Consider the following 72,089-nt stretch of genomic DNA (forward strand, 5'->3'; position numbering starts at 1 on the left):
TCAAAACCATTTCTATGAAATTGTCACTTGTATCCATCGATTAATTGCAAAGTGTGTTTCTTTTAATTCTTTTTAAATTTATTTTAGCTTGTGATCAAAAGATTATTACTTCAGATCCAAGTGAGATTATAGGTGATTATAAATAATGTTAATAGTTTTCCTAGTCTTTTGAGGACCTTATACATATTTATTATTTTTTAGAGATTATTTTTATATATATTTTCTCACATTTTCACATACAGAAGGGTGTTGAGAAAGTGTTTGTGAAAAAAAAAATACAGATGACTAAGAAAAGGGTTCCTTTTACTGGACAAAATTTAGAGCTAAGGGGTTTTATAAATAGTCATTGAATGCACATGATATGTACGTTTTACATATAGTGACATCCTCCCCCCCCCCCAACCAAGGTATATACTTAAGGTAGGCAATATGCAATGGCATAAAGCAAGAAAGCTACATAAAGAGCTCATCACTCTTTACATGTTAAACAGGCAACAATACCATCTATGTTGTGAGTCTTGTTGGAAATGGTTGCACATAAAGAGGCTACGCAAGGTATGGTTTTTGCACCAAAAAGCAATAAACACTATATAATAGAATAAGTTGCAAATTAGCAGGAGGGATGTACTAGCATTGGTACCCATAATATATCTTTGGGATTTGGGGAATAAAGAGAATCCACCACAATGAAGGAAAAATACTAGCCGATAAATTTATAACAACATGTGTCTTATAAAATTTATCAAATAGGCCACAATATCCATTAATTACCTCCCTCTGGTAGAAATCTAAGTTCAGTGATTAACATCAAATTTTAAGTGTGTGGGTAAAGGATATATGTGTGTGTAGGAACACATTGCAACTGAGAATATGAGTGTGTATGAGATGTAACCCATAAATGTGTGTGTGTGTGTGTGTGTGTGTGTGTGTGTGTGTGTGTGTGTGTGTAATGTTGTATTAAAGATAGTACTTATGTACAAAAAAGTGTATGTAGCTGTTTTTACTTAAATAATAAGACATAATTGAACTTTAACATTCAAAAGATAGGTGGATTTAGAGAAAACCAATAATTAGTACAAAAACAACTCAGTCTTAGAATTATCTTTGTACATGGCTTACAAGAATGAAGCCTCATTCTAGTATAAACTGATAATAGAAGTACTTCCCAAGTAGTAGGAGCAAGTGTAGTCATGGACATACATTTTCTTTAAGCCAAAAAAAAATCCAAGAAAGGATAGATTCCTCACTTGCATCCATCCAAACAAGACAACAAATACGTTAGACTTGGATGTGTTGTACAAGTGTCAATGGACTATATCACTTGTTATCCATGTCCAGCTTATAGCTTTTTTCACTTAAAAAACCCCTGTCCACAGTGTTCATGTAATCCAGTTCTTTGAGGTTCTTTTTTACACAAAAAAGGTTTATTTTCCCAAAGATTTATAAAAGTATTTATAAGTATGTTTTCTATCTATCCCCCCCTTAAAAAAAAAAAATCTTAAATAGATAATAGCATACATATCATTCTGATCAGAAGTCCACCGCCCCTTCTAAACCAAGTGTACTAATTCCCCAAGTTTTAGCCTTTTTGTAACTTACCAACAATCCTTTAGATTTGAGTAAAATCTTCTAATGCAGTAGCCAAAGTAAGATAATTTTTTATTAAGACAAGGTGCATGTGGTTATTTCAAAAAAACCCTTCCATTCGTTTAAAATTTCGCCTAAGACATGAAATCACAGACATGAAATCAAATCAAACAATTAATATGGGTGATTAAAGAACGAGGTTTCAAACCAACACCCCCCCCCCCCCCCCCCCCCCCCCCTTTTTTTTAACCTCCTGCAAAAATATCAACCGTAGTAGCCTAAAAAACCACTATTTGTATAGATGCTATATATGTGTGGTAAGGTGTAAATATTGTCATAAAATCTAATATCTAACTAACCCAAATGATTTTCTCATATTAAATTGATCACTTAATGTGGGAGAATAAACGGGAGCAAGTGTTAAGATATAGGTATGTGCTTATAGATCTATCTCAACACGGGGCCAATGGTAAAGGGGCCCAAAAGGGAGATGGTCTATCAAAGAGCAAGGCTAACCAATGGAGCATAAGACCTTAGGGTTAGCTTCATTGAAGACCTCCAATAAATGTGTGTAAAAGTCCTTTGACCTTAAGTAAGCTAGGGCTGAGCTTGAGGTGGGAATCCGGCCCAAGCTCGAGGTGCTTGTCATGCTTGAGGTGTTTTTCATGCTTGAGGTGCTTGATTAAGATGCTTGAGGTGCTTGACTGGCTCCATGCTTGAGGTGCTTGACTTGCTGCATGATTAAAGTACTTGAGGTGCCTTGAGAAGCTTGCCTGAGATGCTTGTGGGAACACCCCCTAGTTCAAGTGCTTTGTCATGCTTGGTGAGTAAGGTGCTTGATCACCTAAAAGTCAAAAGCATTCCTACAAGAGGGGGGGCGAGCCCTTTTCCTAGGGGCTAGAGAGAGAACACCCACTCACACACACAAGGGAAGCCCAACTTGAAGAGGCAGCAAGAACACATGTCAGGCCCCTACCCATGTTACCTTCATGTGTTGCTTGAAGCCTATTGGCTAGGCTTCAAAAGGGGTCCAATGATAAATTACATGAATTATCTAATTGTTTTAGCATTTATCAAGTCCTCTCTCTCAAAGGGGAAAGGGGGACACTTGTCCCAAGGCTACCCATGTTGCTTGTAATGGCTCTTGCTTGTGATTGGCTAGGCCTGGAGGGGTCCAATGAGCTTCAGGCATGAGCTACAAGGGGGGGTCGACCCAAGCAAGCTAGGGGGGTGCCTAGGGGGTATACTCACCCACACACACTCACAAGCACTCTCATTGTGTGATATGCAAAGTGCAAGAGCTCCCTCTCCAAGCAAGTAGAGGTTGAGAGCCTACACCAACACTCTTGGCTATGGAGTGCAAATCCAACCAAGAGCCATGCTTCAATGCTTAAGCTTGCCATATCCTTCTTCTTCATTACTATGCTATTATGTATGCTAGCAACAAGAGTATGATAAGTGAGGAACTAATTCTTTCTCCTACGGAATGTTTCTTCTTCCTCTTCCCTACCCTCATTCCCTGCTAGCTCTCTCCACCTTCGAAGGTGTTTGAGGTCTTGGGACTGAGGCTTGGGATAGTTAAAGCTTTCTTCAAGTTTATGTTATGTTTGTGGTGCATGAAGCCTTCCATCTTCATGGCATCACCTAGGTCACAAGGAACACAAAGACTGTATTGTAACAAGTCTCTCTTTATGGGAGAAATCATAATACAAATGCCTATTGGAGGGGGGACCGGCTCCACATAAATCCGGTCCTCAATTGTTGTCATGTTCTCTAAACTCTCTCTCTTGCAAAAGTATTGTCTATGCCAAGTTAACTAATTGCTATGATTATGTTGCTATCTTCAATTATGTCTACCCGCTATGCTCACAAAATCATTTCTTGAAAGTACTCTCATTAAATTCCGCTATTCTCAAATTGAATAGGCAAATTCCATTACATTGGTATCAGAGCATTTGGTTTCTCTTTTCTTGCTTAAGAAGAGAGGTCCTTAAGTAGCCTATAAATGGTTGATGTTGTTAATTATAATAGAGTAAGTGGAGCTGGGATCTAATACCGGTTTTGTTAAGCCCACTATGTGGGGGATGGTGCACACCTCGGGAGCTTTGGACTTAATAATGGAGTCTTTTTAGACTTGCCTACGGCTTTACCATTATTGAGCCATAAGAAGTCCGAAAGGAGCTAGCCCTTGGCAACTCTGCTATGTTAGACCTACTCCTCTACTCTCTATAATTAACCACTTTGAGCCGTGGGTGTAGATACTTAAGAGCCGATTTTCAAAGGCTAAGAGGAGTGGAAACTAAGGTTTTGAATTGCCAAAGCATACACTAAGTACATACATAAAATTTTGTTAACATGGCTGACAATAATCAAGAGAGTAGAATGAACATTGATAGCTTTGATTTTGCACATGAAGGTGCTAATGATGATGCTCCCATGTTTGTGAATTATCTTGTGACTAGGTTGCAACAAGCTATGGGCAACCCTACCTTGCAAGCCGAAGTTACTCAACAACTTCGTGCCTATGGAATTTCCCTTCCTCTCCAAGAGGAGAGAGAGCTTAGGAGGCCTCTTGAAGAGACCCCCAAAAGAAGACTCTCTCCCATTCGAGAGGAGGAATCCAAAGAGAAAGAAAGCAATGAAAGTCTAAGTTCTTCTGAAGATGTGGCTCCACGAAGAAGGCGGTCTAGACGATCGCCTACTCCTCCCAAGAGGAAAAGAGAAACCCATAGTCCTTCTCCTCATCACTCTCAAAGGCAAGAGAGGAAACAAAGGAAGAAAAGGGCTAGGAAGAGGTCACCCTCTTCTCCTTCTTCTTCACCTTCCTTCTCTTCCGATGAAAGTTATGGCTATTCTCCTAGAGAATACAAGAGGGGAGGGCATCGCAAATCATTTCCTGCATGGCGAAGGTCACAAAAGCTAAAGAAGTTCAAGGAGGGAGGAAAGAGTATCTCTTTTCTCACCTACGATGGCACCTTTGGTGCTACCGACAAAGTGTTGGCCTTCATCCAGCAATTTGATGCGGCCTTTGGGGACGAGGGCTTCACAGAGTCCTCCAAGCTACGCCATGTAGCTATGCACTTCCAAAAATCAGCTCGTCAATGGTGGGCTAGCCTTCGTGGCAATGGAGAAGCCCCAAAGACATGGAAAACTCTACGAGTTTCCATCATGAAGCAATTTCTTCCAAGCGATACTAAAGATAAAGTTCTTACCGAATGGCGCGGCTTGAAGCTCCTCTCTCATGAGTCTATCAACAAGTATGTAGATAAGTTTTGGGATTTACATCTCAAAGCTACTGTCTTTCAAAAGATAGACTTTGCCGAGCAAAGACAGCAATTCTGTGCGGATTACCTGAAGAGATGGCCGAATATATCAACTCTCAACGGCCCGGTACTATTACCGAAGTAATCCACCACACCATGGTTGCTTCACGCATCAATTTCCATCAAGGGGCTAGACGTAATGTCAAGCCCATGGAAAACAAAGATAAAAATGATGCAAAGGGGAAATCCAATGCTCAAAATAATTCCCAAGGCACTTCCAACAACAACAACAACAATCGGTCCAAGGAGAAGGGAGTTTACAAAGGTAAAAACAAACTCTCTCCTGAAGAGCTTGAAGCTTTTCGCAAGGACCATAAGTGTTTCAAGTGTGGGGAGCAAGGACATGGCTATCGTTCTTGCCCCAAGAAGAATACTCGCAATGAGACTCCTAGGGCTTCCACCATCGAAGCTCCAAAAGAGGATGCTCATTGCAAAGGATCATCACTCTCCTATGCTTGGGGAAAGGTACGAGAGCATGATGCCTTCATCTTGTTTGACCCTGGCTCTACTCTCAACTTCATATCAATAGAGTTGGCCACCAAGTTGGGCATTCAAGCTTTTGAGATGGGAGATATAGTAACAGCTGATGCAGCTTTCAAGGGACAACAAGCCTCCGTTACTCCCTTGATTGGGAAGTTGAGGCTTCATGTCCAAAGCTATGTCGACAAAGAAGACTTCTTCATCTCTCCCCTCCAACATCAGGATGTTATCCTAGGGGCACCATGGTTTGATCGCATGGCTGCCAACATGAAGTTCCCTGAAAGGAGAATTTACTTCACCTACAGGGGAAAGAACATGTATGTAGATGCTAGTGAGCGTGGTCGCACTATTCCACTTGTAAATCCTCTTTCTTTTGATAAATCAATGAAGAGCTCAGTTTCTGCGTACATGATTTATGTCAAAGAGTCTCTAAAAGCTAATAATGTTTCATCAAATGAAAATGATAGGAATCAAGAAGAGTTAGACTTGTCTACTTTTCTAAAAGGATTCCAAGATGTGTTCATCGATGATATCCCTATGGAACTACCTCCAAAACGAGGGGATGATGACCATCGTATTGAGCTCCTTCCAGGAAGCTCACCTCCTAACAAACCTCCTTATCGAGTCTCACAAGCTCAACAAGAGGAGATCATGAGGCAAGTACAAGAGCTGGTAGACAAAGGGATGGTGAGGCCTAGTTCCTCTCCCTTTTGTTCTCCAGTCCTTTTAGTGCAAAAGAAAGATGGTACATACCGTATGTGTGTGGACTATCGAGCACTAAACCATATCACTATTAAAAACAGATTTCCCGTACCTCGGGTAGAAGATCTGTTTGATAAGCTACAAGGCTCTACCTACTTCAGTAGGATTGACCTTAAGAGTGGCTATCATCAAATAAGGATAGTGGATGAGGATATCTTAAAGACCGCGTTTCGCACAACATTTGGTCTTTATGAATATCTAGTCATGCCTTTTGGCTTGACTAATGCACCAGCTAGGTTCAATCGTTTGATGGAGAAAATTTTTAGACCATATCGAAAATTCACTGGAGTGTTCTTCGATGATATCATCATCTACTCCAAGTCTTTGGAGGAACATAAGCAACATCTCCAAGTGATTTTTCAAGCCTTGAGGGAGAACAAACTTTTTCTCAACCAAAAGAAAAGTGAATTCTTCCTTCAAGAGATTCAATATCTAGGCCATATTATCTCTCACGATGGTATTCGTATGGATCCATCAAAGTTAGAGGTAATAAAATCATGGCCTAACCCAAGGAATCTACATGAGCTAAGAAGCTTTATTGGTATGTGTGCATACTATAGACGCTTCATAGCAAAATTTTCTCAAGTGGCAGGACCACTACACGACTTAACCAAGAAGAACGTTAAGTTTGTATGGACTGCTAAGGAGCAAAATGCTTTTGAAAAACTCAAAGAGAAGCTTACTTCCCAACCAGTCCTCGTGCTTCCGGATCTCTCAAAGCCCTTTGAGGTCCAATGTGATGCTTGTGGTGATTGCCTTGGAGCGGTTTTGCTTCAAGAAGGGCATGCCATAGCATATGAGAGCCGAAGGCTCAATGGTGATGAACGAGTCTTGGGCATTTATGAGAAAGATCTTTTAGCTGTTCTACATGCCCTAGACACATGGAAGCACTACCTATTGGGGACTCCATTTATCCTACGAACCGACCACCAAAGTCTCAAGTATTTCATGACGCAAACCAAGCTTTCTGACAAACAAATGAGGTGGGCAAATTTCTTTCGCAATTTAATTTTCATATTGCTCACATAGCTGGTAAGCACAATCAAGTTGCCGATGCACTTTCACGACGACCAAAAGTTAATGCGGTGTCTATAGCTACTCACAATGATCTATCCTCTATGATAGATGAGTATGCTACTAACCCTGACTTTAGAGACATAATGTCAGCCCTTGCTTTGGGGAAGAAAGAGGAACCATTCACCTTGCAGGATGGTTATCTTCTTCACGGCAATAGGCTATGTGTTACCCATTCCCTTCGTGAGAAGGTTATGTATGAATCCCATGCTCCTCCATATGCAGGGCATAGAGGTATTCAACCTACTCTCCGAGGAGTAGAGACGTATTTCTATTGGCCTACCATGAAAGTGGACATACAAGAGTATGTTTCAAAATGTGTAGTATGCCAAAAGACCAAGTATGATAGAGGGAAGCAACCTGGATTACTCCAGCCATTGCCTATTCCAAATTCACCATGGGAGAGTATATCCATGGATTTCATCTTTGGATTACCCAAGTCTATCCATGGGAATACAGGAATATGGACAATAGTCGACAGGTTTAGCAAGCAAGCATATTTTATTCCTGTCAAAAAGACTATTAAGGCACATCAAATGGCAACTCTCTTCATATCTCAGATTTTCAAACACCATGGATTACCCACATCCATCGTGTCAGATAGAGATCCTAGAATGACCAGTAATTTCTGGAAAGGTCTCTTTGAAAATCTAGGAACAAGATTGAATTTCTCTTCGGCCTATCACCCACAATCGGATGGCCAAAGTGAGATAGCCAATCTTACGATACTCGATCTACTCAAGACTTATGTTACCGAAGTAGATCAACGCTCACAATGGGAAAAGTATTTACCGCTAGTAGAGTATGCCTACAATAATACTGTACATACTTCTACGGGCAAAGCACCTTTCGAGATCATAGAAGGAAGACCTAAAAGTCCCTTGCTACTGAAAGTACATGGGAAAATCTTCGCCGTCGATGAGTATAGCCGTGACCTACAAGAATCTTTTCAAAAGATTAGGGAGGCTATAGCCATCTCTCAACAAAGGCAAAAAGCTGCTGATGATAAGCACAGAGGAGCCTTAATGTTCAAAGAAAATGATTGGGTCTTACTCAAGTTTCCTAAGGCTCGATTAAGGCAAACGACGGGCAAAAATCCTACGGGCCATCAAAAGTATTATGCTAAACTAGCAAAAAGATACTATGGTCCTTTCCAAATCTTGAAGCCTATCAATGAGACGGCTTATCAACTCAAGTTGCCCAACCATTGGCTTATACACAATGCCTTTCATGTAAGCTTACTTAAGCCCTACAAAGGAGAGCCACCAATTGAACCAATTATTGAAGACCCTCCCGAAGTTGAAGACCAAGAAGAGGTGCTACAACCCGAAGCTATCCTTCGGCATGAAGACAAGGTACTACGACATGGTAAGATTATCCGACGGTATCTTATTAAGTTCAAAAATTATCCTTTTGAAGATGCTAAATGGATGCAAGGAGTACAACTTAAGGATAGTATGAACCTTGTCAATGCTTACAATGCTACATTAGAGTAAGCAAATGTACAAATTTCTTTTAAATAACTCATGTTTTTGTCTTATATGACTAGTCCTCTTTTTAATTGTGCACAAAATTTAACTAGTATGCATGCTTAGAATCATGTTTGTGATGACGACGTCTCTCAAACACCAAGTAGAATTTGTCACTCTACTTTGGGAGAATAAAATGGACTAAAGAGAAGACATGCTTGCGACAGCTATGTCTCCCAAGCACCAAATGGATTAGTCATCTATCTTGGAAAGATGTCATAGGGTAAAAAGGGATCCTTTACCCGCTAAGTACGATTGACTAATGACTAAGACTTTATCTTTTCTACCTCATAGTCGAGGATGACTATGATTTCAAGAGAGAGGTAATGTCATAAAATCTAATATCTAACTAACCCAAATGATTTTCTCATATTAAATTGATCACTTAATGTGGGAGAATAAACGGGAACAAGTGTTAAGATATAGGTATGTGCTTATAGATCTATCTCAACACGGGGCCAATGGTAAAGGGGCCCAAAAGGGAGATGGTCTATCAAAGAGCAAGGCTAACCAATGGAGCATAAGACCTTAGGGTTAGCTTCATTGAAGACCTCCAATAAATGTGTGTAAAAGTCCTTTGACCTTAAGTAAGCTAGGGCTGAGCTTGAGGTGGGAATCCGGCCCAAGCTCGAGGTGCTTGTCATGCTTGAGGTGTTTTTCATGCTTGAGGTGCTTGATTAAGATGCTTGAGGTGCTTGACTGGCTCCATGCTTGAGGTGCTTGACTTGCTGCATGATTAAAGTACTTGAGGTGCCTTGAGAAGCTTGCCTGAGATGCTTGTGGGAACACCCCCTAGTTCAAGTGCTTTGTCATGCTTGGTGAGTAAGGTGCTTGATCACCTAAAAGTCAAAAGCATTCCTACAAGAGGGGGGGCGAGCCCTTTTCCTAGGGGCTAGAGAGAGAACACCCACTCACACACACAAGGGAAGCCCAACTTGAAGAGGCAGCAAGAACACATGTCAGGCCCCTACCCATGTTACCTTCATGTGTTGCTTGAAGCCTATTGGCTAGGCTTCAAAAGGGGTCCAATGATAAATTACATGAATTATCTAATTGTTTTAGCATTTATCAAGTCCTCTCTCTCAAAGGGGAAAGGGGGACACTTGTCCCAAGGCTACCCATGTTGCTTGTAATGGCTCTTGCTTGTGATTGGCTAGGCCTGGAGGGGTCCAATGAGCTTCAGGCATGAGCTACAAGGGGGGGTCGACCCAAGCAAGCTAGGGGGGTGCCTAGGGGGTATACTCACCCACACACACTCACAAGCACTCTCATTGTGTGATATGCAAAGTGCAAGAGCTCCCTCTCCAAGCAAGTAGAGGTTGAGAGCCTACACCAACACTCTTGGCTATGGAGTGCAAATCCAACCAAGAGCCATGCTTCAATGCTTAAGCTTGCCATATCCTTCTTCTTCATTACTATGCTATTATGTATGCTAGCAACAAGAGTATGATAAGTGAGGAACTAATTCTTTCTCCTACGAAATGTTTCTTCTTCCTCTTCCCTACCCTCATTCCCTGCTAGCTCTCTCCACCTTCGAAGGTGTTTGAGGTCTTGGGACTGAGGCTTGGGATAGTTAAAGATTTCTTCAAGTTTATGTTATGTTTGTGGTGCATGAAGCCTTCCATCTTCATGGCATCACCTAGGTCACAAGGAACACAAAGACTGTATTGTAACAAGTCTCTCTTTATGGGAGAAATCATAATACAAATGCCTATTGGAGGGGGGACCGGCTCCACATAAATCCGGTCCTCAATTGTTGTCATGTTCTCTAAACTCTCTCTCTTGCAAAAGTATTGTCTATGCCAAGTTAACTAATTGCTATGATTATGTTGCTATCTTCAATTATGTCTACCCGCTATGCTCACAAAATCATTTCTTGAAAGTACTCTCATTAAATTCCGCTATTCTCAAATTGAATAGGCAAATTCCATTACAAAATATTAAGTTCATGGTTCGCTCAGCTAGAAAAACCAAATCTAAAACACCCTGGTATGCGCATAATGGCGACGCCATGCACTTTTTGTATCAACTCGTTCAGTTTTCTAGAAAATTTATGCAAGTGATGTGAGAACATACACTAAATGCAAAACCTAATTGACCACAAAATCAAATACCATAGTGCGCAATATTGTCAAAAAGCAGGGTAGGAACAGAACAACCATACACCCAATTTGTCATCATACCCAGTGCCTTTTTGTTCCTACCCCTCGTGGTGATGTATCCGTCATTATTCCCTAACAGTCAATCCCTCCAAGTGTCATCATACATACACAGAGCTAAAGAAAGCCATCAAAAGACGGTGCTATTTACCTTTATACCATCATCAACACTGTCCAAAAATATTATCAGCAGCCTTAGTAAGGTGATGTTATAAGCATTCTGAGGCTAATCTAGCTAATATATGGGCCTTATCAAGCTGAGTTTACCAAACCTCCAGGCAGTTATCACAAATCATCCTCCTGTGTGTCTTTACATCACCACAGAACAACCCTTTTGATAGAGCACCATAGAGAGATCAACGTATAAAAGTACAAGAATGAATTTAAGCCAGGTACAAACCTACGTGGGTTGCATTGTGAACTCCATATCACCACAGCAAGCAGCAATGCGCACAATCCTCTCTTTTAAAATCACACACTATCAAACACACTCAAGGCTAAGTGAGAGGAGGCAAAAAGCGGCCTCACGTGTTTGAATAGAAGCAGGTCGAGCTTGAACAATCATGGCATATTGCGAGCAGTAACTCCCATCATGATATGACCAATATGACAGGGTTCCATTCTCATCAAGGTTACAAATGCAACCGCCTTCAAGGGGGGCAGGTGCTTGTATCTCAAGTTCACGGTGTACAGAGCTTCCTATGAGCTAGTAACACGGCAAGGGAGAGAGACACAAGCCAATATTCAGGGTGTGAAGCCAGCCTCATCACGGGAGAGAAGTTATTTCCCACTTTTTTTACAATTACTAGGTTATCTCCACAATGCATCCTCTATAAGGAGAACCTCACACGGTGGGAGTATCTAAGGGTAGCCAAGAGGAAAACAGGCAAGAAACCCCCTCATCTTGAGTGGCTAGTTGTCCACATGTAAGATGCATGAATGTCACTTTCTTTGAGCTTAGTATAATGGGTGGGTGCGCATAGGGGGAAAGAAAAGAAGGATTTTTTTTGGTTTTTTTAATTAATGCCAAGCTATATGAGAGTGAGCCTAGGGTTTTGATCATAGTTGATAGGTATTCTAGAGAAAAATGCTAGCTATATAAGTAATTATGTGTGTGTGTGTGTGTGTGTTGTTGTTTTTAGACTTATATTTATATACAAAAGACAATAACAATTCAAAAGCTGGCTTTTGACAAAGGATAAAGATTAGCACAAAAACAACCCAGTGTTTGATTCATGTTTGTATATTATAGTGAGAATGAGGTATCATTTTAGTGTTTTCTACATAAGATAGTCAAAAACAACTTATTTTGAAATAAAAGATGCCAAGTTCAACAGTGATGGATAACAGCTTAGCTAAAAAGATCCTAAGTAAAGATAGTGTCCTCACCTGCATCCATATAAACAAGACAATAGATCTGTTAGCCTTGAATATGTATTATAGGTGTCAACAAACCTATCATTTGTTATTAATGTTCTACTTAAAACCTTTTTAACTTATAGCTACCATCCATGTAGTGTTAAATATCAGCAAGTATACATTCTCAAAATAGCATGCCACATATGAAAGTGACACGTGTGTGTGTGTGTGTGTGTGTGTGTGTGTGTGTGTGTGTGTGTGTGTGTGTGTGTTTCCGCCCTATGCTCTAGTCAAATTTTTAAGGCTTTGTTAGCAAGTAGAGAATAGTATGGATTCCATTCATAGTCAATCATAGAAGTTTTCCACGCTTTAAACAATTTCTATGGATAGTCCTCAATCGCACCGCCCATCCAAGAGTAGTTTGTTTATAGGTAAAATGTTCCTAAAATCATAAGAATCAAAACAATTACATACGGGTAAGTAATTTTGGATTAACTTACAACCTAAAACCAGCAGAGTCAAAGCCTACAATACTTGTGAGCAAGAATCTGATCTATATACAAGGACAGACCACGTGCAACCTAACGAGGAACTATAGACAATGGATCCATCACAGTCTGTAGATAAAAATCTTCAAAGCCAATGTCCTAGTTTTCCAGCTTTCTGGGAGAACCTTGTGTTTAGGACGTGTGTGTTGTTGTTTTTAGACTTATACTTATACACAAAAGAATATAACAGTTCAAAAGATAGCTGTCTTTATATAAAGGACAAAGATTAGCACAAAAACAACTCGGACTTTGATTCATTTTTGTACATCATAGTGAGAATGAGGTATCATTCTAGTGTTTTTTAGAATAAGATAGTAAAAAAAAACTTAGTTTAAATTGAAAGAGGCCAAGTTTGACAATAATGGACAACAGCTTAGCCAAAAAGATCCTAAGTTAAGATAGAGTCCTTACCTACATCCATATAAACAAGACAAAAAATTCATTAGTTTTGTATTACAGGTGTTAACAAACCTTTCAATTATTATCCATGTCCTTCTTAAAACCTTTTTGACTTATACCTACTATACATGTAGTGTTAAATATTAGCAAGTATCCATTCTCAAGACAGTAAGCCGTATATGAAAGTGACATGTGTGTGTGTGTGTGTGTGTGTGTGTGTCTGTGGCCCTCCTCCATCCCTGAGGAGAAGGTCCACATCACGGGAGATAGGGCCCACTATGTGGAACCCTACCCCAATCAAGTGTGAAAAAATGTGTGATAAAAACATCCAAGTAAATAGTATTAAGTGTTTAAAGGGCTATTTAACGTAAGTAGGAAGGTTACCAATCTGGTAAAGTGGTTCCAATAGGAATTTTATATAAGAATCACATTCATAGAAAAATCGTCCAATCAAGTATACTTTGTCAAGTACTAAGTAAGAAAGAATCTCTTACCATTGTCCACTATAGCTAAATTGATATACGCTAAAGAAAATAGTTTCCAACATTTCTATATGGAATCGTCCAATACCCATATTGTAGACCTAAAGGTCCCAGCCCCTCTTTTTGAACTAGCATGATAAATGTGTAAGAGGGTTAGATAGTCTTTGAGAAACTACCAATCAAAGGTAAAAGAACTATATGTTATGTGTGCTTGACTAGATTAGGAGCCCTGGCCCCAACCCATCCACTCCCCAACCCATCCACTTGGACTAGGTGGGTCAAGTCAAAATATATAGCTAATCTAGGCCCATTGCATGGTGCTAACCTGACCAAAATCTAGCTAGAAACAAGTATGTGTGTGTTTAAGATTGATTATCTAACAATAGTTTGATTTCAAAAACTATTGAATCATACAATGGGACTAGAGACCAGACCATGTGTATATAATAACCAGAAACTATGTTTACATTAGCTAAAACGTAATCTTAAAAAATGACAGAGATAAAACTACAATTGACATTTAGACTTGACATGGACAATTATTGTATTATTTGTAAATATATAAACTTATCAAAAAAGTGTATACAAGGGCTATCTATCAATCATAAAAATAATTGAATGATGAGTGATCTTCTATTATAGTTGCAATTGTCGTTGTAATCCCAAGGAAGGAACCTCTTACCTGCCACCATCCAAAATCCACAAGCCCATCAGGACTGGAATTACTTGGGAAGACATGTATCAATGACCCCTTCCCCTTGTTATTGGTGTCCAAAATTACAAATTAATTGACAACTAAGCACAGATCAAGTAAATAATGTTTAAAAACGTAATCATATGCACCAAAAACACTGGCATTAAATGGGAGGATATGTGTCAAAACCCTTTTCTCTTGTTACCTGTGTCAGAATTTACAAAGAAACTCCCCACTAAGCAGAGGTTAAGTAGCTTTACTAGTAATCACATAGACTTCCATTTGTGTAAAATTTGACAGTATTTTGTTTGTATTTCGAACAAAATTTCAAAAAATCCAGTAACGGCCATCTCAAAAGAGACCCTCCCTTGACTATTAAGGCTATCGTTATGAAGAGAAAACTAGCTCAATGTTTTCAAAGTAGAAGAAAATATAAACCAATTGTCCCATGTTGTCTATCCCAAGCCATAACCTCTTGCTAAAAGGTACTTCCTTACAATCAAATCAATTTATATTATCATAAAAAAGTATGAAGCAACGTTGAAAAAACCGAACAAGGTAACAACCAAAAATTCAAGATCTTTCATAAACACAATGCTATAGGAAATTATGATAATGTGTGTAACATATAATATGAGCTAAAGCAAGCAAAGAGAAGCTAGCTAAATGCCCAAAGTATACCATGACTGCATACAAAGCTGCAGTCCTGGGTTTAGTAAGAGTGATAGTTTTTGTGAGAGAGAGGGAGAGTCGGCCGTGTAAAAGCCTAACTTTCTTTAAAGAAAGCTTGTGTGGGTGGGCCAAATCGTATAGAGCTCTATCCAACTAAGGGTAAGAATAAACTATCTCGTCTAGACAAGTGTGTGTGTGTGTGTGTGTGTGTGTGTGTGTGTGTGCGTGCGTGCGCGCGATTGCAAGAGTTTTAAGCTCTCTTCTTCTCTATCTCGTTATAGGAATCTCCACATTGTTTGATACAAGTACAAATATTGAAGAGGAAGTATACGTGAACATATGGAAGAGAATCCACAAGCTTAGTTGTGAGCTACCTACATGCAAATGCTTCATAAGAGAACGTAAGAAGGAGGAGAACGCCTTTGCATTTGATCCAAAAATTTTAAAGTTCTATGGAAAACTGTCTATTATACAATTAGATCTCAAGGTCATGAAACAATGCCAACCAATTTTTGGAGTTAATATACTGTGAGAGCCTGCTTTGAAAAAAATAGGTATCATAGAATCAAATCTAGCCTTTAAATTTGTTAGTCATGGAGATGTGCTAGGGATCCCATAGCTTGTTGTCTAAGAGATTGTGGGTGAAGAGTGTCAATGAAAAACACGATTACAATGTAAAATATACGCCGTAAGGCTAGAATAAAAGAACTCAAATCAAGGCTAATGATACCTAGAGTTGGAAGACTGCTGCTTCCAACTATATCAAAATTATAGTGCTAGGAAGATGGTAGCTTCTTGGAAAAATTTCAGTAGTAGAAACAAACTTGAACATTGTGCTGGTGGAAAATATTTTGATGGAGTAGCAAGTCACTTCATTGAGCTTAGTGAAGGAGAAAGGAATTTGACTAGAAGAGCAATCCAGACAATGAAAGAATTGGAGATAGATAGCAGTCGTGAAATAAGGTAAACATGTAACGTTGGTCGGGTCACCTCTCATGTATCTATGCAAAGGATATGTCTGGGGTCTTTGTAACTTTGCTGTTTTTAAGCAATTCAAGCTCATCTGAGCACTTTGAAAAAAAATATGGAGATAAATAGATCAAAAAATTAAGTATTTCTAACTAACTTATTGATTCTATAGATAGAACCCCTAAAGCTATGGAGCCTAGATAATTTGGTATTGTTGGAACTCGTACAAGTAAAGAATCAAAAGCAATGGCCAAGAGAAAATAAAGTTTGCATAATTGGTTGTTGCTAAATAGACACAAGATGATCAATCTCATCAAGGATTTTTTTTTATTTTCTAGGACTTTGAATTTCACGTTTTGTGGATGCTAACATAAGTCTATGGTAGGACATTTCCCCTTTGGCTACTCTAATTTACAAAGTATAATTTTTAGAGTGGCCTCAAGAAGGCAATATTTTTAGTTGTAATAAATTTTGTGTGTGTGTGTGTGTGTGTGTGTGTGTGTGTGTGAGAGAGAGAGAGAGAGAGAGAGAGAGAGAGAGAGAGAGAGAGAGAGATGTTGGAATTAGGGTTGCAGAGAAATGCACACAGCTTGGAGAAGATGAAGGAATCTCAAGGCACACAATAGAGAGTGTGTTACTTAGTGTGCAATGGAAAGATAGATAGCCCTAGAGTGATGGGTGTACATACAATGCTTGGGGGGGAAAACCTCCTAAAGAGGGAAAAAATGCCCCGGCGGTCCTCGTGTGTTCACACACATCACTACCACATGTATATGGTAACAAATCCCCCCTGGAGTGATGCGGTGAACGAGAGCTGGCACATGAGTAAAGGGAAGTGCCATGCCCTGAGGAAATGATCAGTCCACAAAGGGGAGTAAGCGCAAAGCTTTGCGGAAAGCTTCAAGCTTCTCACGAAACAATGCCTTTGTGAAAAGATCTGCAAGGTTGTCCTGTGTTGGCACATAAGCCAAGCTGATCTCTTTTGCTGAGAGCCTCTCCCTGACATAGTGGTAATGCACCTCAATGTGCTTTGTGTAAGCATGAAAAACTGGGTTCCTCGCAATTGCCAATGCGCTTTGACTGTCAGTGTAGATAGTGTTGGCAGTGTCCTATCCAACACCCAAATGAGACATAAGACGTCTAACCCATACACACTCAACCGTAGCTGTGAAGACTGCCCTGTACACAGCCTCACAACTCAAAGTGGCCACATTAGATTGTTTCTTGCTCAGCCATGGTATACATGAACTGCTAAGCATGAAACAAAAACCACTTGTGGACACTCGCGTGTCAAAACAACCAGCCCAATCTGAGTCCGAAAAAGCATGTAAGTTTGGCGGCAATGATTTCCCCTTGGGATAAAATAAGCCAAGATGTAAAGTGCCACTAAGGTAGCGGAAAATTCTCTTGACAGCCTGCCAAAGCTTGAAGGAGTACGAGCGGAAGTGCGACGCGAGAGAGAGTGCGAGAAGAAGAGCACGACGATATGGTGAACTCGCTCTACTGTAATGTGTAGAGCATAGTGAGTTCTTATTAGGTTTTTACAAAAGAATATGTGTACATACATGGCGGCCCGCCCACTTACCTGGGTGACCACATTGGGCTTTATACCCCAACAACCTCCCACTTAAAGTCCAATGTGGTACTTAAAGTGTGAGAGAAGCTACTATACAAGCTAATATACAAGAGATGTAGAGAAGTGATGTACTACCCTACACCTAACTGCTTGCGAAAATGCGCAAAGCTCTCTGAGGGAAGTCCTTTTGTAAGTAGATCAGCAAGATTTTCTGTGATGTGAACTTTGACAAGCTGAAGTTTCTTATCCTCGAGCATTTCCTTGATGAAATGATACTTCACATCCACATGCTTTGTCTTTGAGTGATAAACTGGATTGCGAGCCAATTGTATAGCACTTTGACTATCTCAATATAACACAGGCATCTCTTCTTTGATTCCCAAATCTGTTACTAGTCGATTAAGCCAAATTGATTCTTTGCATGCCTCTGATGCTGCAACATATTCAGCCTCTGTAGTAGACTGAGTAACACAATCTTGTAATCTAGAACGCCATGATACTGCTCCACCAGCCAATGTAAAGACATACCCCGATGTAGACCTTCGGTTGTCTAAGTCACCTGCATAATCTGAGTCTGTAAAACCCTTTACACTTAGCTCCTAACTCCCATAGCATATACGCATCCTCTTTGTAGCTTTCAGGTATCTCAATATTCCTTTCACTGCCTCCCAATGTTTCTTGCCTGGGTTTGACATGTATCGACTTACTACACCCACTGCAAATGCAATGTATGGGCGAGTAGCAATCATTGCATACATCAAACTACCCACTGCAGACGCATATGGAATCTTATCCATTTCAGCCTGTTCTTCCTCAGACACAGGACAATCTTGTTTGCTAAGTTTCACATATGGTGGCAATGGAACGCACAGTTTCTTTCCCTTCTCCATATTGAAACGTTGCAAAACCTTGTCAATATACTCTGTTTGAGATAACCAAATCAACTTCTTTGACCTGTCTCTCTCAATGCGCATACCAAGTATATGACTTGCCTCACCCATGTCTTTCATGTCAAACGATTTTTCCATCTTTGACTTCAAAGCTGAAATTTCTTCCAAGTGCTTGCCAGCAATCAACATGTCATCCACATACAAAATAAGGATCTGCCAACTACCATCCTTAGCCTTCTTTGTATATAGACAGTGATCGAACTCACTACATTTGTAGCCTTGAGAAAGCATAAATTTGTGGAATTTATGGTACCATGCCCTCGGTGATTGTTTTAAGCCATAAAGACTCTTTAACAACTGGCATACCCAATCTTCCTTGCCTTTCTCAACAAACCCTTCTGGCTGTTGCATGTAAATTTCCACATCTAAATCACCATGCAAGAACGCTGTCTTGACATCCATTTGGTGCAACACCAAATCTAATATGGCAACCAATGCAAGAAAGCATCTCAATGTAGTCATCTTGACCACCGGAGAGAAGACTTCATCAAAGTCAATGCCTTGTTCTTTCTTAAAGCCCTTGGCAACAAGCCTTGCTTTGTACTTTGGCTGACTATCATGAGCGGTGATCTTATACCTGTAAACCCATTTACAAGGTAGAGCCTTTTTGCCCTGTGGTAATTTAACTAGTTTCCATGTCTTGTTTTTATGCAGAGATGTCATCTCTGACTGCATGGCCAATTGCCAATTCCCGGAGTCCTTCATTTGCACTGCTTCCTTGTAACATGAAGGCTCATTGCAATCAGTCAACATGACATAGTTCATAGATGGAACAAACCTATCAGGAGGTTGCATGACACGTCCAGATCTACGCACAATAGGTGGCTCAGGCTCAGCCACGACCTGTGGTTCCACTCTATCCTGTCCTTGCTCCTCTTGAGCCCTGACATTTTGTCTTGCACGTGCAGGTCCATCTTCTTGGAAGACAACTCTTCTAATCTCCTCAACCCTCTCTGGTTTAGAATGATATTTGGATTCATTAAAGTGAACATCATTGCTGCGGACAACCTTTCTGGATTCGGGATCCCAAAGTCTGTACCCTATCTCACCAGAATTACCATAGCCTAGGAAGATGCACTTTCTACTCTTTGGCTCAAGTTTGTTCCTAAATTCCTTTGGAACGTGAGTATATGCCTCACAGCCAAAGACTCTGAGATGCTTGTATGAGGGCATTTTGCTTGACCATACCATCTCTGGCACTGAATCCTTCTGCAAAACCTTGCTAGGAGATCTATTTACAAGATGAATAGCTGTTGATACAGCTTCAGCCCAAAACCCATTTGGCAGATGTGCATTAGACAACATACTTCTGACCTTCTCTTGTATGGTCCTATTCATCCTCTCAGCAACACCATTTTGAGGAGGATTGTAAGGAGCAGTAAGTTCACGTTTTATACCTTTTGACTCACAAAAGTCCTGAAAGGCCTTTGAAACATACTCTCCACCATTGTCAGTGCGTAAGCATTTAAGCTTCTTGCCACTCTGATTCTCCACAAGTGTCACAAACGTTTTGAAAACACTAAACGCTTCATCCTTGTGCTTGAGAAAGTAAACCCATACTTTCCTCGAGTAATCATCTATAAATGTCATAAAGTAAGAAGCTCCCCCTAGAGATAGGTTAGGCATAGGTCCACACAAATCACTATGAACAAGTGCCTACTGTGTATCTCTTCTACTACTTCTATGCTTATATGGCTGCTGTGTTTACTTACCATACAGACAATGTTCACAGAATTCAAAATCATTAAATGAAAAGCCAGGCAAATAACCAGAACGAGACAAGATTTTCATTCCCTTCTTGGACATATGTCCTAACCGGCTATGCCACAAAGAAACGTTCGGCTGCTCAGTTACATTGATTACATTTTTAGAGACATTTGATACATAAATCATGTAAAGTCCTCCAGACTTTACTCCATGTGCTACTGTCATAGAACCCTTGGATATCTTCCACATGTTTTGTCCAAAAGTGGTGACGTAGCCAGCATCATCAAGTAAACCTGTGCTGATCAAGCTCTTTGTAATTGCGGGAACATGTCTCACATTCTTCAGCGTGAAAGAAGAGACATTCTGAAACTTCAATTGAACATCTCCAACACCTAAGATCTCACATGTCTGCCCATTGCCTAGCCGAACATGATCTTTAGTGGTCACATAAGAGGTAAACCACTCCTTGTTTGGAGACACATGAAGTGATGCCCCTGAGTCTATAATCCAGTCACCCAGTGCATTTCCATCAGATGCTGTAAGAAGAGCTGAGTCCATTGTATTCTTCAAGAAGTAGATGTCTCCTGACACTAGACTGTCATCCTCTGCAACAGTGTTAGTCACATTTATTTCTTGAATCTTCACTGAGGACTTGTTCTTCTCACCATGGTCTTCAGCTTTCTCTTTGCCTTTTTCTGCTTTCCATTCTCTGCAGTCTCTTTTCATGTGACCCTTTTTGCCACAATGGTAGCATTCTATGTCACTCTTGCCTTTAGCACTGCGGGACTTGCTACGAGACTGATTCCTCTTTCCACCTTTGTACTTTTCTTTGGTCCTTCCCCTGACAACTAAGGCTGTTCCTTTGCCTTTGTCCATTGTCTTTCTATTGGTTTCTTCAGTAAGCAGACTTCCTTCTACACCTGCTATGTTCAAACCATCTGGAGGTGCAGAATTACTCAAAGCTGTGCGAAAAGTGTCCCAACTTTCCGGAAATGTGATCAACAGGAACATAGCTCTAACAGGTTCATCAAACTTGACACCTTGAGCTGACAACTGACTGTAGATTGTGTTGAATTCATCAGATGATTGGACATAGGTGTCCCTTCTTTCATCTTCAAGTCAACAAGCTTCTTAAGCCAGTATACCTGTGAAGCTGCACTCTGCTTCTCATAACGATCACTCAGTTTTAACCATGCTTGATAAGCCGACATCTCGTCTGCTACATTGAAGTAAACGCTTTCTGCCAAAGTTAGCATAATGGTAGAAAGTGCCAATTCATCCATTTCGCTCCATTCATCTTCGTCCATATCTTCTGGTTTTATCCCCTTGAGCTTTATAGGTTTTATCTGCTTCTTTTGTACCAACACGTGCCAAATCTGCTTCTTCCACAATGGGAAATTGGTTCCATCCAGCTTCTTGATATTGTAAAGAGCAGTGTCCTGTGATCCAGCCATAGCTACACTTCACAGTAGTTTACTTTCCTGGGAAAAATTCGGCAGAGTTTCCCCTGTAAACTAACCTCTGAACCAATATCAACCTATCAAATGAACCAAGAAAGCTTCAGATTCTACAAAAATTTTGGCAGAGTCTCCTTTGTAAAATGGCTCTGGTGTACTAAAAACAGACCAAAAAACAGCTCAAAAAACATTGTCTCTCTGACACTGTAAGCTGCGGGTAAACCTGTCCTGCACCTGTACTGTCTCTCACTGTCCTGTCACTGTCCTGTAAGCATAGACTGTGACAATGCCTAAACGGCAGTAAAGCAAAGATGCAATCCCAACTGTCTAACTCACAGTCAATACATCCTAGCTGCCTATCTAAGGGTGCTCGAGGGATCGCTCCAAGACCTGTATCACCGAAAGGATCTCAAGATTCGAGAATCCCCCAGCTCAATAAAACCTCACTCGACCCTCAACAAAGGCTACAGTAAATCTGACAGTACATAGACTTCCCACAAAGTCATACATCCACAAATTTCCCACTATATGCTGTAACCGCTGCGGCGGTTGTTTGCTGCGTGACTCACAACCAGCAAACCCTCAACAGACATACATCATCTCTGACAATACATCCCATGTGGAAGTACCTACAATGTCAGGATGAAGTCTAGAATATCAAGCATCAAACACAAGCTACCTGATGAACTAGTGGATGTTGCCTACAGTCTGTGTGTAGATACACCCGTGTTGTATGTGACACGCCTCCAAGAACTGTGAGCCGTCCTTCGATGTGTAGACAGCCACAAATCAACACTCTGGGAGTGTCGATATCCTCAGCACCTACAGTCGTAGGCCGAAAACCCCAAATTTGCAGAGTCTGATCTGCACCCGTCGAGACCACGTAGTCGAAAATGGCCTGCGCAGACCTTTGTCGAAGCCGAACGGTGGCCGAGATGACCTCAGAATGAAATTCAGAGAACATCGAGCCCTTTGGGCATACCCACAAGATTTGGGGCCGTGTCTTCGCCTGTCGAATCTCACTCCAATCTGAGCAGGTGACTCTGGCTACCTACAAATGCTGCCCCGAGCCTCAATCTGAGCTCTGATACCAGTTGAAGGAGTACGAGCGGAAGTGCGACGAGAGAGAGAGAGAGAGTGCGAGAAGAAGAGCACGACGATATGTTGAACTCGCTCTACTGTAATGTATAGAGCATAGTGAGTTCTTATTAGGTTTTTTACAAAAGAATATGTGTACATACCTGGCGGCCCGCCCACTTACCTGGGCGACCACATTAGGCTTTATACCCCAATAATGCTTAGACCCTGGGCTATGCATAAATCTACTGACGTGTGAGATTGCAAACTGAATATTTGGCCTCGTGTTGCATACATAAATGAGGCAGCCAACAGCAGTTTGGAAAAGAGTGACATCAGCAGGATCGCCAGCATCATGTAGACTCAACTTTAAACTTGTTTCCATGTGTTAGCAGCAAGCTAACACGGACACCATTTTTTCAGAGTTCTCCTTGTAAAACATTTATTATTTTGATAAATCGAGAATATTCTAACTCCTATTTTCTCGGATAAACTTTGTAATTAATGAACCGGGTCTACAAGCTTCCAAATTGTATCAGCCAGTCATTACCCAACTTTGGTAGAACTCCAGATTATTAGTTTTGACCACGTAAAAACCTTGGCTAAGGTATAAAAGCCATTTTTGGTAAGTTTTTTATAAGTTTTTGGATAAGAAATACAGAGCGTGAACTAACGACGCTCACTTCTCTCCTTCTCGCGCTTCCTACTCCCTCTCCGGTTGTCACATTGCGATTGTGTTTGTTACATTGCAACCGCAGGTAAGAGCTCTAGCATTGATATAATCCATTCACAGTATTTCGTAGCTTTTGGCGTCACTGACCCACGGCCTAATTTCATCATAACTAGAAATTTACACTTTTAAATAGAAAACTAAGCATAGGCGGGGTATTGGGTCATCATTGCTAAGCATTTAGATGCATTCTGGATCGAAAACGACTAGGTCAAAAATCCACTGCTGTGAATAATCGCAATTTTGGAACTTGACCTAAAGTGGGATTTGAGACCATAAGCATGTGTGCTTAGGTCTTATAAACTTGTCCTAGAAGTTTTGTTACGTTTGAATGTCATTTGATGCTATAACGGATGTGATTTGCTTGCCGATGAGCGATTAGCTTTTGGTGATTTCAGTCACTTGAGTGTAGCTTGAGTTAGATGCGAGTTGTTAGTTGTTTTCCGAGAGATTGACAACCTCTTGTAGCCTCTATGCACTAGTCGAGTTAGCTTCATCCCATGGTTTGACAAATTAATTGTGGTTCTCGCTAATACTGCAATAAGATAGGATGGTGAAGTTAGACATGCGTCCCACATTTGGCGCCGTTGCCGGGGATCGAAGAGACCTAAACTATGGAAAAACACGAGCGTCTTGTGTAGTTGTCCTTTAACTTCCTTTAGGTTCGCCTAGAGTTCAAAACTTTCTTTTAGACACCGCATAGCTTAAGATCGTGGTCTTTTGCTGGGTAGAGGTAGCTTGGAAGTAATCGTACTTGCTGAGTACCTTTAGGACTGTAGGATTGTAGATTTAGATCAGGATTTGGAGAATGATTGGTAGACGAGACAAGTCTTAAGATCAAGGCTCTGAAAAACATAAAAAACACAAAAAAACGAGTGTTTGTGGACACTTTCCACAACCTCATTACATGAGAATCTAGGAGTAGGGTAAGTAGGATCCGAGGGGATTTTAGAACATTGCTCTCTACGAAAGAATCAAGTGTGAGTTGTTATTGGAAGTTGCATAATTTTAGGTCTACGGCTAGAAATAACTCGAAAAGACTCGAATCCACTCAATCCGACTAGAGAGTAAGCCTAAGAGTTGTCTGAACGAGTTGGTAAGCTCAAAGACACTTCGAGGTAAAAAATTTCAAGAGTTGACCAAAATTCAGATTATTTAATTTTTCTTGATATTTTAGGTCAAATTAAGTTTTGACTTGATTCATAGGCTTAAAATAGCTCATATAAAGACTGTCTTTGAAAAAATTGCAAAAACGTGTTCATTTCAAGCCTAAAGTTAATAATCGCAATTATTAACTTTCTGCTCTAAATTGGCCAAGGTTCATACCATTGACTCATTGCATGTGTACAAACAACTTTTGTAAAGGCCCAGGAGATTTGGATCACTAAACTGACAAAAAATTGGATAAAAACTAAAGTTTGTACTGACTGTTTGAATCTTGAGTATAAATTAGGGGAAAATTTATCCACACTTGTTGAACTTTGATTCATAGGCTATATTGATGTGATAAACATGTGTACATGCTCAGTTGATAAAAAATTTACAAAAAATTGTCAGAAGTAAATAATCGCGATTATTTATATCTACCCTATTTTTCAACTTTTTTGATCCAGTCAGCATACCACTAGTTTTACCATGTTGTAATAAGGCCACAAACCAAATTTGGTAAGATTTGGATCACTGGATTGAAAATTGTGACTAAAAGTGCAAAGTTAGTCTGCGGACAGATAATTGATGACCACTTGACTAAAAATTGTCCAAACTTGATGAAACTTGGTTAGTGACCTTAACTTAAAGTGCTTAATAGATCTGTGTCAAAGTTGGGGCAAAAACTTGCGAAAATATAGTTGGAGTAAATAATCGCGATTATTTACATTTGCTTCAAAAATTGATGATTTTGCAAAGTTGAGTAGACCACAAGGTCAAGCACATCAAGTAGACCTCACTAATCCATTTTGGTGAGATTTGGATCCCAAAAGTGAGACTTAAGCTAGATTCTTGAAATCAAAGTCTGCGAACACCAAACAGTCGATAAACTTGATCATATTTTGTCTAAACTTGTCCAGGGACTTTAGCAAGTTGTATACTTGCCAAACCAATAAAAAAGTGCAAAAAACTCACAAAAGTAAATAATCGCGATTATTTACTTCTGCTATCCAGAGACATCATTTTTTCCTTTTGAACTTATATAGTAATAGACCAACATAATATAAAGCCACAGGGCAATTTTGGGTTCAATCATATCAAAATTGATACATGTACACTTAGTTTTCAGGTTGCAGATCAAATCTTTGAGTTTTGCTAAAGTCGAATTTGAGAGTCAAATTTTGACTCTCATAGCTCGATTTGAAGTGATACACAAAGACCAATTACAAGAATAGCAAAAACTCTACTGTTCTTATAGAAGAATAGCTAACTTGATCAAATTTGTACAGGAATCAGGTTGCAGACGAGGAATCAGTGGCTTGACATAAAGTTGCAATTGAATCAAGTGGAAATTGACGACAAGTCAATCCAAAGGTGAGTACTCTATCCAGGGCTTCATAAGTTTATATGAACCTTAGATCTGGTCGTGTACTAGGAAATCAGGGCATATTCGGAGAAACCTCCATTAGAGTATCCACCAAAGAAAGCATGAATCAAGGCAATTCCTTGCACACAATCCCTGAAGAAGTCTCAGACACTTTTTCAGATTCAACATCCTAAATGTCTTCTTACTCGACTCACTCGGAAACCGGGACGACAGTTGTGGGATGCATGTCTAACCTTACAATCCTATCTTATTGTAGTATTAGCGAGAACCACGATTAATTTATCAAACCATGGGACGAAGCTGACTCGACTAGTGCATAGAGGCTACAAGAGGTTTTCAATCTCTTCGAAAACATCTAACAACTCGCATCTATCTCAAGCTACACTTAAGTGACTGAAATCACCAAAAGCCAATCGCTTATCGGCAAGCAAATCACATCCGTTATAGCATCAAATGACATCCAAATGTAACGAAACTTCTAGGACAAGTTTATAAGACCTAAGCACACATGCCTATGGCCTCAAACCCCACTTTAGGTCAAGTTCCAAAATCGCAATTATTAACAGCAGTGGATTTTTGACCTAGTTGTTTTCGACCTAGAATGCATCTAAATGCTTATCAATGATGCCCCAATACCCCGCCTATGCTTAGTTTTCATTGTAAAAGTGTAAATTCCTAGTTATGATGAATTAGGCCATGGGTCGGCGACACCAAAAGCTACGAAATACTGTGAATGGCTTACGTCAATGCGTAGACCTCTTACTTGCGGGTGCAATGCAACAAACGCATTCGCAATGTGACAACCGGAGAGGGAGTAGTACGCGCGAGAAGGAGAGAAGTGAGCGCTGTTAGCTCACGCTGTGTATTTCTTATCCAAAAAACTTATAAAAAACTACTAAAAATTGGCTTTTATACCTTAGCCAAGGTTTTTGGGTGGTCAAAAGTAATAATCTGGAGTTCTACCAAAACTGGGAATTGAATGGCTGATACAATCTGGAAGCTTGTAGCCCCGGCTCATTAATTACAAGGTTTATTGAGAAAACAGGAGTTATAATATTTCTGATTTATCAAAATAATAATTGTTTTTACAAGGAGAACTCCGAAAAATGGTGTCCACGTTAGCTTGGTGCTAACATTCCCCCCCTCCTCGCCTGTGTCGTTCCTTGACATAGCTTTATGGGCTGAAGTAATCTTCGGGTTGACAGCGGGCGAGGCGGTCCTTCAGTGCTTCCAGTGCTTTTTCATATTTGATTTTGCATTCTTTGTCTGGCACTCGCAAAAATTGGATGGTGACTTTGTTTCTGAGTTCTATTGTCGAGTAGCCTACAAATTTGGTTGTGAGGTTGCTTATCACCGGTGCAAATATCTTCGTTCGCTAAGTGAAAAAGCCAGTGTAGAAGGCCTCCTCAAAAGCTAGCATATTGTGCAAGGGTAGAAACATGCATTGGGCGTAAAAGCCATAAAGAACTTCCTCTGAGGGCTGCGAGGGTATGGCAGGGATTGTTGGTGCCATTGAGCATTGATTTGATTGGGAGTGAGTTGTGTGACGTTGACAGAGTGTAAAAATCTCTACTTCGAACGCATAGCTGCCTTCCACTGCTCATCTACCTCCAAGGCGATCTTCTCCTTTAGTGCATCTTCTTCAGCCTTTGACAGTTGGACCATCGACATTGTGTCTTCCTCTGTGACTTGGATTTGAAAATCTTCTCCCCCACTCGGCTCTTGCTGTAGACTACGTCTCAAAGTCAGCAAATGAGACCGAGGGGATTTCCACCTGGAGCGGCTCTAAAGTGCGTGCCTCCTCCTATATATCTGGTTTTCCATCTCTGAGGAGTTGGTTTACTCTTTTCAATTCAGCAATCTCTTTAAGGAGCTCCTCCTCTCTTTGGACCCGCATGAGCGCCAGGTCTCTGTGTTGTGACTGCTCCAGTTTCAACTCCAACTCTAAATCTCTATTTTTCCTTTCAAGTGCTTTATACACTTCATCTGTTCCCTTGATCGAGGCCACGACTGAATTTTCTCTTAATCATTCATTCATCCTTTGTTCCGAATACTGCAGTGATGCGTTTGCTACATCTAATTGTACTTGAATCTTTTGAGCGGACAGAGAGGTGGTGAGAAGTTCATTTGTCACTTTTGTCAACTGCTCATCTTTCACTTTGCAGGCATTAGATAGCTTAGTCATGAGGTCACCCAACTCCTCCATTTCCTTTTGTTGGCTGTCTCGTGCTATTTGATGTTGTTCTGCTTCAGTCTTGAGCTAGCCACTCCTCTTGTCTTGCTAGTTCGGATGTGCCTGCAGCCTCTTGTGTTGCTTCTTGTTGTGTTGTTATTGCTGGTGTTTCTATAGAGGTGGTTGCTTCTCCTTTGCCATCCTGAGGTTTTGAAACTTCAGCAGTTTCTGGCTGAGTGGAAACAACTTGTGTGGTCTCAACACTTTTCGTTTCCACGGTTGTAGGCCTTTCCACCTTCTCAGTTTTGGTTACTTCCTCATGTGTAGTGGTTTGCTCTTTTATTGTATCTTGCTTAGTTTCATCCGCCTCTTTGTGAGTGTCCTCGGCTGTCTGTTCTAGTGTCGATTCAGCTTCCTTTTGGTGGGTGAACTCGAACTCTTTTTCCTTGTCAATCTCGGCCTCTTCAGTGGTCTCTTGGCTTGGCGGTGATGATGGTGGAGTGGGCATGGGCTGGTCCTGTTGTTCCGACGGCGGTGAGGTGGGTCGGGGAGATGCATGGCCTTGCTCTTGAGTTGCTGCTTCCTCAGCTTTCTTGGCCGCTTCTTCCGCCTCTTTCAGCTTCAAAGCCTCTACCTCTTGGTACATTCTTTCTAAATGATCCTTGGGATCCTCAGCCTCTTTCCTCGAATGATGTTTCATTCGAAGTCCCTTCAAGCCGGTAGGTACCCACTTTTCTGGGTCTTTTCCTTGCGCTTGCCTAGTACGTTGATACGCCTGTTTTTCTCTTTCAAATCTTGCTTGCTTTTGAGCTGGCTCCTCTTGGTGGGCACCACTGCTTTCCTCTTCATCTCTCCCCTCCTAGCTCTTTTTTCTTCGTTGTCAGAGCTTTCACTGCTATGCTGCTCGGATGAACTGTCATCGGATTCATCACCTGATTTATATAATCGCTTACCAGATCTTGGAGAGGGTGGAGCTGCCAAGATCCATGTGTTCTGATTCGGGGCAAGTGGTAGGTTGTCGGCCATGCCGATGGCATGATAGGCTATTCTGGTCAAGACTTCAGGTGCACCCAAGTAGGTTATCTTTCCCTCGTTCTTGGTGGCCTTTAATGTTGTTAACACATATTGCGCGTTGTCCATAGGTTGTCTGGTGGTTGACTTCAGAACTTGTGTAAAATTTGTGGCCACGACGTGATTTGGTTTCGTGTACCTTGGTGGCCTTTTTGCTAGGAAATAGAAATGTTGGTGGTACAGAAGGGTTGGCTCTTCCACCTGCTTGTGGATGAGATCGGTAAATGTAGCCGCATCTATTTCCTTTGTAAACGTGCCCGCTATTTTCCTATCTCTTGCCTGCATGGTCATCCCTTCAGTGGGCAATCTGAGTGCCTCTGCCACTATTCCTTTGTAATCACAACCTCTACCTTTTTTCCTTGGCTGTCTGAGATTTGGGCAGTTTCGTCTTCCTTGATGGTGGACAGAAGCTCGTAAGCCTTCTGAAAGTCTACTCCGAAGGGCTCTTGTTCATAGAAGTGTCGGAGTCCCAACCTGCGGTTAGCCTCTTTGGTTTCTGGCTTTGCTGCGACATCATAAACCTCTTTGGGCAAGAGTTGCAACTCCACCGGATACCCTTCTTCACTCTTAAATTTTCCCGTGAAGACTGTGGTGTGGTGTTCTTCTAATTGCTCTTTAGAAAGATAAGATGCCTTTGCTGCCTTTACTGACTCGGGGTCAAGTTGATACGGTGGCAGCTCTTGCAGTTTCTCCTTTTGGTTTAACTTCTTTTTGGCCTTCTCCGCAGCTTGCATTGCTCCCCTCATGTCTCGTGTGAGACAATGCTGAAAAAGGTCAACTGTAGGCTCCGGAAATGACGCGCGAAAGAAGCCGAAATGCTCTCTCTACAAAGCTCCAAGTGGAAATGAGGTGCTTTTAGCCTACCCTGGCTATCTATACCCGGACTTCCCGAACCAAATTTCCCCAGATTCCCCCGTTAGTCCTATTAGGCCGTGAAATCTATGTTAGGCTCAAAAATTTCCCAAATTGGATTTTTGTAGTTCATTCTGCAAGAATTTTGCAAAAGTAGGCTTGGCCGCCTAATTTAGGCTCCCCGCTTCCATCTTCTAATTTCGTTGAAAATTTTTGTGCTTGTCCGCCTTGTCTTTCTGATCACCAGCGTGTCTTCCAATTTTCCATCTGAGCTTCCCTGCTATTTATTATTAATTTTTGACCTTTTTATTGAAAAAATAAAAGAAAATAGAAAAATGTTTTAAAAAAGCAAAGTGAAAATCTAGTAATTAAGAAAATCCCTTTAAAAACACAGCTTTATTGTTTTTTGTCGTATTTTTTCATTTTTAAGGCTTCCTATCAGCAAAAATGATGAAAAATACCCAAAAAGGGACTATTTTTGACGATTTTCTGATAGTATATACACTATTTACACTCATCGAAAAGATATTATCGGTGAATTTTCCCTCGTTGATGAATTATAAGGGCATTTTTAGGTAGTTTTGCAAAACCTCGTTGAGGAAATGAGTTCCCCGATCAATGACAATCTCTATTGGCAGTCCATACCTTACGAATACATACTCATATAAGAATGCAGCAGTGGTTCTAGCATCATTCTTTTGAGTCGCTTTAGCCTTGGCCCATTTGGTCAAATAGTCCGTAGCTACAATGATATATTGAGATTGGGTTCTATAAGCAGGCGGCTGTATTGGATCAACAAAATCTACACCCCATTTTGCGAAGGCTCTAGCCACCATCATTGGTCTTAAGGGCATACTGTCTACCCGTGTTGGCATTTTTGCTCGTTGACAAGCATCACACCTTCGAATATATTCTTTGGCATCTACAAAAAGTGTTGGCCACCATATGCCTGCCATCAAGATTGCTCTTGTGGTGGTCTCACTAGAAAAGCGACCTCCAGCTAATCCAGCATGTGCTTGTTCTATAATCGGAATATACTCGTTTTCATTTGCACAAAGACGCAAATGTTGATCCTTACCTCTCCGATACAATTGGTTCCTAATAAGAGCATAGTCTCTTGCTTCCGTTTCAATTTCTCTTTGTCGGCGTTTACTCATATCCTCAGGAAATGTTCGGCTCGATAAGTAAGTAACCAGATAATTACTCCACCTAGGAACATGTGACATTTGAAACAATGTTACATGAGGTGGGTTGTTGTTTCTGACATTAAGGGCAATCTCTTACAAAAGATCGAACATCTCTCCTCATAGTCGGCCAAAATACTCCAAGTCTTAAGATTCGTTGCATAGTTTGGTCTTCCGCAAAGTGAAGTCCTACTATGGTAACATGTGCTTGACTTAAGTATTGATCTCTTTCTTCAGGATTAATGCATAAAAGCAATATTCCGTCTCGATTTCTTTTATATAGCCTCCCAGCTAGTAATTGATACGTAGCCGATTGCTCGATTAAATCAACTGTGATATGAATGGTGAATCCACTTGAGCTATTTTCATTAATGACACAATTTTTTTCACCCATCTAGGTATCATTTCCATGGAGAACAAATAGGCATTTGGTAGATCATCATCTACCCCTTTAGGTGATTCTCCTAAAACAATCCTGGACAAATAATCTACTCGTTGATGTGTAGTGCCTTTTTTAACAACCACAGTGAAATCAAATTCGAGAAGACTGGCTTGGTGGTCCACAAAGAACACAAACTTGTTGGCCAATAGGTAATGTCTATACTTTTTAACGGCATAGATCATTCCTAGTCCTTCTCTTTCAATGATGGTGTAATTCTTTTTTTCCATATTCAATTGTCGGCTAGCATAAGAAATAAATAAGTCAATTTTCCCATCTCTTAGTTGGGCTAGTATACTACCAATAGCAAAGTTGGAAGCATCTACATGTACGTGGAATACCTTATCCCAATTGGGTGCTTTCAATATTGGAGCTGAGGTGAGAGCTTGCTTAAGCTTCATGAAGGATGCTTCACATGCCTCGGTCCATTCAAAGTGCGTAATCAAGCTATACATGGTTTTGCAATTATAGCATACATGTAGATGAACCGTAGGTAATATCCACAATGTCCCATGAAGGCTTGTACCCCTTTGACTATTATTGGTCTAGGCAAATCAGCAATGACATGAATCTTTTCAATATCGGTAGCTATTCCATTTTTAGACACTATATGTCCCAGGATTTTCCCTTGTCTTCCCATGAATGTGCACTTTTCCGGGTTTAAGCAAATCCTGTAAAGTCTACATTTCTCGAATACCTAATTAAGGTGTTCAAAATGATAAGCTCGGATTGACGAATATATGCATAAATCATCCATGTATAATTCCAATAATTTCCAAAGATACTCTTTGAAAGCATGGCTCATCAATCTCTTAAATGTGGCTGGAGCATTAGTTAACCCAAACGGCATATATCGATAGGCAAATATACCCCATTCTGTTGCAATGCAGTTTTGTGTTGATCTTTTGGGTCAACCAAAAGTTGATTGTATCCCAAAAAGCCATCTAAGAAGCTGTAAGCTTCTTTTCCTACCACTCGTTCTAAAACGTGCTCAGTTATCAGAAGAGGAAAGTTGTCTCTAATGGTAGCTGCATTCACTTTTTTGAGATTAACGCACACTCGTAATTTCCCATTCTTCTTAGGTACTACCACAATTGGGGACACCCAATCAGTGTGTTCAATTTCGTAAATGAATTTAGCTTCCTTTAGTTTTTCAATCTCTTCTTTGATCTTTCTGGAAAATGTTTCGTTATTAGTGTATGGTCTCTGTCTACTTGGTTTCGCATCATCTCTGATGGGTATGGTATGTTGGTAGATTTCTGGATCAACACCCTTGAGATCTTTGTAAGACCAAGCAAAGATATCCCGATATTCCTTTAGCAAACTTAACAAAAGCTTCTCTTCTTCTTCTGTTAGGTCATTTGCAATGTAAGCCGGCCTAGGCTCTTCTCCTGGTTCAACCAAGTCTACCCTTTTAGCGTTTTCAGGTACTTTGTAAGACTCACCTTGTTTCCGTAGTTCCCTAACAAGTTGTTCGATTATGATTTTCCAATCTTGGAGAGTATACTTTTTGTAATGGGATGGAATATGCATTATATCCTTCCCATCCTCTTCCGTGGTTTCCATTTCGGTGGTGTATATCTCCTTTAGAGATTTTTTCAACTCTTGATATTTCTTTTTCCGCTCGACCCTGGTCATGAGTGGTTTTTTATCCTGATGTTCTTCTTGAGTACCCTTCCTTGTTTTTCTCGAGGTCTGAGACATTTTTGAGTTTCCGTTCGAAGGATATCTGCCAGTTATTTTTTCCTTGACACAATATTTAGCATCTATCTGCATCAGGAATTGTGTTTTACTGGAGACTGATGGCATAGGTCGTGCTTTCATAATTTTAGTGTCCCTCTTTCTTCTATACCATTTTTGTCTTCTTGATTTCTGGTTTGGAAAGTGAAAAAACTTTTCCTCCCTTCCCCTTAAGAGTAGTTGAGCTCTCGTATGTTCTTTTTTGGATCTGGAATCTTTGGAGGTAGCTGAGTGTTCATCCAACTCATCAGTTGCATCGTAATAGAGGTTAGAAAAGACTTGTTGAGCTTTCATTCTTTGTTTCCTCATCCTTGTTTTTCTCGATGTTAAGGACTGACATCATATGGATGGGAATTATGTCGTAGCCATCCTCATTGCAAATTGAGTAGGCATAGACGTATTCACATCGAATAAATGCTCTAGGAAGGGTTCAGGTATGCAGGTTTCATCTGTACAGTCCCTTTCTAGGATACATTCCTCTCGTCTTAAGCTTCCATTTTCTGAAGCTCCGCACATTCAAATAGGAGTGTCTTTGTTTAGCCACGATGGAAGTTTAGTTTCAGCCGAAGAGACTAAATCAAACTCTTGGATGGGTATTTTCAAGACGTCTCTATAAGTGTGGTCCTTTAGATTGACCCTTGTTATAGATCCTACCTGCTTTAAGTACAGATAGTCGTTTCCCCAATCTTGGATAAGCTGTACCTGTCGCATGAAAGGTCTTTCCAATATGATTTCATAGTTGAGTTTTTTTTCAAAGTCTACTATGGCAAAAGTTTGTTGATATTCAATTCCACAAGAGTTGACTATCTCTTTTTCTAGCATTCCTAGTGGTCTTTCAATGTGTCTGTCAGCCAACTGCAATTTCATTCGCGTTTGTCTAATGGTTACTGTCCCCAGGATTCCCATACTGCTAAATAGTGGCTATGGCTATGCCAGCTCCACTATCCAGTATTGCCATGGTTTCAATGTCATTAAATTTCACTGGGAGGGTAGTGTTTCCTTCTTCCCCTTCATAATATTCTCCGACCTTGTTCATAGGAACTGATCGTATCTCTTTGGATTCCGTTTCATTTTTCGAGTTTCCCAAATTCTTAGAGGTTAACCCCGTTATACCCACCTTTTTTAGGGTTTTCTGTAAATCATTCCATAAGTATGGTCTGAGTTTCAAAAGTTCTCCCAAGGTAAGAGTGCATTGGATAGGTGTTGACATGATTGAATGAATGTTGTCTACTTCGAGGGTTTGTTTGGCTCTTTTGACTTGAGTGGTTTTGCAAATGATAGACTTATTTTCGTTATCTCCCAAGTAAGAAGGTAATGTTTTTAATGTCATCGGTTTAGATATTCTTGAAGCCTCTGACCCGCAATCCCCATACAAGGATTGTATATCCATGTTTATATCAGATGGTAGGTTATCCAACCAGACTTCCTCTATAGGAGCTGACTTTAAAGTTAAGCTCACATCATTGATCTCCCTTACCTTTTCCCATAAGTGTCCTGGCCAGTCTTCCTCCACGAATGGAATTCCATCTAAGGCATTCTCAATGTCCGGCACTATGAGCTCTGGTTCATTTGTTTCAAGGTGGGGTTCTGCCACCACATCGGATTTTGCTTTTGTTTCTTCTACTGCAAGCTCTTCCGGTTTTGCAACACTTTCAAGATTGGGTTTTTGTTTATCCAGCATTTCTTGCGTGATTCTTAATAAATTTTGATAAGCTTCCAGCTTAGCTGCTTCCATGTCTGGAGATGGATAGTTTTTCCATTTTTTTTCCATGTTTTGGCCTGCTTTAAGTCCTGCTTGGTAGGCTTCCAAGGCGGCATTGATAGGCTCAAAAATTTTCTCAACCAGAAAGGATCCTCCAGATTTCACGGTTGTTTCCTTAAATTCACTGCTAGTCTCTTTCAACTTGTCCTGGGCTGGAATTTTTGCTTTCTCTTTGTTTTCAACTCGTTGTTTTTGTTTTCTCATCTCATATCTTTTGCTTTTGCTCCTTTTGATTCTTTGGGAAGAAACTTTCATGTTCTCCAAATCATCAGAGGAATTGTGTTTCTTTTTCCTTGCCTGGGCTCTAGTGATTACCTTGATTGGAACAATCGGTTCTCTCTCTGATGAGCTACTAGGCATTACTTGGACTACATTGACTACAGTTTTTTCCTTGTTCAAAGGATTCTTAGGACAATCTTCCAGAAAGTGTCCTCCCTTTTTGCAACATTGTATGCAATAGGCTTCAATTGGTTTGAGGTTTTTGTCAGGCTCTGGACATTCGTTCTTCCAATGGTTATCAGCACCACAATTATGACAGTTTCCTGTTCTGGGCTTCATCATGGGTCTTCCCATAGGAGGTATGACACCTTGATTAGCTACATAATACATTGGTGCGAGCTCTAGTGGATCATAAGTCATGGTTTCCTCCATTGGTGGTGGGTGTGGACTATACCAATCTCCCTCTACCATTACTATAGATGGACTAGGCTCTGCATAGGGTGTAACAGGCACTAATGCTTGTTCATCTATGACTACTTCTGAGTGCATGTACTTTACAGGCACCGCATTATGTCCTGGATAAGGAGGTTGTTGTCCCAACACAGGTTGAGGTCTCTCCATACGCATTGGTGGTCTTTGAACTTGAGCCATATTAGGCTGATATCTATACATGGGTTGTCCTTGTGGCCTCATGGGCACGTACTGAACATTCCCATCATACTTTGGTCTGAAGTAGCACTCGTGGGTCTTGTGGTTGGTCCATTTATCCTCGATTGCACACCATTTTTGTGGCCTAATTGGTTGTCCTTGTGGGGACATCCCCTGTCCTGGTCCTCTCATAGGTGTTTTTTGCATATTGTTCATCATGTCATTCATCCTTTTTAGCATATCTTCTATAGTTGAGAGTGGTGCCACGGCAGCCGTTCTCATTTGTGCTGGTTTTGTAGATAAAGTCTTCTCACTTTGGTTATCCTTAGGGACATCCTCTTCATTAAAGATCTCACAATTGTCTCCTAGGTAGATAGCATCAGACACACACGCTTCTAGGGTTGTATGCTTTTTACTATAGAGTATAGCATGAAGTTCTTTGTTTAGCAGTCCCTCCAAAAACAATGAAACAAGTCGCTCCTCTGCAGGTATCTCCATCTCTGGGCATCTGGCAATGTATTGTTTCATTCAAGTTGCACAATCCCTAGCAGACTCACCATGTTTCTGTTTGAAGCTATAGATTTGAGCTACCGTATTATGTTTAATCCCCGTTTTAGAACAAGCAGCTACAAATCCTTGAGCTAATGTATTCAAATCCATGATTGACCTTGGTGGAATGTTTTGGAACCATGTCAAAGCTTTTCCTTCTAATGTCATTCCAAACCCCTAGAATTGAGTATGGAAGTCGAATATACGCTCTGCTCTTAGCCCTTGCTTGAAGCTTGCTAAGTGGTCATATGGATCCCCTGATCCACTGTATTTTCTGATCCATTTTTGGAAATCAATTGGTCTGACACGTCTATTTGGTTCAACTCCAGGTATTCTAGGAGTTGGTCCTGTTTTGAGTCCTTCAAACCGGTCTGTTGGAAATAGTGACTCATGTAGCCTTGGACTGGCCTTAGTGTCACCCGTTTTTCTCCGTGATGAGGTGGTTTCTAGTTTCTTCACATTACTCTCTGATGATCTCTCACGATGATCGTCTCTTGGAGTGGTTTCTGGTCCTTGACCCAATATCCAATCCTGTATGGAATACCCCTGGTATTTGGTTTTTTCTACCTCCTCAGGAGTCATCATAACAAAGTTGTTGTTATAACAATCCCTAAAAAAGTAAGTTGGTAGATCCACAGATCCCTTATCTTTGATTTTGAAGATATAGATGATCTTCATGGCCGTTAATTGTCCTGATCTAGCATGAGAAGTCCACAAAAGATCTTTTATATTTTTATCTTCCCAACAATAGACTCCAATCCTAGGATTATCCGTACTAAGCCGTTTCAAGGGCTTCAAGTCTACTTGATCGTATCCCTCGAATCCCAAAGTTGGTGGTCCTTCTTTTGCTGACATATCTGGAATTATAGTGTACTTCTAATCCCCATTTGTCTATCACATCAAGATTTCAACCTGTATATATTGAGTTCCGTTTTGATCCATGTACATTTTTCCTTGCTTGTTGGCCCTAACTTCTTCTTCGTTAGGATCCAAGCAAACCTAGGCTCCATGACGGTTAGTCTTGTAAAAAGAGAGTATATGCTTGTAGCGCATTGTCGTTCCAGTTTCCGAGTGAGTCGAGTAAGAAGACATTTCGGATGTTGAATCTGAAAAAGTTTCCGAGACTTCTTCAGGAATTGTGTGCAAGGAATTGCCTTGATTTATTCTCTCTTCAGTGGAGACTCTACTTGTGTTTTCTCCAAATAGGCCTTGATTTCCTATTACACGACCAAATCTAAGGTTCATATAGACTTATGAAGCCCTCGACAGAGTACTCACCTTAGATTGACTTGTAGTCAATTTCCACTTGACTCGATTGCAACTTTCTGTCAAGTCACTGATTCCTCGTCTGCAACCTGATTCCTGTACAAAATTTGTCAAATTAGCTATTTTTCTATAAGGACAGTAGAGCTCTTGAGAACTCCAGTGATTGGTCTCTGTATTTCGCTTCAATTCGTGCTATGGAAGTCAAAATTTTGACTTTCAGATTCAGCTTAGCAAAATCAAAGGTTTAATCTGCAATCTGTATACTGAGTGTATCTGTACCAATTTTGATCCAATTGAACCCAAAATTTCCCAGTGGCCTTATTTTATGCTGGTCTAACACTGTAAGCCCAAAAGTCAAATTTGAAGTCTCTGGATAGCATAAGTAAATAATCATGATTATTTACTTTTGTCACTTTTTTGCACTTTTTGGATTGGTATGGCAAGTATACAACTTGTTAAAGCTGTATATCAAGTTTACCCACTGTTCTATGTCTGCAGACTCTGATTTCGAGAATCTGGCTTAAGTCTCACTTTTATGGTCTAAATTTCACCAAAATTGATTTGTGGGGTCCTATTGATGTGCTTGACCTTGTGGTATACTCAAATTTGCAAAATCACCAAGTTTTGAAGCAAACGTAAATAATCGCGATTATTTACTTTTGATAATTTTTTGCAAATTTTTGTCCCAACTTTGACACGGATCTATTAAGCACCTTATGTTAAGGTCACTAGCCGATTTTCATCAAGTTTGAACAATTGTTGGTCAAATGGTCATCAATTATCTATCCGTAGACTAACTTTGCAATTTTTGTCACAGTTTTCACTCCAGTGATCCAAATCTTACCAAATTTGATTTGTGGGCTTTACAATATGGTAAATAATCTAGTGGTATGCCAACTTGGTCAAAAAAGTTCAAAAACAGGGCAGATGTAAATAATCGCGATTATTTACTATTGTCAAATTTTTGCAAGTTTTTGGTCAACTGAGCATATACACATGTTTATCACCTCCATATAAGCCTATGAATAAATTTTCACCAAGTTTGGATAATATTTTTCTCTATTCACACTCAAAATTCAAAAAGTCAGTACAAACTTTAGTTTTCACCCAATTTTTTGCCAGTTTAGTGATCCAAATCTCTTAGACCTTTACAAAAGTTGTTTGTACAAATGCAACGAGTCAATGGTATGAGCCTTGGCCAAAGTAGAGCAAAAAATTAATAATTGCGATTATTAACTTGAGGCTTGAAATGAGCACTTTTTAAAAAAATTTCTCAAGGACAGTCCTTTATGATGTGTTTTAAGCCTATGAATCAAGTCAAAACTTAGTTTGGCCTAAAAAGTCAAGAAAAAGTAAATAATCTGAGTTTTGGTTAACTTCTTGAAATTTTTACCTCGAAGTGTCCTTGAGCTTACCCACTGGTTCAGACAACTCTTAGGCTTACTCCCCAGTTGGATTGAGTGAAATCGAGTCTTTTCGTGTTATTTCTAGCCGTAGACCTGAAATTCTGCAACCTTACATAACAACTCACACTTGATTCTTTCAGAGAGAGCAATGCTATGAAATCCACCTCGGATCCTACTTACCCTACTCTCAGTTTCTCATGCAATGGGGTTGTGGAAAGTGTCCACAAACACTCGTTTTCTTGTGTTTTTTATGTTTTTCAGAGTCTTGATCTTAAGACTTGTTTCGTCTACCAATCATTCTCCAAATGCTAATCTAAATCTACAATCCTACAATCCTAAAGGTACTCAGCAAGTACGATTACTTCCAAGCTACCTCTACACAGCAAAAGAGGACAATCTTAAGCTATGCTGCTTCTAAAAGAGAGTTTTGAACTCTAAGCGAACCTAGCGGAAGTTAAAGGACAATTACACAAGACGCTCGTGTTTTTCCCTAGTTTAGGTCTCTTCGATCCTCGGCAGCGGCGTCAAATGTGGGACGCATGTCTAACCTGACCATCTTATCTTATTGCAATATTAGCGAGAACCATGATTAAATTGTCAAACCATGGGACGAAGCTGACTCGACTAGTGCATAGAGGCTACAAGAGGTTGTCAATCTCTTGGAAAACATCTAACAACTCGCATCTATCACAAGCTACACTCAAGTGACTGAAATCACCAAAAGACAATCGCTCATCGCAAGTAAATCACATCCGTTACAGCATCAAATGACATCCAAACGTAACGAAACTTCTAGGACAAATTTATAAGACCTAAGCACACGTGCCTATGGCCTCAAACCCCACTTTAGGTCAAGTTCCAAAATCGCAATTATTAACAGCAGTGGATTTTTGACCTAGTCATTTTTGACCCAGAATGCATCTAAATGCTTAGCAATGATTCCCCAATCCCCTGCTTATGCTTAGTTTTCATTTTAAAAGTGTAAATTCATAGTTATGATGAAATTAGACCGCGGGTCGGCGACGCCAAAAGCTACAAAATACTGTGAATGGCTTACGTCAATGCGTAGAGCTCTTACTTGCGGTTGCAATGCAACAAACGCATTCGCAATGTGACAACTGGAGAGGGAGTAGGACGTGTGAGAAGGAGAGAAGTGAGCGCCGTTAGCTCACGCTGTGTATTTCTTATCCAAAAAACTTATAAAAATTGGCTTTTATACCTTAGCCAAGGTTTTTGGGTGGTCAAAAGTAATAATCTGGAGTTTACCAAAGCTGGGAATTGAATGGCTGATACAATCTAGAAGCTTGTAGCCCCGGCTCATTAATTACAAGGTTTATCAAGAAAACAGGAATTACAATATTCCCGATTTATCAAAATAATAATTGTTTTTACAAGGAGAACTCCGAAAAATGGTGTCCACGTTAGCTTGTTGCTAACAACAGTGCGCTATAAGCATATACTATCTTTTTACAATACTAACCGTCATGGAGCCTAGGTTTTCTTGGACCCTAACGAGGAGTATGCTATTCGCATTGATGACCATGGTATTGAGTTCGAAGAAGAGGTTAGGGCAAATAAACAAGGAAAAATGTACATGGATCAAAACGGAACTCAGTATTTACAAGTTGAAAACCCTGATGTGATAGACAAATGGGAGTTAGAAGTAAACACCATAATCCCAGATATGTCAGTAAAAGAAGGACCACAAACTTTAGAATTCAAGGGATACGGTCAAGTAGACTTGAAGCCTTTGAAACGGCTTGGTACGGATAATCTTCGGATCAGAGTCTATTGTTGGGAACATAGATACATAAAAGATCTTCTGTGGACTTTTCATGCCAAACCAGGACAATTAACATCCATGAAGATCATCTATATCTTCAAGATCAAAGATAAGGGATCAACGGACCTACCAACTTACCTGTTTAGGGATTGTTATAACAACAACTTTGTTATGGTGACTCCTGAGGATGTAGAACAAACCAAATACCAAGGGTATTCCATACGGGATTGGATATTGGGGCAAGGACCAGAAACAATTCCAAGAGATGAACATCGTGAGAGATTATGAGATAGTAATGTGAAGAAACCAGAAACCACCTCATCACGTAGGAAATCGGGTGACACTAAGGCCAGTCCAGGGCTACATGAGTCACTATTTCGAACAGACTGGTTTGAAGGACTTGGAACATGACCAACTCTCAGAAGACTTGGAGTTGAACCAAACAGACGTGTCAGACTAGCTGATTTTCAAAAATGCGTCAAAAAATACAGTGGATCAGAGGATCCATACGACCACTTAACAAGCTTTAAGCAAGTGCTAAGAGCAGAGCGTATATTCGATTTCCATACTCAACTCGAGGGGTTTGGAATGACATTAGAAAGAAAAGCATTGACATGGTTCTAAAACCAAGGTCAATCATGGACTTGAACACATTAGCTCAAGGATTTGTAGTTGCTTGTTCCAAAACGGGGATCAAACATAATACGATAGCTCAAATCTACAGCTTTAAATAGAAACATGGTGAGTCTGTTAGGGATTGTCCAACTCAAATGAAACAATGCATTTCCAGATGCCCAGAGATGGATATACCTGCAGAAGAACGACTTGTATCTTTGTTTCTGGAGGGACTTCTAAACAAATAATTTCATGCTATACTCTATAGTAAAAAGCATACAACCCTAGAAGCGTGTGTGTCTGATGCTATTGACCTAGGGGACAATTGCGAGAGTTTCAACAAAGAAGATGTCCCTAAGGATAACCAAAGCGAGAAGACAACATCCACAAAACTAGCACAAGTGGAAACGGCTGTTGCGGCACCACTCTGAGCCATATGAGATATGCTAAAAGGATGAACGACATGATAAACAAAATGCCAAAAGTACCTATGAGAGGACCAGGACAAGGGATACCTTCACAAGGGCAACCAATTATGCCACAAAAATGGTGTGCAATCTAGGGTAAATGGACCAACCATGAGACCCATGAGTGCTACTTCAGACCAAAGTATGATGGGAATGTTCAGTACGTGCCCATGAGGCCACAAGGACAACCCATGTAGAGATATCAGCCTAATATGGCCCAAGCTCAAAGACCACCAATGGGTATGGAAAGACCTCAACCTGTCTTGGGATAACAACCTCCGTATCTAGGTCATAATGCAGTGTCTATAAAGTACATGCACTCTAAAGGAGTCATAGGTGAACAAGCATTAGTGCGTGTTACACCCCCTGCAGAGCCTAGTCCATCTACAGTAATGGTAGAAGGAGATTGGTATAATCCACATCCACCACCAATGGAAGAAACTGTGACTTATGCTCCACCAGAGCTAGCACCAATGTATTATGTAGCTAATCAAGGTGCCAGACCTCCCATGGGAAGACCCATGATGAAGCGTAGAACAGGAAATTGTCATAATTGTGGTGATGATGACCATTGGAAAAACGAATGTCCAGAGCCTGACAAAAACCTCAAACCAATTGAAGCCTATTACATACAATGTTGCAAAAAGGGAGGATATTTTCCGGAAGATTGGCCTAAAAATCCTTTAAACAAGGGTAAAACTGTAGTAAACGTAGTCTAAGTGATGTCTAGTAGCTCATCAGAGAGTGAACTGATTGTTCCTATCAAGGTAATCACTAGAGACCACGCAAAGAAAAAGAAACACAACTCCTCTGATGATTTGGAGAACACGAAAGTTTCTTTTCAAAGAATCAAAAGGAGCAGAAGCAAAAGATGTGAGATGAGAAAACAAAAACAACGGGTTGAAATCAAAGAGAAAGCAAAGAAGCTAGCCCAGGACAAGTTGAAAGAAACTGGCAGTGAATTCAAGGAAACAACCGTGAAATCTGGAGCATCCATTCTGGTCGATAAAATCTTTGAGTCTATTAATGCCATCTTGGAAGCCTACCAAGCAGGACTTAAAGCAGGCCAAAACATGGAAAACAAATGGAAAAACTACCCATCTCCAGATATGGAAGAAGCTAAGCTGGAAGCTTATCAAAATTTGGTAAGAATCACGCAAGAAATGCTGAAAAAACAAAAACCCAAGCTTGAAATTATTGCAAAACCTGAAGAGCTTGTAGTAAAACAAACAAAAGCAAAATCTGATGTGGTGGTAGAACCCCACCTTGAAACAAACAAACCAAAGCTTATAGTGCCGGGCAACGAAGCTGCCTTAGACAAAGTTCCATTCGTAGAGGAAGACTAGCAAGGACACTTATGGGAAAAAGTGAGAGAGATCAATGATGGGAGCTTAACTCTAAAGTCAGCTCCTATAGAGGAAGTCTGGTTGGATAACCTACCTTCTGATATGAACATGGATATACAATCCTTGTACAGGGATTACAGATCGAAAGCTTCAGGAATGTCAAAACCATTGACCTTGAAAACATTACCTTCTTACTTGGGAGATAACGAAGATGAATCCATCGTATACAGGACCACTCAGGTAAAAAGAGCTGAACAAACCCTAGAGGTAGACAACATTCATTCAATCATGTCTACATCCATCCAATGCACTCTTACCTTGGGAGAACTGTTAAAACTTAGACCATACTTATGGAATGATTTACAGAACACCCTAGAGAAGGTGGGGATAACGGGGTTAATCTCGAAGAATTTGGAAATTTTGAAAAATGAAATAGAAAACAAAGAGATACGATCAGTTCCTATGAACAAAGTCGAAGAATATTATGAAGGGGAAGAAGGAAACACGACCCTCCCACTGAAATATAATGACATTGAAACCATGGCAATCCTGGATAGTGGAGCTGGCATAGCCATAGCCACTAAAGCAGTATGGGAATCCTGGGAACAGCCAGCCATTAGACAAACTCGAATGAAATTGCAGTTGGCTGACGGACACATTGAGAGACCATTAGGGCTGCTTGAAAAAGTGATAGTCAATTTCTGTGGAATTGAATATCAACACACTTTTGCCATAGTAGACTTTGGGAGAAAACTCAACTATGAAATCATATTGGGAAGACCTTTCATGCGACAGGTACAACTTATCCAAGATTGAGGAAACAACTATCTGTACTTGAAGCAAGTGGGATCTGTAACAAGAGTCAATCTAAAAGATTACACTTATAGAGATGTCTTGAAAACACCCATCCAAGAGTTTGATTCAGTCTCTTGGTTGAAACTAAACTCCCATCCTGGTTAAACAAAGACACTCCTATTTCGATGTGTGGAGCTTCAAAAAATGGAAGCTTAAGATGAGAAGAATGTATCCTAGAAAGAGACTCCCATCCTGGTTAAACAAAGACACTCCTATTTGGATGTGTGGAGCTTCAAAAAACGGAAGCTTAAGATGAGAAGAATGTATCCTAGAAAGGGACTGCACAGACGAAGCCTACACACCTGAACCCTTTCCAGAGCATTTATTTGAGCCATTCCAGTGAACTCAAATTTAGCAACAATGGATGTATGTGTGAATACGTCTATGCCTACTCAATTTTGCAATGAGGATGGCTACGACATAATTCCCATCCAAATGATTTCAATCCTCAACATTGAAAACGAAGATGAGGAACCCAAGGACTTAATGAAAGCTCAACAAGTCTTTTCAGATCTCTATTACGATGCATCTGAGGAGTTAGATGAACACTCAGCTACCTCAGAAGATTCGGGGTCAGAAAAAGAGCATACAAGAGCTAAGTTACTCTTAAAAGGAGGGGAGGAAAAGTTTTTTCACTTTACAAACCAGAAATCAAGAAGACAAAAATGGTATAGACAAAAGAGAGACACCGAAATTGTGAAAATGAGACCTATGCCATCAGTCTCCAGTAAAACACAATTCCTGATGCAGATAGATGCAAATGATTGCGTCAAGGATAAAATAACTGGCAGATATCCTTCAAACAAAAATTCAGAAATGTCTCAGACCTCGAGAAAAACAAGGAAGGGTACTCAAGAAAAATCACAGGAAAAGAAACCACTCATGACCAGAGTCGAGGGAAAAAAAATAATCAAGAGTTGAAAAAAGATCTAAAGGAGATATACACAACTGAAATGGAAACCACGGAAGAGCATCGTAAGGATGTAATGCATGTTCCATCCCATTACAAAAAGTATACTCTCCAAGATCGGAAAATCATAGTTGAACAACCTGTTAAGGAACTACGAAAACAGGGCGAGTCTTACGAAGGGCCTAAAAACGCTAAAAGGATAGACTTGGCTGAACCAAGAGAAGAGCCTAGACTTGCTTACATTGCGAATGACCTAACAGAAGAAGAAGAAAATCTTTTTCTAGGCTTCTTAAAGGAATACCGGGATATCTTCGCTTGGTCTTACAAGGATCTCAAGGGTGTTGATCCAGAAATCTATCAACATGCCATACCCATGAGAGATGACGCAAAACCAAGTAGACAGAGACCATACACGTATAACAAAACATTTTCCAGGAAGATAAAAGAAGAGATTGAAAAACTAAAGGAAGCTGAATTCATTTACGAAACACACAGATTGGGTGTCTCCAATTATGGTAGTACCCAAGAAGAATGGGAGATTATGAGTGTGTGTTAATCTCAAAAAGGTGAATGCAACTACCATTAGAGACAAATTTCCTCTTTCGATAACTGAGCATGTTTTAGAACCAGTTGGAGGAAAAGAAGCTTACAGCTTCTTAAACAGCTTTTAGGGATACAATCAACTTTTGGTTTACCCAAAAGATCATCATAAAACTGCTTTTGCAGCAGAATGGAGAATATTTGTCGATCAGGTTATGCCGTTTGGGTTAACTAATGCTCCAGCCACGTTTCAAAAGTTGATGAGTCATGCTTTCAAAGAATACCTTAGGAAATTCTTAGAAGTATATATGGATGATCTATGCGTACATTCATCAATCCGGGCTGATAATTTTGAGCACCTCAAAAAGGTATTCGAAAAATGTAGACTTTATGGATTTGCTTAAATCTTAACAAGTGCACATTCATGGGTAGACAAGGAAAAATTCTTGGATATATAGTGTCTAAAAATGGCATAGCTATTGATATTGAGAAGATTCATGTCATTGCTGATTTTCCTAGACCAACAACAGTAAAGGGGGTACAAGCCTTCATGGGGCATTGTGGATATTACCAAAGGTTCATCTACATGTACGTTATAATTGCAAAACCCATGTATAGCTTGATTACGCACTTTGAATGGACCGAGGCATGTGAAGAATCCTTCATGAAGCTTAAGCAAGCTCTCACCTCAGCTCCAATATTGAAAGCACCAGATTGGGATAAGGTATTCCACATACATGTAGATGCTTCTAATTTTGCTATCGGTTGTATACTAGCTCAACCAGGACTTTCCTATTTCTTATGTTAGCCGACAATTGAACATGGCAAAAAAGACTTACACCACACCGAAAGAGAAGGGCTAGAAATTATCTATGCCGTTAAAAAGTATAAACATTACTTATTAGCCAACATGTTTGTGTTCTTTGTGGACGACCAAGCTTTGTTGTATTTGGTCAACAAGCCATGCAGCACAGGGAGAATAGTGAGATGGTTCATCATTCTCCTCGAATTTGATTTCACTGGTGTTGTAAAAAATGGCACTACACATCAACGAGCAGATCATTTGTCAAGGATTGTTTCAGGGGAATCACCTAAAGGGGTAGATGATGATTTACCAGATGCCTATTTGTTCTCCGTGGAAATGATACCTAGATGGTCGGAAAACATTGTGTCATTAATGACAATAGCTCAAGTGAATTCACAAATACCACTTCCTATCACAATCAAATTAATCGAGCAATCGGCTATGTATCAATTACTAGCTAGGAGGCTATACAAAAGAAATCAAGACGGGATATTGCTTTTATGCATTAACCCTGAAGAAAAAGAACGGTACCTAAGTCAAGCACATGTTACCATAGTAGTACTTCACTTCGTGGAAGACCAAACTATGCAGCGAATCTTGAGACTTGGAGTATTTTGGCCGACTATGAGGAGAGATGTTCGATCTTTTGTAAAGGATTGCCCTCAATGTCAAAAACAGACACCCATTCCTCATGTAACATTGTTTCAAATGTCACCTGTTCCTAAGTGGAGTAATTATCTGGTTTCTTACTTATTGAGCTGAACATTTCCTGAGGATATGAGTAAACGCCGTCAAAGAGCAATTGAAACTAAAGCAAGAGACTATGCTCTTATTGGAAACCAATTGTACCAGAGAGGTAAAGATCAACATTTGCGTCTTTGTGCAAATGAAAACGAGTATATTGCGATTATAGAACAAGCACATGCTGGATTAGTTGGAGGTCACTTTTCTAGTGAGACCATCGCGAGAGCAATCTTGATGGTAGGCATATGGTGGCCAACACTTTTTGCAGATGCTAAAGAATATGTTCGAAGATGTGATGCTTGTCAATGAGCAAAAATTCCAACACGAGTAGATAGCATGCCCTTAAGACCAATGATGGGGGCTAGAGCTTTCGCAAAATGGGGTATAGATTTTGTTGTACATATATAGCCACCTGCTTATAGAACCCAAGCTCAATATATCATTGTAGCTACGGACTATTTGATCAAGTGTCAATGAGGTAATAGAGTATTTGCTTAATGAGTTTATGGTCATCCATAACAAATCAGCTCCCTATCACCCATAAGCAAATGGACAAGATAAGCATACGAATAAGATTCTTAGTTCGGTGCTGACTAAAGTGGTTAGTTCAGGAAGGACAGACTGGGAAATGAATCTCCATTCTGCTCTATGGGTTTATCGAGTTTCATTGAAAACAGCTCTAAATGCTACACTTGTTTATGGTCTTGATGCCATACTTCCAATAGAATTTCTATTGCCGACATTAAGGGTAGCACAGAATCTTGAGTGGACTAGGCACGAATTGTCAAAAAGACTCGAAGATTTGGAAAAGCTAGACGAGCAAAGGCTAATTGATGTAGCTCATATCTATGCACAAAAGCAGAAACAAAAACAGTTTTTTGATTCCCACTTAATCACAAAAATCTTCAAGAAAGGGGACTTAGTTTTAGGCTATTCCCTTAAGCAACACATTCCCAAGTTTAAGAAAAAGGGAAACGGACCGTTTATCATTGAAGATGTATCTCCAAGTGGAGCAGTAAAGTTGTCCACCCTAGATGGTGAACCAATGGCTAATTGGATTAGTGGATGTCATTTAAAGAAATACAATTTGCCACTAACCAATGAATTGCTAGAGAGAATGCATGCAGCCAAACAAAGGAAGATCAAACGACAACAGATTATTGATGAAGCCCAAGAGGAAGCTTGGCTTCAGGTACTCAAGCGGAAAGCTGCTCTCAAGAATCAACAGATACCGATTCCCATCAACACTTTGGAAATAGATGATCAACAATGGAAATTACCTAAAGACTCAGTTTCAACAGATGATGATTGGTTAGATGGAATGGACCTGCGCATCAAAGTACAACTCAACAATCATAGCACCAATGCTTTGGTCGACACAGGAGCTAGAGTAAATGCAGTCAATTATTCCACATACAAGAAGGCAACAAGACAAGCACTGATGGCAAGAATAGCGATTGTAAGGTCTCTGACCCCGAGCTAAAAGAACACCATTGTACCATGAAACAATCATAATGGAAAAAGTTACTATTTTTAGTAGTTTTCCAAAATCTGTCGATGCCATGATGTTTAGAATGTCATAAAGCTTCCAAAAGTGAATTAAAATAATTTTTATGGAAATTTTATAGTAAGTTTTTGGTCACCCGACCTGTCTAGTTTTAACCGTCTCGAAAAACTGCACCCGTACCCTGAATTTGAAAAAAATGTATATTCGGACGCCGGGGGCTGCTAAATATGGCAGGTACCAAGGTTAATACACCTTAGTTAGAGCTTAGTATAGCAAGTTCCAACATTAAATTCTGATTCGTATTGCCCGTCTTAAGTTAAAATCAAATTTTCCTAAAGTTGTGCGGGGAGCACCGGGACTCGGGGCTGTGTGGAAACAGGTCCCAGGCCACTAGGAGCTTGCTTTAGCAGCTAGGGGGCGCCCTCGCACCTCTAGGGACTTGTGGGAGACTTGCCATGCTTGAGAGAGAGTGTGAGAGTTAGTTAGACTAAGTTAACTGGACACTTGGTAAGCATGTAACTGAGTTGCCTTGCATGAGTTGCCTCATATGTATTTAGCAGCCTGGTTTGATTTTCAGCTTGGGAGAGCCTATTTAAGAGTGTGCTCACACACACACACACACACACACACACACTCCTACACACACACACACACACACACACACACACACACACACACACACACACACACACACACACACCTTGGGGAGGTGTTGCCGGTAGACATAGCCTTTGGAAGAAGAGCTAAGGAGGAAAGTGTTGCCTGTTTCTCGTCTCGAGGAGTCCATTGCATCAGAATTTCGAGAGGAACTCAGCCTAATCTCGGTAATATCTAACTTAATTCATGCTTGTTGCAATTCTCTCCAATATTCTCTTAATCCCGTATCTATTGTGCATAACCCTAGCTAAATTACTCAATGGATACTCTCTAATTCTCCGTATCATTGATCTATTGCATAAATCTTAATCTAATTAGTAATTATGCAAGCAGTTAGTCTCTCTTAATCATAGATTAATGCATGATTAAGGAATCAACCGCTAGTCACCATTGTAATTAAGAACAAGTTGGCATTGAGGTAGAGATGGTCAACTGCTTTCTATTGCCACACAATGTTTAAACAACTAAATTAGAATCAATTAGCTCATAGATTAAGATGTAATTAATGAAATTAATCCATCATTAATCACTAGGAAGGGAGAAACCCTCTCACCTATGCATATGGTAAATCTGCAAACCTCTACTTGCATTAGGAAGTGATTAAGCATGCCGAATTCATCTCTAGTAAATAGATTGAGAAGAAACCTGAAATTCTTAACTATCTATGCCAAATAATTAACCTTAGGGCCAATTCCCATAGAACAAGTATGGTGTTATCGGGATTCTCTATGTCTTGAAGTAAGTCTAACCTCTCGTACAAGGGGATTTTCTTATTGGAACTAATCCGTCATCATGGTCGTATGTTGCTCTCGAATATTAGCTCTTTTTTTTTCAAGTTGTCAATCTAAGTAGTGAGTATAAAATGGCCCCAATAAAGAGAACTCATTTCGGTGGTTCCCACGACCACGAGGCGGGAACAAGCAACACTAATGGAAAGGGAAAAGCTCCCATGGTCGACCAAGTACCGGCCATCTCACGGAGCAATGACGAGAAAATTGTGGAGGTAGGTCAAGTTTTAATTCAAGTTTGTTAAAGCAACATTGCATTCGATAAGGTAGGATGAAAAACATATTTCCCAACATGTTGGAAATCAACGGAAACCACGGCATTTAAATTAATTGTATTTTATATTCAAGTAGGAAAGAATGCTTTCGGAATATACTGTCTGAAGTAGGAAAGATTGGTTGCTAGGGAAAATTTAGCTTAGCTAGTTCATTTTCAATTCCAATGTTGATCTAGTCCGAGCCCCCTCTTGATCACAAGGGGTAGCTCGCAAAGTTATTCACAGGAGCTAGAGTTCCTAGTTAAGGGCTCTTGAATCCACGACCGTTGGTTAAGCGGTGGACAACCTACTTGTATGGGAAACTAGGCGACAACGGGTGGAGTAAACACTCGTTGGGGGATTTGTGCTTCCAGAGCATTGGAACTTTAAATGAATGAGTTTTTGAGTGAATTTTTACTAGAATTACTATCTTGGTGCCGCTTTGCAATACTGGTTGAAGGGCTATATTAAAGAACTTGTGAATCGGAAAAATAAACAAAGAACTTATATGTTGAACAACCATTGTGGTAGTAATTAGGTAACAAATGAAGTGTGAGTATGGGGTGGAAAGTGGGGGCTTGGCTCGGGTTGCCATTGCCTATGAGAAGGGTGGTCCCGATTGGTCAGGAACTCTCCGTCCCCATAGTACTATAAATCGACGCTAGTATTACTCATTGCCCCAAGAGCGGCAAAGTCTCAAGTGTACGTGCCTCTGAAAGCTATGGGGAAAAAGGCACTCGAGACTTCTCTCCTCTTGGAAGGTGGGTTTTAGGACCGATAATTGATTAGACACGCTTCCCCTGCGAGGTGGAACTAGATCTCGATGCTAGTAGGCTCGAATTCGATTCACTTGGTGATGAGAGATCGTCCGCTATTGAACCCAAAACCACGTTGTTTGTTTCCGCTGTAGATCTAGTGGCCATCAGGTTTACCATCAGATCCGTCGTTTGAGACGACGGGATGGGGACCTCACAGCGACAATCAAAGGATGCAACAAAACCCAACTCCAACATTGGGAGTAGTCAACTTGAACGTGATAGTACATGGATGTTCATGTCCTCATCAGTTTGTATGCTTGCCAGATGAACACATGAATGAAATGAAGATTCTTGGGATTCCCTGGATGTGAACATACAAAGCAGTACCAAAATGGGATACAAATCAGCTTAAGCTAAAACCTAAAGGAGGGCAACTCATTGTTCCAATTGCACCAAGCAAGGAGGAATGGAAAAGAAGCAATCAACAGACCAAACCACGAAGTAGTCAATCTTCTCCATCCCCTCAACAATCAAATGCTACATGTAGCATGCAAGGAGTCAGGCAAATTTGGGTACCAAAAGCACAGCTTAAGGATAAACCGATTCAAATCTGGGTGCCTAAAACTTCACCGACAAAACAAAAGAAGGTTCCAAGGGTTAAAACACAGAGACGAGCATCTCCGAGCAAGGAACCTAACATGGAAATGTTTTGGAAGAAAAAGGAGCACTTATCTTCTCCACAAACCATGAAACCAATCAAGCAATGGCGAGTTAAGTCTCAAAAGACTCCAGCACACCATGCAGCACCAAACCGACTAAGCTACCAATGGCGAGAAAAAGCTCGATAACAGTCAAAAGTGCTACCAACAGCTCAAGCAATCAGTGTGCTAAAGCATCCTGATGGTACAATCAAACAGAGAGCACACAAGCTACAAGAATTGCTCTTTGGAAGACATCAACAACAAACCTCGACATCAGAAACCCTTGAGTTAATTACTCAAGACCCACCTCTTGCACAACATATTGGTTTGAATTGCATTGATCTCCATAGCATGATAGAGCCAAACACGGCTATGCATTGTTCAACCCATGCACACAGTCGTCCCGGAGTACGTCATCTAGGAGGGGTGGAACGGTACTAAGTACTAAGTACTAAGTAATTAAGGGCAATGTTTGAAGAGGGAGGAAAAAGTTTGATGTTAACGTGTGATTTTTTGCAAAATTACCTAATAATGTCCTTATAATGTATCATCAAAGATAATTTCAATGATAATATCTTCCCGATGAGTGTAAATAGTGTGTATACTATCAGAAAATCATCAAAAATAGTCATTTTTTGGATATTTTTCATCATTTTTTTTATAATGAGGCTTAAAAATAGAAAAATCTAACAAAAAACACTAAAATGTATTTTTCAAGGGTTTTTCTTAATTATTGGATTTTTACTTTACTTTTTTAGAGCATTTCGCTATTTTCTTTGATTTTTTTAAATAAACAGGTCAAAAATTAATAATAATTGTAAGAAAGCTCAGATGGAAAAAAGAAAGACACGATAGTGATCAGAAAGACAAGGCAGACAAGCACAAAAATTTTCAATGAAATCAGAAGATGAAAGCGGGAAGCCTAAATTAGGCGGCCAAGCCTACTTTTTGCAAAATTCTTGCAGAATGAGCTACAGGAATCCGATCAAGGAAATTTTTGAGTCTAACATAGATTTCACGGCCTAGTAGGACTAACGGGGGAATCTGGGGAAATTTGGTTCGGGAAGTCCGGGTATAGATATCCAAGGTAGGCTAAATCATCTCATTTCCACTTGGAGCCTTTGCAGAGAGAGATTTCGGCCTCTTTCGCGCGACTTTTTCGGAGCCCACAGTTGACCATTTTCAGCGCCATCTCACATGAGACATGAGGGATAAGTTCTTTACTCGACAATGATCCATTTTGTACGGCCGGTAGCTAGTCTAAAGCCCTCGAGAAAACCCTAGAAACCGAGCAGTGCACGAAGACCTACGACCTAAAACTGACCATAGCGGCCTACCAACTTGACCAAATCAGATGGGATTTGAACCATAACATGCCCTAACATAATAGAACCTTTCTATACCATCAGATGACCATTCGGCTGGGGTCGAGGGGGTCCCCAATAGAAAAGTTAGGTTTTTGACAAATGTCAAAATTTCGACTTGACTCCACAGATGGCTTGCTTATGAGGTCCATATACAATGTATATAATTGGTTTGGTGAAATCCATCAAGTAAAGTCCTCGAAAAGCACAAAAAGGCTCAAAGGTTACAAAGCATCAAATTCGACATACGAGGCCAAACTGACTCCAAATGAGCCAGAATTGGACAAGACTATGTTGCGAACAAGTCCAAAGCCTCAAAGTTGACCAACCAACCCAATAGGAAGTGTAGCCACAAAAAGCGGTGATTTCACAGTCGACAGAGCACAAAGCGATGCCAACATCACCAAACTTGACCAAATTCCATTTAGGACTTGTATTAGGTGTATTGAACATGTATTGAACATGTCTAGGTCAAAATTTGTAGGTTTTGCAAAGTTTTTGTCACTGTAGTAAATAATCGCGATTATTTACTTTTGCATCAGTTTTGCTTGGAAATTGTCACCCACCTCACCTATCATGTGTACACACCTATTACATGCCAAAAATCAAGTATGAGCCAAAATGACCACCCATTACTTGTAAAATTGCCAAAAAACGCAAAGAAGTCTTTGCAAGCCACAATTTGGGTTATGGACAACAATTCTTGATCCAAATGACTCCATATCTCATACCCAAGGTCTATACAATTCCTAGAACCAATTTGTACCAAAAAATATCAATTTTGAAAGAAAAGTGAATAATTGCGATTATTTACTTTTTAGTCAAAATTGGGGAATTTTGATATTTTGCCATCATACATCCAAAGTACATGATGTGTTAAGCCCACTAGCCAATTTTGAATCAATTTGGAGTTCAAAATCTCAAATTTCCTTTATATCTATTGTTTCAGAGACCTAAAGCCAAAATCTGGTACCATTTTCACCCTATGCATCCAAATGAACCCATAATTCACTCAGAGTATGTATTTGGTATATACTTCAAGTCTATAAAGCCAAGTTTGCAAAAAGCTGAAAATTTTCCTCAACTGTAAATAATCGCGATTATTTACTTTAGTTGCAAATTTTTGTTTTGACCACATAGTTTTGTTCCTTGTATGTTTTTATGCATCTTTGCTTGTTCAAAAATTGATTTGAAGCAAAGTGGACTAAATTGTCAGCATTTCAGAGAAAATTCTGACAAATTTGCTAATTTTGCACCCTATTCACTGAACAGGAGCCATGCAAGCAGCGGACAGGGCTAACAAGAAGCTCAACCAAAAAGAGAAACTACAAGAATTGCCCGCTTATCAACTAGACCCCAAGTCAGTTCAAAAGCAGCAAAGGCATCCTACCTCTCCAAAGAACAGTTAGAAGAGCACCACACTACGGTTTTCACTGGCAGGTTCAAAAGTGAAGAGGGGCATCAGGTGGAGTTGCAACTCCTGTGCAAACAAGTCTATGATGTAGCCGCAAAGCTAGAGACAAAAGAGGCTAACCGCAGGCTGGGGCTCAGGCATTTCTACGAACAAGAGCCTTGCTGAATGGATTTTCAGAAGGCTTATGAGCTTCTATCCACAATCAAAGAAGACGGAAACGCACAGATATCCGACACCCAAGGGAACAAGGTCGAAGTAGTGATCACTAAAGAGATAGTGGCAGAGACACTCAGACTGCCCACATAAGGAATGACCATGCGAGCAAGAGACAGGAAAACTCACAGGCACATTTACCAAAGAGACAGTCGTGGCTACATTCGCCGACCTTATCCACAAACAAGTGGAAGAACCAATCCGCTTGTACCACCAACACTTTCATTTCTTGGCAAAAAGGACACCAGGGTACAATACACCAAATCACACTGTGACCACCACATTCACTCAGGTTCTCAAGTTGACAACAAGACAACCAGTGGGCCACGTGCAGTTTGTCTTAAAAACCTTGAAGGGCACCAAGAAGGATGGCAAAATCACGTACTTGGGTGCGCTAGATGTCTTGACTAGAATAGCATATCACGCCATTGGCAGGGCCGACAACCTACCGCCCCGGGGGATTCACTGTGTTTTTCCGTATGGTACCACGTGAGTGTACAATAGGGGGGTTTTTAGATTTTGTACATAAGCGTATACAATAGGGGTAGCCCCTCATTATTTCATACTCATACCATACACATAAGGGGGGGGGGGAGGGAGGGGGGTTACATTGGGGCTACATTCAACTACATGAGCCACCTTAAATACATTAGTAAGCCTCTCTCTCTCTCTCTCTCTCTCTCTCTCTCTCTCTCTCTCTCTCTCTCTCTCTCTCTCTCTCTCTCTCTCTCTGTGCATCGATGAATACTTTCACGGCGTGGTGAAAGTAAGGGAAAACTTAAAATTTTCTCGTTTTTTTTTTGGTCAAAATTAGAAGCTTTTGTCAGTAATTACATTAAAACTTATGTGAATTTCCTCGTTTTCTTAAAGCCAAGCTCAAACCCCTCTAATTTGTCAAAGTTCCCAAAATACCCTTCAAATTTTTTAAAACTCCAAAGTACCCATGTATCTATTTTGGTCGGATTGATCAAAATTTTCTAATTTTCATTCCTTTTTTACAATTGAGATGCATTTTTTAGTGGTTAGCATGTAATTTGTCACATATTACCTCACAAAACAGGTGATTATGTCCACAAAGATAACACATAAGTGTACTCACCAACAAAATGTCAATCATTGAAGAACAAGAATACATCCTAATTCCTCTCTGTCCTGCCACACATTGGATATATATATATATATATATATATATATATATATATATATATATATATATATATATATATAGAGAGAGAGAGAGAGAGAGAGAGAGAGAGAGAGAGAGAGAGAGAGAGAGAAGAAGAAGAAGAAGAAGAAGAGTTTTAACGTCGTAGGAAAGTATCCCAAGATACCTACCCGACGAGGAGAGTTGAACTCAAGACCTGTTAAGAGAGAGAGAGAGAGAGAGAGAGAGAGAGAGAGAGAGAGAGAGAGAGAGAGAATGTTAAAGCTAGTATTTATTATGCTAGTTCAAATGTAGAAATGACGCATCGTGAGAGCATAGATTTTCACTCTATATTTGTTTCACCACCTTTCATGGAAACATGATGGCAACAATGTACCCTTATGTATGAACTACACCAAATACTTGGACGATACTATAGTGCTCAAAGGGTGTCTGATACAACTTTAGCTATTTAGCTCTTCTATAGGTAACGCTTAAATTACCTTCTCTACCGGTTGGAACAAATTATTACCTTCACTTTGATGACACCATTCCATGAAACAATAGATAGTCTAGTAATGGTTCCTTTTGTGATAAGATCCCATTACCATATTAGAAAAGCTCAAAATATTGTCCAAGCCTTCAAATTTCTCATCAATCCAGAAAATAACAACAATATTATAGGCTCATGTCTGACCTTGCCTCTCTTGGCAAACTATGCACATCAAGGTTGCCTCAATCTCTCTCTCTTACTCTACTAAATCTTCCTCTCTCTCTCTCTCTCTCTCTCTCTCTCTCTCTCTCTCTCTCTCTCTCTCTCTCTCTCTCTCTCTCTCTCTCTCTCTCTAAAATTTGTCTTCATCTTTGGAGACCTCTACCTTGCTCAAAAGTGTGCTTTACATCGATTGAAGAAAGGCACCAACCAACCTTTCATGTGCCAAAAGGGTGACAGCCGACCTGCCCTACAAGTGTTAGAAAAAAACCGGGGTCTAGTGTATTTTAACCGGCTGAAATCCTTAAATCCCGGTTAGATTTTGAGCTTGCCTTGAAGAAAACTTGGAAATTGTCACAAGTTTTAGTGTAATTACTGGCAAAAGCTTCAAATTTTGACCTAAAAACCAAGAGAATTTCAAGTTTGTCCTTATTTTCTTTTTTTAGGAAAAATGCAATTTTCTAGCCATGTGCCCTACATGCAGTGTTCAAAAAAAACCATTTTCACAAACATACAAAAATCCCTCCAAGACAAATTTGAACCGAAAATTTTACGATACTAGCCAATATTTTTGCAAAATTACACTATCTTTCATGTATTTTAAGCGAAATGTTCTCCTTCTTGCCCTCCCCTCAACCGGCTACTTTGATTTTGCAACCAGCTCAAGACTAAGTGTTGGGAAGTCATCCTAGCATAGGGAGGACATCAACATAATGTCAATCCGAGGAGTAGGATCCAGCTAGGGCATGGAAACACACAAGTGGCTTGTGCGTGCCAAATGGAGGATTAGAAGGTGAAACCTACACACAAAGAAAGCTACGCAACGGGTATGATGTTTCTACGAGGAGTGAGCACACTACTTACTCTACCATTCGGCCTAATTTCTCACACACAAGCTTAATCACGCACTACTCTCTAATCAATCACTAATCCAACTCTAATCAAGTACACAATGAGCATAGAATAGCATAGAATGACCACACCGGGCACCAACTCTCTACACAAGCCTACACACACTTAGTAGCATGCTTAAACAAGAGGGAAATATGAAAAAGAGAGAGATTAATCAACAAATCATCCACTAATCTTTGATTGATCATGCATTGATTACACCATGAGCAAATGAGAGAGAAGAGGTTAGAGTTTAGCTATTGGCATGAGGCCGAATCATCCATGTACGCGCGTAGAAAGCTCAAGAACTCCATAGCCATCTCCTTCTTCACAAAGATTATCTCAAGTGAGTAAGAATCCCCTTTCACATTGTGTGTTTTGAGTTATATACTCACTAGGCCTTTTAGAAGTGGCCGGGCACCCAAATGACCAAACTCACTTAATCTGCTATCTGCACTGCCTAGCATCTAAATATAGCTCAATGTTTACAACTTGAAACTCTTGATGAGCCCAAAACATAATGACGGAAAATCCTAACACTTAAGTGACCGTCAATTGTGATCGTAACTCCATAGATAGTCATCAATTCCAACTCTTCTCTGCATCTGTTGCTTGTATTTGCTTCATCTTCATCTTTACTTCGCATCCGCATCATCTGGCCTCGTTAGAATTTACTAAAAGTAGTAAATAGCATCTTTGACTGGTCCGTTTGGCCATTGTTGACTTAGCCACCAAACACTCCTCCCATCCGATTTCAGTGCACGTCCTTGTGCGTTGCCTAGTTGGCTGGCACTGGAGAGATTTGAAATTGGTGGTGAATGTTGTTTTGAAGAGCTGTAAGCTGTTGGGTTGACTTGTTGGTGTAATATGAGATTAGGCATTTGGGTTGAAGTAAAAGCAATTGGCTTGAGTTATTATGGGAATAAATCAAAATAAAAGGCTATGTATAGTACGTTAGGGTCTGGAAACGCTGGATTACCAATGGGGAAAAACCTCATGGGAAAAAGTGACCAAAGGTATGTGATCTTATTATGGGAATATACAATGCTGGGTGTTTAGGGACTGAATTGAGTGGGCTTATATAAATAACGTGAAAGTGAATTTTTTAAGCCTTCTATCCCTTGAAAAGGGTCGATGATCTGCCTTGAGTCTGGAGTTTCTTTGTTGCTGCATGTACTTGCAAGGTGAGTGCATGGGTGGAACAACAAAGAGTACGTTATGCAAATGTCCAATTATGGGACATTCGATATGCTTGCACAGATTTATGCATGGGTAAGATTATGTTGTGTGAGAGAAGAGTATTGATGGGTCCTCCTCAGAGTTAATGTAGCTAAGAAAGTAAATTAAATTCACTTTACTAGCTTCCATTACTCTTGAGAAGGGCATTTGATGCAATGGTTTCCACTCTTCTAATGTGCACAAGTGCGTGTGTGTTTTGTTTTGAACACTTCGCCTCTCCACCATGATTAAAATAATAGATTGACTATGCTCACCTATCCAGAATGAGCGACTTGATATAATTACGCTCAACTCTTCCAGCTTGAGCTGTAGCCTAATTAGCTAGACTCATAGACCATAGAAAAATATTAGGACTTGAAGCTTAGGTCTAACACTTTGCTCATTTATCGGCTTAGTTGCCCGACTCTTGACTTTTTTTTTTTGACTTGACTTGTCTTGAGCTCTCAACAAAATATATATCTAGACATTTAGAGCTCAGATCCTCAAAAAGAGGGTTATTAAAGTACCATATTGGCAACGTAGGTTTTTGCTGCCATACCTGGGTGACCTTGGTTGTCAAAATTCCTTGTTTTAACTTTTGGTCCATTATCTGAGAAGATTGGCTAGTTTCATTTTGTTGGAAGTGGGAGATGATTTCAATCTTCTTCTGCTCGTTTTTCTGCTTTGGCACCCATATGTATCTGCTATTTGTTGTTGGCTTATTTTTACAGACAACATATTGACTTTTTGGACTTGTATCCTTGATTTGTCGGTGTTTGTAGCTGTAATTATCTTCAAGTTGTGTAAAATCTGGTCTTGGTGCCTTGGGTAGCTAGATTTGTTTTTGTCCTTTGTAATATTCCTGCGCTTGAAGTATATTTGATGGCACAAATATTTTTGTATGTACTTTTCGATTCAATTGTATCTGTTCCGTGCCATTTTTGGGAATCACGGTTGGTAAATTCCCTTGAAGATATGTAGGCCTTCTAGATTGCGAATCGTTTTTGAACCTGTTTCTAGCCCTGTTGTTTGATCTCCTATTTTGAGTTGAATTTGATCTTGATTTACCTGTTTGTTGTTTGGGTTTGAAGCCACTATAGCTTGATATCTTTGGTTTAGGTAACCAAACATTTGGATGACCACTGTAGTAGCCTTGCTCTTCTAAGCTGTATTGGGAGGCAATCCATCCCATTTGTTTACCTAAATTGTTTGGACTAGGATCATTTACCCAAACTGGATCTTTGACATTGATGTCATTGGCCGCAACATAGGTTTTGATGTGCTGCTTGTGTCTTTGTTTACTCTTCGTTGGGTATTTTGGCTGAAAGACCTTTTTATACTTTAGTCTAGATTGTTGGTCTATCTTTCCCTGGGGTGTTGAATCCACAGCTGTTCGCGTTGATTGTTTAGCTGCACTTGTGACTTCCTTGTTGGACTTCTTTGCTTGTGGATGACATGCTTTGGTGAGTTCTGCGTCTAAACTAACTTGAACAGTCCTTTGTGCCTCTATTTTTGACAATCAGTTTGAGTCTTTAATTTCCCTTGCCAGCTGGACAGAAGTATGTTGACTCTTTTCTCCAGATGCAATGCTTATCGTGGCCTTTGGTCACATTGCTCGTTATTGATCTGTTTGTAGGTCTTTTGATAGGCTTCATGTGCTTGATGCACCATTTGCTTCTGATTGTTCAAGTTAATTGTGATTTGTGTCACCTTTGGTTCTGTGGCATCTTCCATTGGCGAGACAATATTAGGATCTGACTTTATGGCCGCCGCTGCCTTTTGACTCGAGTCTGCCTTTGAACACATTGAGATGTCTGTTTCTTGGCTTTGAGACTTGATCTCTGGCTTTGTTCAATTCTGATGTACATTCATTAGCGCTGAACTATCTGTGCTATTAGCATTATTATGTAGAATCTTTGATTCCACATTTTTGCTTGTTGAAATCTTCAGTGGCAAGTCCTTGACTGCCCCCGTTCCTGCTCTGGTTCTAGGTCACAAATAATTTCTTCATCCACTTCCTCTGACATTGGATCATCCGCTGCATCTTTGTCGGATCTTTCGACTTCAGGCCTGAAAAATTCCAAGCTATTTGAGACCATCTTTTGTAGCTGATCTTTTTTGGTAGCTTGATTTTCAATCGAAATATCATTGATGCCTTTGACCTCCAATATTTTAGTCATCAGTTTGTCTCTGGTATCCTTTGACAAGATATGCTTTCTTTCTGGCGACTTTCTATTTGGAGACGTCTGCTTTAATGATTCTGCTGCTTGTAGTCTGATACTGTCTTGGTTTTGTTGCTTCTTCATATCTAAGTGCATCTTTACTGGGCAATTGGGTATTAGATGATCAATGCCACATTCGTAGCAATGCACATCTATTCCTATTTGTTCTATACCTAGTCGAGGTATCTGTCCATAATATTGTTGGTATTCGTTGCCCATAGTATCTTGGATCAAATATGTCATCAGCATGACATGTAGATACTTAAAAACCAACACAAGCGTTGGCTTTGACTGATTGCCCTTATCTTTTTCGAATGTGGCATTCTCAAGAAGCTTGTAATAGCTTCCATTATAACCCTGGTAGATGGTCGTTTCAGCCCCTGCTTCAGTGACCAACTTTAATTCTATGTCTGTTATCAACATGTGATCCTTTGTCTGTGGCTTCTGTATAGTCTTAGGACTATGTTGTCGATTCGATCCCGTATTTGTCTTCAGTTGTCTGCTGAATTGTAAGAGAGTATTGTGACTCTCCTTTGCTATTTGCAGTTGATAGGGTTGTCCTGATTGCAGTAAGTGAGGTGGATATTGGACTCCCCCCATCCGAGAGTGTTCCCTATCTGTAAGAGGTATCTTTCTTATGCCAGATGTGGATATTCTAGCTTTATCATCTAGTTTAGCTGATTGAGCTAGGTCTTTGTGAAGTCATGCTAACTCAATAGCTGATTCTTCCATTGATTGTACGTGTGTTTGTGGTACATTTTGTGGTGCATGTGTAGTGTTCTGTACCTGTGACTGTTGTGTTGTGGCACTCATCTGTGTAATGAAAGGAGTTGAATTGTGCTCATACAAATTCAAAGTCTGATCATGTGTCAGTGGAAGCCTAGAGCTTTTAAAGTGCACTTCCCTATCTTCTAGTGATTGACTTTGTGCAATAGTGGTAGTGTGACCAATATTTACCTGGTTAGATATCATTTCGTCATGTGTCCGTTGCTCAATTTGGTCTTGTGCAGTTGAAGGTGACACGATGAAAGCTGCAGCTCTTTCCGAGAATTTATCTGCAATAAGATCTAATTCATAGCATCTTCCATCTATATCATAGCTCTTGTCTCCAATGCGCGTTGCCCATAGTGTCCTAGGAACTGACTCGCTAAATGTCCTTTCCCGCGTGACTTGAACCCATCTTTGTCCATCAGAATCTACATAAATTGGATCTTTCCATCTCGTTTCGTGGATCCAATGAAGGGCTATTGGTTCAGGTTGCTTGTTGACTTCTGAAGTGGTTGAAGGCAACTGTCGTTTACACATGGCTTCAAGGAATTCCTTCTTGCTGAGACTGTGTCTTCATTTTTTGGCAGATTGATTATAGTAGGCCCCGTCTCTTGAGTGATTTCTCTGTTCTAAGCTACTACTATATCTGCATTGGAAGCTAAAGGTAAGCTCATTATCAAGCGGTAAATATTACCACTTGTCGACATGTATTTGTAACCCAACTTTGAACCATCTTCATGAGCTATGAAGCATTGATCTGGCTCTTCCGTCGCTTGTTGAGGTGTTTCTGCTTTGTACCATCTACCCTCCATATCTCTATAGAGACTGCTATAGTTTTTGTCCTTGTAATTTGACTTTATCAAGTGCACAGTGACTCGACAACTGCTAATCTCTGGAAGATCTTGCCTGTGCAATTTTATTATGTCCAACTCACTACCTAGTTTGAGCTTCATGTACACCGATCCTAAACAATCTTCCATTAGGTTCTTTTGTGAATTAGCCATGTTGGTAGCTTTGTCTACTTCCACAACCTGTATTGTCGGGCTTTTCAGAGCATTTTGCTTGGACTTTAGATAGCGATTGTCTGCATCATCCATGTAGCATGGAAAGTCTTTGAAATGACCTATTAACTCCAACCTGACGCCAACTGATTTAACTGTTATTAATGAGCTTGAAGCTGCATCATAACTACTTTGATTTGCCAATGTTTCCATTGACTGTGGCTGTTGCATCTACTGCTCCATTTTTCTTTCAACCCTGTTACTGACCTGCTGAGCACTTGTATTCCCTTTTTCTAGCCTCTTCCACGGGTGACCAATGGTTTTCCTAATTCAAAGCTCTCTGCTAGGCTTAGTTGTGATCTCGACAATCTGATTTACCTGTATAGCTGTAGCACTAGTTGGCAACATACTTACCACTGTGCTGCAACGACTACTCGCCTTTGTGATACCTCGATTCCAGTTGATTGAGCTATGAAATTTGCTCTTAATCTGCAAAATTGTAGATTAGCAACGCACTTTTGACCTGAACTAAAACGACCTCAATTTGCCTGTTGATAGCACACTTTATATGGCGTTTAATTTAAATTAAACCACGACGCAGGTGACCATAGGTCATCCGACTTCTGAAGTGTATTTGTCTGCAATTTTTTGCTTTTCCGGCCTCACTGTCACTCTTATCCCTGGCACACTCAATTTTTTCAGCTTCAATTTGCTCTTTTGATGACTTGCATGGAAAATTCTGCCTGGCAATACTCATTTTCCGGCCTCCTTAAGGTCACTACCATTCACTGCAGCTGGTTTTTCCCAGATGTGTTACCACATCATCATTAGGTGTAGGTCTAGCTGCCGTATGTAGCGGGTGTGAATAAGGTGGTGGACCTCACCAAAATGTCGTTGTCAATTGAATCCTGCTTATCACTGTTAGAGGAATACTCCGAAGCTGCCGTTTAGCCTTCCTCGTGTGTGATGGCAGCAAATATATCAACTCGGTGGGAGATGTGTGAATCACCCCCTATTCGAATATTTGAAGCCCTCTTTTCCTTTTGTTGCTGCCGTCATAGATTTCCCGAATTCGACTCGGCGCTCGTGTGTTGTGGGTTGTGGGCGTGTTATTTTCTCATCTATGCTGATTTTGCCGGCCCCGACTTGGCAAGTGTGTGTGTTGTGTCTATGTGTCGTGTTGAAGGCGGGAACGAGGGCTCGAGGGAGACAGGTGAGTATTTTTTATTACTTTTGGTTTTTTTTTATTAAAAAATTTAATTGCGCCACCAAAACGGAGCCTGAGTCGAAGGTGATGGCGGGACCAGTACTGACGACATAAGTCGGGAGACTCGGGGCCTGCTTTAATGACACATTGTATGTGTTTGTGACGGGTCAACAAAGCAAGGCTGTATACTGTATGCGCATGTGTGTGTGTGTGTGTGAAGGTGTGTGTATCCAGCTTTGAAGGCAACAAAGTCAGCCCGTGCGTGTTTCGAGCCAAGGCGGGGTGGGGTCGGTTCTGCGAGCACGCACGTGTGTGTTTATGGTGCTACCCGTTTTTGGCACTCTTAAAAAGTCATCGTGTGTGTGTTGATGTGCGCCATTCCAGGCATCATGTGAGAGTGGGGCAGTGTGTGTGTTTGCAGGCTATGAGCCAAAGCAGGTGGGGTCGCGAGCGCCGAGTCACAGAGATTGTTTGCTTGCACAAATAAAACCAGGCAGGTCGGGTGGGGTCGGGTCAACTACGGATGACCGGTTATTGAACGGGCCCTGGGGAGATGCAGCAGCCAAGGCGGTGGCAGGCAACTAGCAGCATCGAGGGCCGAGGGGAATAGTGCTTGTTGCAGGAAAATCATTGCGGCCTCCAAGTGTGTGTGTGGATCCTTTGACCAGGCCGGTTGGTTGAGTCACGGGCGAGAGCTTATGGCGGGCGCGGCGGACTACAGGCTGCAGCGGAATCAGGGGGACCAGGAGAGTGTGTGCGGGGCCGGGAGCTCAGCGCGTAGGATATCAAAGGCAGGGCTCAGCAAAAGTGTAGGAAGACTCGGGGCAGCAAAGCGTAGGAAGTCTCCGGGTAGCAACGCGTAGGACGTCTCGGGGCAGCAACGCGTAGGATGACTTGGTCCGGGAATACGTAGGATATCAAGCGTCGGGAATGCGTAGGATATCAAGCGCCAGGAGCAGCGCGCGTAGGATGACTCGGTCCAGCTATGAGCGTGTGGGTAGGTAGGTCAGGGCCACGTATAAAAGCAAGGCAGGGCCGGGCTTAGCACGATTCACGGCGAGACTGCAGCCAGGCGGGCCAGCTTCGGTCAACGCGATGAGACCGGTGAGAATTTTTTAAATTAAAAAAATCAAAAATAATAAAAAATCACACAAATAAATTAAAACAAACACACATAAATCAAAAAATAAATACAAAAACACACAAAAAAATACATTAAAGATTTCAAAAAGCATAGAAAATTTCAAAAAGACTCACAAAAAATTCAAAAACTCACAAAATAATTAATAAAATACACAAAATATCAAAACATGCACAAAATTACTAAAACCCACAATTAAAATATAGTAAATCAAGAAAATACCAAAAAAAACTCAAAAAATATATAAAACACACAAAAATAATTCTTTAAAAAAACACAAAACAATCACAAAACAGAAAAAAATAGAATAACACAGAAAAATAATAAAATACAGAAAATTTAAATAAACAAAAAATCAAATCTTATCAACAAAAACCTAAAAATGTATTAAAAAAAAAACTATGACGCACAAACACTCAAAAACAAAAACAAATTGCCTCGGCACTCCACAATTCACCCAAATTAGACGATTTATCAATTTTCTGAGTATAATTAACACATTTGACTAAAAATTAGCAAAAAAATTGTCAAAAATTACCAAAAGATTTGCCAAAAATTACTAGAAAATTCCCAAAAATTCTAGATCAGCCCACCGACCTAAACGTTCGCAATCACGCAATCAAAACGCAGAAATTGATCACTTACTTAATCAAAATCGCACAAAGCATCATTCTTTAAGCACACAAATCATCTCGAAACTGCGCTTGAATGAACACAAAAATCACCCTCTCTTGCACGATGACTAATCGCACTCAAAACAACATTTTGCATCAATTAAACTTCAATTCGAGCATCCAAATCTCAAATTTAAACAATCATTAACAAGTTTTTTGCATCAAATCATGCACATAAGCATACATAACCAAATTTGACCGAATTTCGACAGCACTTCAGCGTCACAACGGAATTAGAAAAACATAACCATAACTCACTGACGACCATAAGCAATCACATGCTTCTCATAAGAAAATTTGACTCCAAAACAGCCCCAAACTAGGCCCTTTCACCTATACGCAAGCGGGCATAAACCGCACCTAGTTTTGCATTTTACGAATGCACATAGTTTATGAACCAAACCTTCACATAAAATCAAAAAATTAGCATTAATTTCAGCACCTTAATTAGCCACAAACTCAGCGATTAAGCACTTGATTAGTGCCCAACACACTAGTGTGTGTGTGTGTGTGTGTGTGTGTGTGTGTGTGTGTGTGTGTGTGTGTGTCGATCCCGTAAAATCACCTACAGACATCAATGTGTAGCATCGTTTAGCATGAATGTAAACACATAATCATCATGGACATGCATCAAATAATCAATACAAATCAGCACTTTGCAAAATGCCCAAACAATTAGTGAAAAATTAGTGAATGAAGTTAGTGAAAATTAGTGATTAATAGGTGATTAATAGGTGATTTCGGCTACGATTTGCGCACAAATGGAGTAGGATATCAGTGTGTGGATCACATAGGCATGTTGTCCATACACCCAACTCACTTTCTACTTGTGTAATGCACAAAAAACAGTTATCAATCAACGGGAAATTAGCATCAAAGTTAGGAAAAATTAGTGAATTTGATGGTCAAAATTAGTGATCAAAATCAAAAACTAATGATGTGTGTGGGTTGTTTTGTGATGTTCTAAGCATAATCAATGCTAACCCAAGCACTAATCACACTAAAAACCACTCAATTAATCAACACACCTAATCTAAAAACTAACAAAATTAACAAAAAATTAGGGAAATTAGTGTCTCCTAATCACACCAATGGCACCTCTAGCTTAGGCTATCGCTCCCGGTAGCGGCGCCAATGTTGGGACATCATCCTAGCATAGGCAGGGCATCAACATAATGTCAATCCGAGGAGTAGGATCCGGCTAGGGCATGGAAACACACAAGTGGCTTGTGCGTGCCAAATGGAGGATTAGAAGGTGAAACCTGAAAGCTACGGAGCGGGTATGATGTTGCACGAGGAGTGAGCACACTAATTACTCTACCATTTGTCCTAATCACGCACTACTCTCTAATCAATCACTAATCCAACTCTAATCAAGTACACAATGAGCATAGAATAGCATAGAATGACCACACCGGGCACCAACACTCTACACAAGCCTACACACACTTAGTAGCATGCTTAAACAAGAGGGAAATATGAAAAAGAGAGAGATTAATCGATAAATCAGCCACTAATCTTTGATTAATCAAGCATGGATTACACCATGAGCAAATGAGAGAGAAGAGGTTAGAGTTTAGCTATTGGCATGAGGCCGAATCATCCATGTACGCGCGTAGAAAGCTCAAGAACTCCATAGCCATCTCCTTCTTCACAAAGCTTATCTCAAGTGAGTAAGAATCCCCTTTCACATTGTGTGTTTTGAGTTATATACTCACTAGGCTTTTTAGAAGTGGTCGGGCACCCAAATGGCTAAACTCACTTAATCTGCTATCTGCACTGCCTAGCATCTAAATATAGCTCAATGTTTACAACTTGGAACTCTTGATGAGCCCAAAACATAATTACAACCCGCATTTGCGGTCATTTGACGGAAAATACTAAGACTTAAGTGACCGTCAATTGTGACCGTAACTCCATACATAGTCATCAATTCCAACTCTTCTTTGTATATGTTACTTGTATTTGCTTCATCTTCATCTTTACTTCCATTTGGCCATTGTTGACTTAGCCGCCAAACACTAAGTTGAGGCACACTTTTCCCGAACACTCCCAGCCTACATGTGACGGACCCCTACTTGCACACATACTGCTCGGTCTTTTCTATTGACACCCTATTAAGTAGTGAGCAAGATTACCAAGAATATGGCCATTCAAAGGTAAAAGTTTTGACCCCACAATCCCCGCCTCTGTGCAGACCCCCGACTCCATGAACTTGCTCTACATGCGTCAAGCATGTCTTCCTCCGGCAGCAATCTCTCCTTTTCTCTCCGTGTTCTTGGTTGCAGATGGGAACCGTGCTCCCCTGCACACTCATCGCGAAAGCTGCAGAGAGCACTCCATCCAGACGCAGTTCGCCTATGAGATAGGAAGGAGGGGTACTGTCGTGCACCTGCATACAAGTCGTTCATCTTATCCGTTGGTACGCCAACACATGGGAAGCTTCAAAATGAGGAGGTGACAACTCACATCATATGTGGAAATCGAGCTCATGGCCCTCTCGTTCAGAGGCAGTCTTTGCCCCATGCCTCTGCATCGTGCAAGGCCGTGGGCCCAACTTCTGCACCTTTTCATGTTTCAAAAAAACCTATGAAGCAGGTCGCCTTCATCCCCTGCTACTACCGCTCTCATTTGCCTACATGTGTGCAAGCTCAGAGCACAAACATGTGGTTGAACATGTTGAGCTTGGATCCACATCTAGTGCCACCTACGTTCCTTGCCACGGATGCTCCTAGGCTCCCCTGCTTGCTCCTGCTCCTAGACAACTGTACTAGCTACCGGCTCCCACAATCGAAGTGAATCTTTGCACATTCTCCCTAATAACCCTTTTCAAAAATTTGTACCGACCTACTTGCACACATCCCTTTTAATCAAGCGGGAAATCTGGTCGCCATAGCTGGTCGACATTGACACGGGAAATCCCTTCTGAGTTGTCTTTCAGCCACAAGCATCGTCACCCTGTCCGTTAAAAACTCCATGACCAGCCCCGTATAAGCTGCAAATTTCAGGATGTGAGGGGTTTCACTGAGCTACTGCTCAGAAAAAGCCATGAGCGCTTGGAGACATGGGAAATGTTAGGCCTCAGAATGGTGTCCATGGTGGGCTACAAGACCCGAAGCATGTAGAAATGGGCCACAAAGAAGGGGCAAGCTCGCAGGCTGCAGGGGCCAGGGCCAAATTCGGAGCCACATGAAGGGGTGATAAGGGGGAGCCGCTGTGGAGCAGTGAAGGAAGGTCAACTGAGTAGTTGGAGAGAAAGATGACCGCTATGCAGATGCACCCATGAGCAAGCTAGTTGATATGTCAGTTCAGTCATCAATGGATGGGAAGCATGTGAAAAGTTATGCTGAAGGTCCAGTGTAATCTTAACTCAAGCTGTTTGGTTACTTTAATAAACCCTACTATGTGAGGGAGTGTATATTTTGGAGCAGATGCCTTCGAGATGAAGTTCATTGAACATCATAGTTTACTGTGGTTAAGTACGCTCGATAAGGTGTTATTTCAATGGATGACTCTTCATTTTAAGATGGTTTACTTACCTTGCATGTTAGCAAATCTTTGAGCTCTTTGCAGGCTGCTTGAATCTTCTGTCTTCTTCTTTGTATAAAGTCACTAAATTTTTCCCATGCCTTATTAGACTTATTAAATGAGTCTTGATTTGTTGGTAGAGGCTACCGTCTGCGTTGTTGAGATCTTCATTCTGAAGCGAACTTGAAGTTTTGATAGTTTCTCCTTACTTCAGGGACAGAGTGACACTCCACCTTCAAGATTGGGGGAACTCTTTAGGTAATTTTCCATCCCGAGAATGCTTTTATATCTGAGTTCAGTACTTATACATCAATATCCTATTTTTGATCTCCTTTCTGATGAGTTAGTAGTCTCATGCAAGGGATGTAGCTCACTTTATGTTGGTGGGGCATTCGTTTGGTGGCCTGATAGTTCAACAATATCTGGTCCATGTTGAGGAATCACCTCTTTCGGCTACTTTGGAAGGTGAATGCAAGATGTCTTATACACACGAGTCTGCTTATTGGTGCAATATTTTGGGTAGAAGTGACATTATTGGTTGAACAGGATGGGAGGAGCCCTACCCGCCCTTAACTGGTGCACTCTTGGCTTGCTCAGTTCCACCTACAGGCAATGGGTAAAGTTGTTTTAGCATGAATGGTCTGGCAATGTTTAAATTACGTGGTTAATAATTTCTCTAGGACCAGGTTGCACAAACGAAGAACAGTTGTGGTCTGACATTTTTCCACAGGTCTAGCAGATATTAGTTATAGAAATTGAAACACTATATACTTTATTTGGCCCTCATTTAATGTTTCAACTACAAACTACTGAGGCTCAGTTTTCAGCATACGTAAAGGCTTAAGGCGACACATGTATCAGAGGGTTTGGAGTGATTTTTACAGTAGCTGTACAATTGTTCATGGGGTATGTAGATAGTGCTCGGTACCTTTGTCATTCGGCAGAGTTTTCACTTTGACTGAGGAGGAGCCTTTGCAAGGGGGCCAATGCGGCAACCAAATTGGCACCAAGTTCTGGGAGGTGGTATGCACAGAGCACGACATTGATCCCATGGGGTCATACATCGGCGACGGTGACGTGCAGTTGGAGAGAGACTGAAATGACGTTGTCTGCAAAGAGGCTGAAAATTGTGACTGCCTTCAAGGTGAGTGCCTTTAAGATCTCATTCTATCGTTCTTTATTCTATTTTATTCTGTGAAATGCTGTTTTGTCATGCCTTCTTTTCCATTTCTCCGATGTTACAGTTCCATTTATGTCTGGTATAAGATCTCATTCTATCGTTCTTTATTCTATTTTATTCTGTGAAATGCTGTTTTGTCATGCCTTATTTTCCATTTCTCCGATGTTACAGTTCCATTTATGTCTGGTATAATGAATTTGTTGTCAGTTTGTTTATATTTGACTATGTAGCTAGCGTGTGCAATCGTCTTGTTTGAAAACAATGTTCAGATCTGTCCTCAGTGAAGGTTGTCAGGTTTCTTTAAGTGAAATTTTCACCGATACTGTTCTAACTTCTCTAGATTCCTAGTATCCCCCCTCATTTGGTAGACATTGGCTTTAGATCTACACTCACCACTGCCAGCCAGTGCTGGATTCCAAATTTGTTTCAAGTTAGCAAGGCTTTGCCACAAACTCTTTCTTCAATTAATCTTGATCTGTAAATTGTATATTGTTTCTATGCTTGAGATGTTTGTCTATACACTGTGATGCAAGCTTCTGTAGTGGCAAAGCTTCCTCTTTTCAGACTTCTTCGGCAAGGATGATGACGATGTGAGGAGGAGTTTGTGCTGACGCTCACAATGGGAGGCCAGCACCTTGCAAGCGAAGCGATGCATGACTTGTGGTCGTGCTTGTGGTGGCCATAGCAAGCTAGGGATGGGCCAAGATGCATGACTACTATTTGCGTCGCATAAAAATGCCAGACTAAGCTCATTAGTATGAGGACGGGCTGAGGATGGCGGCATGATGCATGAAGATGTATGCACTTGCCACCCCTTATCTGAAATTGGAATCTCTAAACAAATCAATGGTTTTTATTTTTTTGAAGCCATTAGGAATACATATCAATTAGGTGGTACTAACTGCAAGATAATCAAAAAATCTCCAGAATCATCGAAAATGCTCTCCCAGATGAGTACGCAGGTCCTTGGAGATGCCCTCGTGGTGTTAAGCAAAAGAGAATGAAAGCAAAGGTGGAGACTAACCGTAGGTGCTGGGGAGGAGAATACGTCACCATGGAGCATAGGGCGAGCAGTGAGGCTAGGCGCGGCAAGCTCAGAGAACCGGGTAGGGATGGCACAGGACGAACGTTTTTTTTTATAACAAACAAAGCACCTTCAAAGTCTAGGCACTTCGATGCAGTGGTTAGCTAGTATGATTTGTTTATGAGAATTCTAGAGTTCGATTCGCATGCTAGTTTTGCTTGGAAGGTGCGTTGCAAAGGTGAGGCAAAGAACTATTATATAACCGGTTTAAGGAAGGGGACA

This window comes from Adiantum capillus-veneris, chromosome 14, assembly GCF_014529385.1.
Source record: "Adiantum capillus-veneris isolate H3 chromosome 14, ASM1452938v2, whole genome shotgun sequence".
Taxonomy (NCBI): Eukaryota; Viridiplantae; Streptophyta; class Polypodiopsida; order Polypodiales; family Pteridaceae; genus Adiantum; species Adiantum capillus-veneris.